The sequence below is a fragment of the Haematobia irritans genome, chromosome 3, assembly GCF_050003625.1.
Source record: "Haematobia irritans isolate KBUSLIRL chromosome 3, ASM5000362v1, whole genome shotgun sequence".
Lineage (NCBI taxonomy): Eukaryota > Metazoa > Arthropoda > Insecta > Diptera > Muscidae > Haematobia > Haematobia irritans.
Genome location: NC_134399.1, coordinates 116,667,562 through 116,739,650, shown reverse-complemented (window position 1 = coordinate 116,739,650; position 72,089 = coordinate 116,667,562).

Genomic DNA, 72,089 nt, shown 5'->3' with positions numbered 1-72,089 from the left:
CACACACAATATTCGCCTGACCTATTTGTGGTCAGCCGGATTCCAGAAGTCCTAGAAATAAATTCGGGAGTTAGGTCTATATGGGGGCTATACCAAAACATGGGCCAATACTCATCACTTCTTAATGTTCCTCAAATACCTCTAGGATTCCTTCTAGACGAAAGTGAAAACTACGAATTCTAGAAGCCCAAGAAGTAAACTCGGGAGATTAGTCTATATAGGGGCTATACCAAAACATGGACCGATACGGACCATTTTCGACACACCTCTTTATGGTCCTAAAATACATCTAGATTTCTAATTTCCGGCAAATTGGATAAAAACTACACTGGTAGAAAAAGTTTCGTTATATTAATGAAATGTGACATTAAAATTGAGCCAATGAAACGAATTCATTGATATAACGAAATTGTTCGTTATTATAACGTATTTTCTGTTAGTCAACAAAACGTTTCATTTTATTAACGAATATTTTCATTGTCTTAATGAAAATGTTTCGTTGTATCAATGAAAAATTTTCATTGGCTCAATTTTAATGAAATTTTCTTTGTGTGTACGGATTCTAGAAGCCCCAGAAATGAAGTCGGGAGATAGGTCTATATGGGGGCTATACCAAAACATGGACCGATAGTCACCATTTGCGACACACCTATTTGTGATCTTAAAATACCTCTAGATATTCAATTTCAAGCACATCGGCTAGAAAATATAGTCTCTAGACGCCCAAGAAGTAAAATCGGGAGACCGGTCTATATGGAGGTTATACCAAAAAATGGACCGATACACCTCAATTTCAGCACACCTATTTGTGTTCCTAAAGTACCTCCAAATTTCCAATTTCAGGCAAATCTGATAATAAATACAGTTTATAAAAGCCCAAGAATAAAAATCGGGAGATCGGTCTATACCAAAACATGGACCGATACGGACCATTTTCGACACACCACTTTATGGTCCAAAAATGCCTCTAGATTTTCAATTTCAGGCAAAGCGGATAGAAAATACAGTTTCAAGACGCCCAAGAAGCAAAATCGGGAGATCGGTCTATATGTGGACTATACCAAAACATTTACCGATACCTCCCATTTTCAAAACACCTTTTTATGGTCCAAAAATACTTCCAGATTTTCAATTTCAGACAAATCGGATAGAAAATACAGTTTATAGAAGCCCAAGAAGCAAAATCGGGAGATCGGTCTAAATGGGGGCTCTACCAAAACATGAACCGATACGGACCATTTTCGGCACACCCTTTTACGGTCTTCAAGTACCTCCAGATTTTCAATTTCAGGCAAATTGGACGAAAACTACGGTTTCTAAAAGCCCAAGACCCCAAATCCGGAAGTCGGTTTATATGGGGACTATATCAAAACATGGACCGATATAGCCCGGACTCGAACTTGACCTGCCTGCAAACAAAAAACGAATCTGTGCCAAATTTCAGGACGATTGCGCCATTATTGAAGGCTGTAGCGTGATTACAACAGACAGACAGACGGACATGCTTATATCGTCTTAGAATTTCTCCCTGATCAAGAATATATATACTTTATTTAGTCGGAAATCGATATTTCGATGTGTTACAAACGGAATGACAAACTTATTATACCCCCGTCACCATTCTATGGTGGTGGGTATAAAAATGGATGAAACCTCAACAACATCGTTTTACACCGATTATGGGGTTTCCCTAAAATCCCACTTTCGTTAGGCCGGTACGAGGCTTTATTTGGAGGGATTGGTCAACCGTAGTGATGAAATCTGCCAACTGACAGTTCTATAGTAAAACTTAACATTTTTGAGATTATATGTACTCAGAACGTTTTGAGATACGAGCACAATTTATGTCATTTGCTACAACTTTAAAGAGTCATCTCGCACAAAAAATTAAATTAAATCGTGAAAATTTTCGTGTGATTATTTTTTACAACTTTCGACGTGGATTAACTCAACAACAGTGCACCGATTAACTTAATTAAATTTTAACGATGAAACTCCGACAAGCACCAGAGTTTATTGAGGACCAAAGAGAGTTTGTAGTGAATTTAACCGAGATCGTAGTTCACTCCAAAACTTATTTTGTGAAAGCGGTCCAAAATCAGTTGCTGTTCCGGAAACCATTGATGCTGTACGCCAACTGATATTGCAAGATCGTCATATGACCTATCGTGAGATTGAGACAATCTTTGGTATTAGTGGGACTAGCATATACTCCATATTGGCCATGAAAAAAAAATTGTTCGCGTGGAATTCCAAACAATTTGCCAATCGCTCAAAAAAGGGCTCGTGTCCATTGGTGGAGGGGAATAATCCAAAAATACAATCGCGGTGTTTCGAAACACATCTATGACATCGTGAGAGTTGATTAATCGTAAATTTACACGTATGAACCTCAAAGTAAAGAGCAGTCGACTGAATGGGTATTTCAAGATGAACCAGATCCAAAAAACTTGCTCGGGCACGAAGCACTTCCAAGCAAATCGTCGCCTGTTTTTTTAAGAAAAACCAGACATGTCCCACTCGTACCACTAATACAACTCAGAACAGTCAATTCTGAGTCTTACACAATCATTTGCTTGCCAATTGGTTTCCAAGAAATCAGGAAAACCAACTGTCGAAAACGGATCACTCTTCATTATGACCATGCGAACTCAGCTTTGGGGTCATCCGCCGTATAGTTCTGACATGGCACCGAATGACTTCTATTTATTCACGTATGTTGAAATTAAAATGAGAGGTCAACGTTTTTCGACGCCTGAAGAAGTGGTTGATGCGTTCAGAATGGATGTATGGGACGCATCCCAATCAGAGTGGCAAAGATGGTTCTACAATTGGTTTCCTTGTATGAATTTAAAAAATGTGTACATCTGTTAATAAATTATGAAATTTTCATTTCATGTGATTGCTTATGAATATATGAGAGAGTAATTCGGCCAATCCCGACATAAGCGTCGATAGTCTGGTGGGCATCGATGGAGAGGAAATGCAAAATAGAAAATTTTAAAAATGGTCGAACGGACATGGTGTCTTGGCATAACTGGAGCAACGAAGACCACGTCAACCAGAGCCTTAGGGACGATATTAGACTTAAGACCCATAGAGGTTCAGATCAAAAGCTAAGCCTCCAATGAGTCGATGGACTGAAGATGTTGGAAGAATGGACGGAAACACGAAACATTACGAACCGTAGCTACCGAGTGTGATATTCTGACGCTACTAAGATGGTCCCGGGAAAATTGGACCCCAGAACAGATATCAGAGGAAAATAACTCCTATATCAAAGGATTCAAAATAAGTGAGACGACGAAACTGGGCATATATATGGAGGATCCAGACACTGAGATGCTATTCCGATTACAGTACAATCCTTCGGGCAGAAGTGCGTGCCATAACGGAATGTGTTAAATAGCCAAAAAAACGTGACCATTGTGACAAATTACCGGAGGGAAATTAAGGCAATAGCAGATATGAGCGTTCGATCACGCAAAATCGTGGTCAACGAATATTCAGAATACGGCAGGATCCACAACATATGGGTGCAGGGACATGTGGGAATAAGAGAACGCGTAAAGGCGATAAGAGCTAGAACAAGGAAGTGGACCCAATATAGGCAATATGGGCCGAGTTGGATGAATGGACACGGGAGACACATAAAACGATGTGAACCAATGCAACGGTCGAAGGGGCAACGAAACTATGGGGTGACCCCAAATATGAAAAATAATGGAGAACTTCGCAAGGAAAGTAGGACGATATTAAGGAGGACCGTGGAAATAAAGATCGAACACCTAGAATTGAGAGTACATCAGTGGCGAATAGGAGCAGCAAAGAATGGTGAAATTATGGCGTGTTTTGAGGATGGTGAGACCTTGAAACCCTACCTTTGTCACTGTCCTGCCTTTACTATCGGTAACGAGATGATTCGAGACCTGGCTCAGAGTGGAAACAGGAACTGAAAACAACGGACATGGGTCTTGGCATAACTGGAACAACGAAGACCACGTCGACCAGAGCCTTGGAGATGATACCGAACTTAAGGTCCATAGAAGTTCAGATCAAAAGCGAAGCCGCCATTAATTCGAAGAGACTGAAGATGATGGGAGAATTAAACACGAAACATTACGAACCATTTCTACCGAGTGTGATATTCTGACGTCGTTAAGATGGTCCGGGGGATAATTGGAACCCAGAACAGATATCAGAGGAAAATAACTCCTATATAAAAGGATTCAAAATAATTGAGACGACGAAACTGGGCATATATATGGAGGATCCAGACACTGAAATCATTTTCCGATTACGGACCACAGTACAATCCTTCGGGCAGAAGTGCGTACAATAATGGAATGTGTTAAATAGCCACAAAACGTGAACATTGTGACAAATTACCGGAGGGAAATTAAGGCAATAGCAGATATGAGCGTTCCATTACAAACCGTATTTGGAATGCAATAACATTGTCAACAAATACTCAGAATACGGCAGGATCCGCAACATATGGGTGCAGGGACATGCGGGAATAAGAGGAAATGTAAAGGCGATAAGGACTTGGAGAAGGCAAAACCAATAAAGGCAATTCGGCTCGAGTTGGATGAATGGGAACGGGAGACACATAAAGTGAAGTGGACCAACTGCCGAAAGGACAACGAAACTATGTGGTGAACCCAAATAAGAAAAATAATGTAGAACTTCTCAAGGAAAGTAGGACGACATATAGGAGGATCGTGCGAATAAAAATCGGGCACCTACCATAGAAATGAGAGTGCATCAGTGGCGAATAGTAGCAGCAGTGGATGGTGCATGTATGGCGTGTTTTGAGTATGATGAGACCTCGAAACCCTACCTTTGTTGATGCCCTGTCTTTACTAGGCAAAGAGTTATACATATGGGTGAAGAGGTGATCCCGAAACTGACTCAGCGTGGAAACAGGGATTGGAAACAAATTTGGGAATTCGTTATGGACACAGAGTTCCTGGAATAAAAGAAGGCTACGATGGAAAGAATAAGTTAGAGCGCACAAAAATCAGAATACTGACTTAGGTGTATATCAGCCGACATTAGACATGGCAAACTACATTCGTTTTTTGAACCTAATCTATTTCTATCGTTTCTAAATTACCATCCATCGGGTTAAGAAAAAAGCCACCTAGAAAAAAGTTAAGAAAAAGTCACCACCATCCCCGAGAGGGGATAGCCCATCCACCACTGAGATCTTCAGATCTACACAAGATATGTATGTCGTCTCCCTACGGGAAATGGATCAACCACGTGACTGGTACAGGACTAGTCCCTGGTGTGCATGGACCAGTCCTAGTTCTGGTCAAGACGTATGGAAGGGACCGGTCATTTTAACATGGCTTTGTCATTGACGGGGTAAATTTACACTTTAGGACACGCCTTGGAGTCGTTCCTAAGGACACGTCCTGGGGCATTTTAGTAGTAGCACTCCATAGACAGGTCCTCATGAACCAGTCTCGGACAAACTCTTAGAAATCTGTTTCAGTTTGGTTATCCGAATCGCACCAGAAATGAAAAACTTTTGAAAATTGTTGAACAATAGGTAATTCTACTTCACTAAATGTGTAGATCCAATAAGATTTTTATATCAAGCGAGTATGGAAATCATTAAATTATCACTATTTAAAAACTGCGACAAACTTGATCACCGGTACCAGTCTTGTGATAGGTCCGTCAGTGGCAATTTGCACCAATTTCCCGTAGGGCTACTTAACAATTAACTGTAGATCACTGACGAAAAAATTTTCCTGGTTCGAAAGATTTTATCTATCCACTAATAATTGTGGTATTGGTTCCGATCCAAAGAAGCGTTCAGTTGCTCTAAGGATGCATTAAGACGATTACTATTATAAATTTTGAAGTCAATTCTCTTAAATCTAAGGACAAAATGCCTCCATTGAGAGGTTTACAGACCTCTGGTCAAGGAAAATGAAACATTGTATCAGAGAAAAACGTCTTCTATACTATGTAAAATCAGTTCCCCGATCAAAAACAAATCGAGAAAACAGAGAAAAGAGTCTTCTATACTAAACAAATTCAGTTCCTCGATCAACAACAAACCGAATGACTCAGCAACGACCCATTATCTGAATACCAAGGAATTCATTAGCCCCTCATAAGCTGCGATGACTTCTGCTCCTGAGAGATTTTTCAATTATCACTCAAGTATACGAAAAACTATATACATACGAAAAACTCCCCAAAATGTTATCTGCATTACAGAGAGGAACCCCAGTTCACTGCAATGAGGATCGTCGTTCGGACTCGGTTATAAAAATGAGGTCATTTGTCACTGAGCTTAACATACAATCGGGCAGCACTCAGTGATATGAGGGAAATTCACCACTGTGGTATCGCAATGGACTGAATAGTCTAAGTGAGCCTGAAACATCGGGCTGCCACTATACCTAACCTAACCTAACCTCAGTTTTGACCGCTTTTTGACATTCGATCAACTTTGGGAGTGAACCCCTGTGGCTCTTTTGGAGCTCAACCGATAGTATTGGGTATTTACATCCAACCAACTCATTTGTTTTTATACCCCCCACCATAGGAAGGGGGGTATATTAACTTTGTCTTTCTGTTTGTAACACATCGAAATATTGCTCTACGACCCCATAAAGTATATATATTCTGGGTCGTGCTGAAATTCTGACTCGATCTAAGCTTGTCCGTCCGTCCGTCTGTTGAAATCACGCTAACTTCCGAACGAAACAAGCTATCGACTTGAAATTTGGTACAAGTAGTTGTTATTGATGTAGGTCGGATGGTATTGCAAATGGGCCATATCGGTCCACTTTTACGTACAGCCCCCATATAAACGGACCCTCAGATTTGGCTTGCCGAGCCTCTACGAGAACCATATTTCATCCGATCCGACTGAAATTTGGTACATGGTGTTGGTATATGGTCTCTAACAACCATGCCAAAATTGGTCCACATCGATCCATAATTATATATAGCCTCCATATAAACCGATCCCCAGATTTGGCTTGCGGAGCCTCTACGAGAAGCATATTTCATCCGATCCGGCTGAAATTTGGTACATGGTTTTGGTATATGGTCTCTAACAATGCACAAATTGGTCCACATCCGTCCATAATTATATATAGCCCCCATATAAACCGATCCCCATATTTGGCTTGCGGAGCCTCTAAGAGAAAAAAATTTCATCAGATCCGGCTGAAATTTGGTACATGGTGTTATTATATGGTCTCTAACATCTGTGCAAAAATTGGTCCACATCCGTCAATAATTATATATAGCCCCCATATATACCGATCCCCCGATTTGGCTTGCGGAGCCTCTAAGAGAAGCAAATTTCATCCGATCCAGCTGAAATTTGGTAGATGGTGTTAGTATATGGTCTCTAATGACCATGCAAAAATTGGTCCACATCGGTGCATAAATATATATAGGCCCCATATAAACCAACCCCCAGATTTGACTTGCGGAGCCTCAAAGAGAACACGGTACACGGTTTTGATATATGGTCTCTAACAACCATGCAAAAATTGGTATACATCGGTCCATAATTATATATAGCCCCCATATAAACCGATCCCCAGATTTGGCTTGCGGAGCCTCAAAGAGAAGCAAATTTCATCCGATCCGGCTGAAATTTGGTACACGGTTTTGGTATATGGTCTCTAACAACCATGCAAAAATTGATCTACATCGGTCCAGATTTGGCTTGCGGAGCCTCAAAGAGAAGCAAATTTCATCCGATCCGGCTTAAATTTGGTACACGGTTTTGGTATATGGTCTCTAACATCCGATCCGGTTCAAATTTGGAAAGTGGTGTTAGTATATGGCCGCTAACAACCATACCAAAATTGGTCCATATCGGTCTATAGTTATATATAGTCGATCCCTAATCACACAAAAATTGGTTCATATCGGTTCATAATCATGGTTGGTATAGAAAATTTTGTCAAACTGAATTATATACATATTTAATCGGTCTTTTTTAATTTAATATATAATATGTATGGACTTACTTACAATTTAGATGACAGGTTTTAAGATACCTTGCCATGGGCAAGCGTTACCGCAACCCAAGTAATTGGATTGTGGATGGCAGTGTTTAGAAGAAGTTTCTACGCAATCCATGGTGGAGGGAGCCACCGTGGTGCAATGGTTAGCATGCCCGCCTTGCATACACAAGGTCATGGGTTGGATTCCTGCTTCGACCGAACACCAAAAAGTTTTTCAGCGGTGGATTATCCCACCTCAGTAATGCTGGTGACATTTCTGAGGGTTTCAAAGCTTTTCCAAGTGGTTTCACTGCAATGTGGAACGCCGTTCGGACTCGGCTATAAAAAGTGATAAGAGAGAAGTTCACCAATGTGGTATCACAATGGACTGAATAGTCTAAGTGAGCCTGATACATCGGGTTGCCACCTACCCTAACCTAACCTAACCATGGTTGAGGGTACATAAGCTTCGGCCTGGCCGAACTTACGGCCGTATATACTTAATATCATCTTAATTTTCTTTGAGTGTATTGAAAAGCAACATTCCTTTAAATGCAGATTTGTAGACAAGCACTTCAGCATATCCTTGGAGTATTTAAGAAGCAACAAAAAGAACATGAACCTCAAACACTATCTTCACTACAGCACTATCAACTTTAGCTACATTATATCCTTTAAACACAACAATGCATTTGCTTGGCCTAAGGAATCTTGTCTACTCTCTTTGCCAGACTCTGGTGCTACATAGTTTCTCCGAGGATTTGTCGTATTTCTTGCCGTGCGAATGACATGGCCAAATGCCAGATGTGGCTCATGTTTGCTAAGCGCCAAAAACTATGTTACCAAGAATTTTCGTTGAGGTTTTTCGAAATTTAATCCCACATTCACATGGGGCCATGCTATGACATGTTTTGCATCTTCAGCCATCGATGTTTCGTCCCCCTCCTAACCCCAAAAGAGAATGGGAACATTTAATGTGATAATAAATAACCTAAAACTCTACAGAATAGCTTTAAACGTCGGAGTTTCGAATAATTGCATACGTACTATATGGAGACTTTGGGGAGAAAAAACTTTAGAAGAACGAGAGTGGAATGTAAATGGTGGGGGTTTGTTAGGAGTTACGGAACCATAATTATAACCATTCAGCAAAATTAGTCGCATATTTATTGGAAAGGCGCCTATACACAGAAAAAATTTTCACGAAAATTTTTCCAATTAAAATTTTAATTGAGTTTTAAAAAATATTCAATTAAAAATTTGATTGAATCAACAAATTTTTTAATTGAAACAAAAATCAATCACAAAAATCAATTATCAATTAATTTTTTAATTGGATCAATTAATTTTTAATTGGCCGTCAATTAATTTTTTAATTGATACTATCATTTCTGTGATTGAAGACATTCCAATTAAAAAATTAATTGGATCAATTAATTTCGTGATTGAATCAGATTTTTTTTGTGTGTAGTAGAGACAGACCCTGATTCATATCACCGGTATGGATATTTTGATGAAAACTAGGTTTTTGCATAGGAAGTACCATGGTTCCGTCATAAAGATAATCCAGAGGGGGTACAGAGAAGACATCCTGTCGCAGTTCTGAGCAGTGACGAATGTTACTTGCTTCGCTGACTCCGTTTCGAAAAACCACTGTAGTGACGAGAAACGTCTTGCCTTTGGACCCTGATGCATATCACTGGTATGGAGATTTTGATGAAAACCAGGGGTTTGCATAGGAAGTAGCATGGTTCCGTCATAAAGATAATCCAGAGGGGTACAGAGAAGACATCCTGAGCAGGCTGACGAATTTTACTTTCTTCGCTGACTCCATTTCAACAAAAACACTCTAGTGACGCGAAACTTCTTGCCTTTGGTAAGAGTGGACAAGGCGGCCTGGTTCAGACCCAGCACCATAATTCCATCTTTATTTTCTCTGATTTATTTCCATGCAAAAAATTATTCTTTCCACATACAACTTTCATAAGGTTGCTGACTTCCAGTCCTATCCATATACCTCCCCTCAAATCCCAGTGTGACTTCTTTCCTGTGAGTGGATTCCATGAGCAGCTGGTTTAGTCCTACAAATATTTCTCAGCATTATGATTAAAAGGTATTTGTAGGACTTTGGTGCCATATGGAGATGACACTAGGGGTTCGGGGGATGATTCCTAACACAGCTAGAGATACCCAAATAGAATTAGCGATACCTGAGGTAAATTGTGGCGTGTAATGTTACTTCGTAGGAATATCGAGGTTGAACTGGCAAACTCCAAAGCTTTTTATTCAACCGTCGAACCGAACAGACGTGTGTTTTTTTTTTTTTGATATCGAAATAAAGCCAGGAGATCGGTGTATATGGGGCTATACCAAAACATGGACCGATAGGCACCATTTGCTACTCACATATTTGTGATCTTAAAATACCTCCAGATTTTAAATTTCAAACAAATCGGCCAGAAAATATAGTCTCTAGACGCCCAAGAAGTAAAAATCGAGAGATCAGTCTATATGGGGGTTATACCAATAAATGGACCGATATACCTCAATTTCGGCACTCTTATTTGTGGTCTAAAAATACCTCTAGATTTCGAATTTTAGGCAAATCATGTAATAAATACAATTTATTATAGCTCAAGAATTTCAGGAAAAGCGGATGGTAAATATAGTTTCTAGAAGCCCAAGAAGCAAAATGGAAGATCGGTCTATATGGGGGCTATACCAAAAAATGGACCGATGGGCACCATTTTCGGCACACCTTTTTATGGTCCCAAAAGAACTCTAGATTTTCAATTTCAGGAAAATCGGATAGAAAATATAGTTTCTAGAAGCCCAAGAAGCAAAATCGGGACCGATGAGCACCATTTTCGGCTTGAAAAATTCATCGTAATAAGTACTTACTACGAATTTAAAGTATGGTGCTACATTAAGACACCACGCGGCGCAATTCAAAGTCATCCACTGGGCTGCTAACTTCAGGGCCCACAGGACGGGTTTCGACTGAAGTTATAAATTTGGGCAATGACCAAGAGTTAGGGCCAATTAGTCGACCTGTAGACGGGTCGACAGGTTGCGATGTTTTGGTAAGTCGAACCATTCCTAAAAGAATGACATCAAAAGGAGGTGATCCTTCAAGAAAGAGATTCAAAGAACGCAGAAATGTCTTGTTTATCCTAAAGAAATTAGGATCAGTCGACCCAAGCACGTTGTCGGCCAAGCAAAGCAATTCCTTAAAGTGGGCGGACGGAATTCTTGAAGCTGGAAAAAGGGACCGAACGCCGGATGAACTGCCAAAAAAGGGACCAAAAATCGTTTGCCTCAGTTGCAAAAAAACAGTCTTGTGATGGCTAATGTTAACAGGAGAGCACTGGACGGTATGGTCCCAAAGCACAAGTGGGGGGAATTTGAGAATGTTTTGTCTGGCATCTACTCACAGGTGCTTGAAAAATTTCCCGGCCCAGATTCTCGGCATCAAAAGGCTGCTTGGTATCTAGTACGATTTAAGCTAATCGCATTTGGGGTCAAGAGGTCTATTAATTGTTTTAAAGCTGCTTTCATACTAATTGGTGAAGTTTGGGAAGCAGCTGCCATAGAGTTAGTCGAGAAGACAGACATACCGGCTAGTCCTACACACACAAAATTTCTTCTGATTCAATCACGAAATTAATTTTTGAAATGAAATGTCTTCAGTCACGAAAATGATAATATCAAAGTTTTAATTGGACATTAGCAAATTTCAATTAATTTATTAATAGATTCAATTAAAAATTTAATTGATGTTGATTGCAAAACTCAATTACTTTTTTTATACCATCCACCATAGGTATATTAATTTTGTCATTCCGTTTTTAACCCATCGAAATGTTGATCTAAGACCCCATAAAGTACATATATTCTGGGTCGTGGTGAAATTCTGAGTCGATCTGAGCATGTCCGTCCGTCCGTCCGTTGAAATCACGCTTACTTCCGAACGAAACAAACTATGGACTTGACATTTGGCACAAGTAGTTGTTATTGATGTAGGTCGACGGCTTTGCAAATGGGCCATATCGGAATACTTTTACGTATAGCCCCCATATAAACCGATCCCCAGATTTTGCTTGCGGAGCCTCTAAGAGAATCAAATTTCACCCGATCCGGTTGAAATTTGGAACATGGTGTTGGTATATAGTCTCTAAAAACCATGCAAAAATTGGTGCACATCGGTTCATAATTATATATAGACCCCATATAAACCATATCGGGCCATATCGGAATACTTTTACGTATAGCCCCCATATACACCGATCCCCAGATTTTGCTTGCGGAGCCTCTAAGAGAAGCAAATTTCATCCCATCCGGTTGAAATTTGGAACATGGTATATAGTCTCTAAAAACCATGCAAAAATTGGTACACATCGGTTCATAATTATATATAGACCCCATATAAACCGATCCCCAGATTTGACCTCTGTAGCCTCTTGGAGGAGCAAAATTCATACGATCCGGTTGAAATTTGGTAGGGTCTCTAACAATCATGCAAAAATTGGTCCTTATCGGTCCATAATTATATATAGCCCCCATATAAACCGATCCCCAGATTTAGCTTGCGGAGCCTCTAAGAGAAGCAAAATTCATCCGATCCGGTTGAAATTTGGTACATGGTGTTAGTAAATGGTCTCTAACAACCATGCAAAAATTGGTCCATATCGAATCATAATTATATATATCCCCCATATAAACCGATCCCCAGACTTGACCTCCGGAGCCTCTTAGAGGAACAAAATTCATCCGAAATTCATTGAAATTTTGTACATTTCGCTAGTGTATGACCGATAACAACCATGCCAAAATTGGTCCGTATCGATCTATATTATATGTAGCACCCAAATAAACCGATCTCCAATCACAGAAAAATCACGATTGCCACTCATGCCAAAAATACTCTACCAAAATTTTATTGCCATAGAAAATTTTGTATTTCTATAGAAAAATTTATAAAAATTTTATTTCTGTCAACATTTTATGTCTCTAAGAAATTTTGTAAAAATAAAATTCCTATACAAAATTTTATCAAAATTGTATTTCTGTAGAAAATTTTGTCAATATGTTATTTCTATAGAAAATTTAGGAAGCATTTCATAGTTGGAGTGGAATATTTTGCAAAATCTTCCACAACATCAAGAATTCTTCCAATCTACCACACAGTAAAAAATCTACCATTTTTGGTAGATTCTTGTTCATAATTGTATATAGCCCCCGTTTAAAGCGACCCCCATATTTCAATTGTGGCTCTATAATTAGAGCACAAAAGTTCATATCGGTTCGTAATTATTCCTTCTCTATATATACCGGTCAAGAACTGAATATATACGTATTTAATCGACCTTTCTTTTGTCTACTATATATTCCGCATGGACTAACTTACAATTTAGAAGATGATGTTAAGAAGTTTTAAGATGTCTTGCCATAGGCCGCAACCCAAGTAATTTAATTGTGGATGACCGTCTTCAGTAGAAGTTTTTTTCATTTAAAACGTTACTTTTTTTAAATTAAACAAGTAAGGAAAGTCTAAAGTCGGGCGGGGCCGACTATATTATATCCTGCACCACTAAATTTTCGCTACCATATCACATCCGTCAAATGTGTTGGGGGCTATATATAAAGGTTTGTCCCAAATACATACATTTAAATATCATTCGATCTGGACAGAATTTGATAGACTTCTACAAAATCTATAGACTCAAAATTTAAGACGGCTAATGCACTAGGGTGGAACACAATGCTAGTAAAAAAAAATTATCTGAAGCAATTTTAAGGAAACTTCGCAAGAGTTTTACAAGGAAAATGTTGGTATATATATCTAAATCTGAACCGATTTCAACCAAATTTGGCACGCATACACTCTTAGAAAAATATGTTTTTCATATGTTCCGCTATAAACAAAATGTGTTTTGGGCACAATTTTAAAACACAATATATTTAAGTGCAAACATGTAATGTTCCTAAACTAACACTAAATGTTTGGGACATCTATGTTAATATGTTAGAATATATTATGTTTGGGGCATGAATGTTTCATAAAAATCATATGTGTGAATACAAACATATATAAATTTACAAATTTCAACTAAACATACATATGTTGTGATATTTTATTCAAAGCGACAGAGAGAGTATAGAGAGAAATAGAGATGGAAACCGGGAGAGTTGACGAAAGATATCAATATAACACAGCAAAAGAGTCAAAAGAGAACAATTTCTGTGAAACCGCTTGTATGTTGTTTCGGAAAACTGTTTTATGATAAGGCCAAAAATTTGATATGTTTAAGTCTAAATATTATTTAATTTGAATAAAGAGAATATACATTCTGAACCAAGAGAATAGACATTTGAAAAACAAACAGCTTATGTTTTCGCCTTGAGAGCAGCATTTTATGTATGTGTGGACATGTGTTTTGTTTATCATTTTGGCATTATTTTTTTCTTGGTTCGTTAAAAGAAATCAGGGGTCTTCATAAAAATAACGAAAGGGCACTATACTCTTTTTAGAGTTGGGACGGTAAAATGAAATAAGGAGGAAATAGTGAAAAATTACACAGTAAAATGTAAAAAAACAAAGTTTAGTTTCTCTTTATTAAAAAGTAGTCCACGAGGAGTTGACGGACACCATCAAATATAAAAGCGGGCATTAAGTTCGACTTTTACAGCTAAAACAATTTAAAAAGTTTATTTTCTTTAAAATGAATTATTAAAGAAAAATAAAAGGAATTTTAGAGCGATGGTGTTAAATGCTAGTAAAAAACTGTTCACACCTAAATAAATGTATGTTTATATTATAAAATTATGTATGTATGTTTATACTCGACTCCACGTTCTTCTTTTGTTAGTTTTTGAATTCCTTCCAAATTTTAAAGTTTTGTACAAAAACAGTTTTTTATTACAAGATTGTTATTTTTGCAATAAAAAATAATATTTTATCCAAAAATCATTCAATTTCGTTTATATCAAGCACTGTTACTGACTATAAATCTTTAATAACGCACATTTCGATGTTTCATTTAAATAAATTAATATAGTATAAATATAAATGTGTAAATTAAAAAAAAAAAAAAAAAAAAAAAATGTTCGGTCGGAGCAGGGATTGAACCCACGACCCTTTGCATGCAAGGCAGACATGCTAACCACTGCTCCACGTGGCAAACAAATGTATGTTTCTGTTAAATAATGTTATGTTTGCATGGGCTCGTGGGCGCTGCAAACTATGCTATATAAATGTAACTTAAAACGATAATTATCTACTGGTGACTATAACAGCTACGTAGCCCAGTGGATAGTGTGTTGGCTTACAAACTGTATGGTCCTCGGTTCGATTCTCCGTGCAGGCGAAAGGTAAAATTTAAAAAATTTATAAAAGTGAATAATTTCTTCAACATTATTTGTATTACAGAGAAAGGTGCCAATAATTAAAAAATTTCGTGGAAGTGAAAATTACGAGTATGTTAGGGAATGAGCACAATCGTGTTTGGGAAAAATTCTTCCAAGCATATAATATTTTTGGCTCAAAATGCTTCCAAACATATAATATGTTCACATAAAACAAACATATAAATGTTTCGGCAGTATGCAATAATATATGTGCTTCCTGCAAAATATGTTTGGAACATATGTTAAAGAAGCGATTTTTTTTGAGGGTGTAGCTACAATGCTAGTTATACACCCTGTGCAAAATTTCAACTAAATCGGAGTAAAAAATTGGCCTCTGTTGTCATATGAGTGTAAATCGGGCGAAAGCTATATATGGGAGCTATATCTAAATCTGAACCGATTTCAACCAAATTTTACACGCATTAGCTATGCTAATTCTACTTCCTGTGCAAAATTTCAACTAAATCGGAGTAAAAAATTTGCCTCTGTGGTCATATATGGGAGCTATACCTAAATCTGAACCGATTTCAATAGAATCTGGCACACTTGACTATAGTACCAATTATTCTTCTTGTGCAAAATTTTAAGCAAATTAGGGTAAAACTCTGGTTTCTGGCGCCATATAAGTCCATATCGGGCGAAAGATATATATGGGAGCTATATCTAAATCTGAACCGATTTCTGTCAAAATCAATAGGGTTCTGAGCATTTTTGCCAAAGACACCATGTGTCTATCTCGTCTCCTTCTGGGTGTTGCAAACATATGCTCTAACTTATAATACCCTGTTCCACAGTGTGGAGCAGGGTATAAAAATTGATTGTTTGAAATAATTTGACTTAATTGACATAGTCTTTCGAGTTTGATTAAAAAGTTAATTGTGTCAATTAATTCTATTTTAATTAGACTGACACAATGCAATCCAGATCTTCCAAGAGATGATTGGGGGGTTGGCCGTTTGGATGGACCAAGAGGGCATGCAGTGTTTAAATATATTGAACATTCAGTCTTTGCCTCATCCAGCCAAGTCTCAGGGACTTCCATGGTATGGCTTTGATTATATCCAAATGAAGGTATACAAAAGGGATTGTACTAAAGACTGTCATCCACAATCGAATTATTTGTGTTGCGGTAACACTTGCCGATGGTAAGATATCTTAAAACTTCTTAACACCGTCTTCTCAATTATAAGTCAAATAATCCATACGGAGTATATTTTACACAAAACAAGTATATATTAGACAACAAATGTATGTATAGGTAAGTCTACAAATAATTACGAATCGATATGGACTTTTGCACGGTACGTAGAGAGCCAGAATTTAAATATGGGGTTCGCTTATATGGGGGCTATATACAATTATGAACTTGATATGGACCAATTTTTGTGTGATTGGGGATCGATTTATCTGAGGGCTATATATAACTATAGACCGATATGGACCTAGTTAGGCATAGTTGTTAACGGCCAGATACTAGCACAAAGTACCAAATTCCCACTGACTCGGATGAAATTTTTGGGATGGTTGTTAAATATCATATACTACCACCACGTACCAAATTTCAACCAGATCGGATGAATTTTGCTTCTCCAAAAGGGACCGGAGGTCAAATCTGGGGATCGGTTTATATGGGGGCTATATATAATTATGGACTGATATGAACCAATTCCAGCCAGCATGGTTGTTGGATACCATATACTAACATCACTTACCAAATTTCAACCGAATCGGATGAATTTTGCTCTTCCAAGGGACTCCGGAGGTCAAATGTGGGGATCGGTATATATGGGGACTATATATAATTATGGACCAATTTCGACCAATTTTTGCATGGGTGTTTAAGGCCATATATTAACACCACGTACCAAATTTCAACTGAATCAGATTAATTTTGGTTTTCCAAGAGGCTCCGGCGGTTAAATCTGGTGATCGGTTTATATGGGGGCTATATATAATTATTGACCTATGTGAAGCAATTTTTGCATGGTTGTTAGAGACCATATACTTACACCATGTACCAAATGTCAGCCGGATCGGATGAAATTTGCTTCTCTTAGAGGCTCCGCACGCCAAATTTGGGGATCGGTTTATATGGGGGCTATACGTAAAAGTGGACCGATATGGCCCATTTGCAATACCATCCGACCTACATCAATAACAACTATTTGTGCCAAGTTTCAAGTCGATAGCTTGTTTCGTTCGAAAGTTAGCGTGATTTCAACAGACGGACGGGCCGACGGACATACTCAGATAGACTCAGAATTTCACCACGACCCATAATATCTATACTTTATGGGGTCTTAGAGCAATATTTCGATGTGTTACAAACGGAATGACAAAGTTAATTACCCCATCCTATGGTGGAGGGTATAAAAATAAGATATTGGATTCTTATTTCTTTTACTGATTTGTGAAACTGCTCTCTTAAGAGCATTCTCGCTTTCACCAAGGTCTCTGTATGAAGGGTCTAAGCAGACATTACATTGAGGAACATCACATGAATATGATGGGATTAACCCGGACGGAATGTACATCTCCGAAGAGTAAGAGAAAAAAAGTTTGGGAAAACCCAATGGACCAATATGGTCTAATTTGTAAACCTCAAGAACCTAATCTAAGTAAGTAAGTAAGTATTGTATTGGTTGAAGTTATCTTTCTGCTAGTGTTGATAGACTCTCGCGATCATCGTAAAATTCAGTTGTCAGATTCCAGGATTAGCAGGTTAAGTCCGACAAATCTCATCACGCTCCTTCTACGAAAACAGGTTTTGTGAAATTGGACCATCCCTGAAGAGTTCCACCAACAGGTATGAAGCGACCGGCTTCTGCATTGATGTTGTCCAGGAAATTTCTCCCGGTAATATGAACAAGTCCTCTCGTTCCTTAATCTTACCGAAATTTTTGTGATGCTTGAGAAGGTAGGGTATTTTAACTAAAACGTAATAAATTCCATGAACTAAAATAAAGTTAAATTAGCTTGAGTATCATGGTGGGTTCATTTGTGTTTTTAGGGCAGAAGGTCTTTGGAAATTCATTGCCAAACAGCTCGTTTAGAATTTTATAGCTGTTAATGGGGAGCCACCGTGATGAAATTGTTAACATGCCCTACTTGCATACCCAGTTTCGACCGAACACCAAAGAGGTTTTCAGTAGCGGATTATATCAATAATGCTACAGACATTTCAAAGCTTCTCTAAGTGGTTTCACCCCGTTCGGTCTCGGCTATAAAAATGAGGTCCCTTGTCACTGAGCTAACATGGAATCGGTCAGTACTCAGTGATAAGAGAGAAGTTCACCACTGTGGTATCACAATGGACTGAATGGTCTAAATGAGCCTGAAATATCGGGTTGCGACTAAAGGGTGATACGGTCAAAATTTGGTCAAGGGAAAACGCGTGTAAATCGGTGAAATCGTTTATTTAAAAAATTAAATTAAATTTATTTTTCAGGTTCAATTAGTATAAAATTCAGAAAAATATTCAGTTAGGCTTTCGCTTTTCCAAATCCGAATTGCCGGGCCTCACGCTTGACACATGCCATCAGATTTTGTACAGCCTCCTTGTCCACCTTCTTCGCCGCAGAAAGCCAGTTTGCCTTGAACTGCTGCTCGTCCTTAGCAGTTTTTTTGGTCTTCTTTAGGTTCCGCTTGACAATAGCCCAGTATTTCTCAATTGGGCGGAGCTCTGGCGTGTTGGGAGGGTTCTTGTCCTTGGGAACCACCTGCACGTTGTTGGCGGCGTACCACTCCATGGTCTTTTTACCGTAATGGCAAGATGCCAAATCCGGCCAAAACAGTACGGAACAACCGTGTTTCTTCAGGAAAGCCAGCAGACGCTTATTCAAACACTCTTTCACGTAAATTTCTTAGTTGACAGTCCCGGAAGCTATGAAAACGCTGCTTTTCAAGCCACAGGTACAGATGGCTTGCCAAACCAGATATTTCTTTGCGAACTTTGACAGTTGTATGTGCTTGAAAATATCTGCTACCTTTCCCCTTCCTTTTGCCGTATAAAACTCCTGTCCCAGAAGCTGCTTGTAGTCGGCTTTGACGTAGGTTTCGTCGTCCATTATCACGCAGTCAAACTTCGTCAGCATCGTCGTGTACAGCCTCCGGGATCGCGCTATGGCCGTCGTATTTTGTTTATCATCGCGATTTGGAATCACTACCTTCTTGTAAGTCGATAGTCTGGCTCGTTTTTTGGCTCGATGCACGGTTGTAGACGATACACCCAGCTTATTTGCGGCATCCCGGAGAGAGAGGTTAGGGTTTCGCTTGAAACTACCGGCAACTCTCTTTGTCGTCTCAGCGGCTTCCGGTTTTCGATTTCCCCCCGATCCAGACTTCCTGGCTGTCGACAAACGTTCCCCAACCACTTTAATTACATTTGTAACGGTTGATTTGGCAACTTTCCAAAATCCAAAATCAAAATAGGAGCAACATTCTACACACACACACCTTCAAAATGAGGGGTGTTCAGGTTTTTTAAATGCAAAATTGAAAGAAATACGTCAAGTTTATATTGACCAAATTTTGACCGTATCACCCTTTATACCTAACCTAGTTGTTTATATTCATTTCCATGAATTGAGTCGTAGACCGTTTGAAGTTAATACCATTGAATTCTTCCTATTCCAATTTCTTAACGGCAATTTTCATTGCACTCCCGTATACCAACTTTGAACCATTTATTGCACAATTCTACTTCATTTTGTCCTAATGTGAACAAGTACAAGGACCAAAGTCTTTCGAACATATGCTCTGGCAACATTATATACTCATGCATTGAGCCCATTTGTGTTTTCGAGAGGGGACTGAAAAAAAGATAATTTCTCGAAAAACTTTTGCCACAACAAAGAATCCTAAAGCAGCACTACTTCTACACCAACGAAATTCCTGTGTTTTCAAAAGAATTTTTACTATCAATATTTTTTGTCGTTTTTGCTTTTGTTGTTTTCATTTTGCAACAAACTTAACACCACCGACCCGCTCACACACACACACACACACTTCACCCAATATGGGTTAGAAAATATTTCACACACTATTGCAACCATATGCAAGCATTTTTAGTTGTAAGCCTTAAAGAGTTTTTCATTCGTTCATACTTTGCACCGATTCACTAACCAAAGCTGAAAGGACAAAGTGTTAGAAAGTTAGATGCAAGCACAAAAGGACAAAAAAGAAATATGGCAAAGGATTTACTTCAAACACTACTAATTGCTACGGCAAGGATAATGTGTCCGTATTTGAGTGAATGAGTGTGAACTCAAAAGGAGGATATGTGGTCGTATGTGTGAGAAAACACATTCACATGGATCTAGAAATGAAACATGTCGGCACTTTTAGTTAAATATCATTAAAAATTTAAGTTACATTGAAGTATAAGGCGGCTTCAGTGGTTGACCAAGAAAGGCACCAGAGAAAATATATTTTCTTAGAAAATTGTGTAGTTGAAGCAAAATGTTACCAATTGACCATATATTGTTTTATCGATACAAAGGCAAAATAGGCAGACGCTTGACAAAATTTTCTTTAGAAATAAAATGTTGAAAAATTTTCTATAGAAATAAAAATTTGACAAAATTGTCTATAGAAGTAAAATTTTGATAAAATTTTCTACAGAAATAAAATTTAGGCAAAATTTTCTGTAGAAACAAATTTTTATAAAATTTTCTATAGAAATACAATTTAACAAAATTTTCTATAGTAATAGAGTTCTGACAAAGTGTTCTATGGAAATAAAATTTTGGTAATAACTTCTATAGAAATAATATTTTAACAAAATTGTATATAGAAATAAAATTTTGACAAAATTTTCTAAAGAAATAAAATTTTGGGAAAATTTTCTATAGAAGTAAAATTTTCTATAGAAACTTTGAGAAAACTTTCTATAGAAATTAAATTTTGACAAAATGTTCAACAGAAATAAAATTTTGACAAAATCTTCTTTAGAAATAAAAATTTTACCAATTTTTCTATAGATATTAAATTTTGACAAAATTTTCTATAGAAATGAAATTTTGACAAAATTTTCTATAGAAATGAAATTTTGACAAAATTTTGTTGAGAAATAAAATTTTGACAAAATTTTCTAAAAAAAATCAAACGTTGACCAAATTTTTTATAGAAGTAAAATTTTGAAAAAATTTTGTAGAGAAATAAAATTTTTACAGCGTCTGAGGTAGAAATTAAATTTTGACAAAATTTTCTATAGAAATAAAATTTTAACAAAATTCTCTATAGAAATAAGATTTTGACAAAATTTTCTAAAGAAATATATAGTTTTGACAAAATATTCTATGGAAATAAAGTTTTGACAAAATTTTCTATAGCAATAAACTGTTGACAAAATTTTCTATAGAAATAAAATTTTGACAAAATTTTCTTTAGAAACAAAATTTTGACAAATTTTTCCATAGAAAATAAATTTTCTATAGAAATAAAGTTTTGACAAAATTTTCTATAGCAATAAAATTTTGACAAGATTTTTTATAGAAAAAAAGTTTTAACAAAATATTCTATAGCAATAAAATATTGACAAAAGTTTTTATACAAATAAAGTTATGACAAAATTTTCTATAGCAATAAAATTTTGACAAAATTTTCTATAGAAATGAAATTTTCACAAAATTTCCTATAGAAATGAAATTTTGACAAAATTTTCTATAGAAATGAAATTTTGACAAAATTTTCTTTAGAAATGTAATTTTGACAAAATTTTCTATAGAAATAAAATTTTGAGAAAATTTTCTATAGAAACTAAATTTTGTCAAAATGTTCTACAGAAATAAAATTTGACAAAATTTTCCAAAAAAAAATTTTTTGACAAAATTTTCTATAGAAATAAAATTTCGACAAAAATTATTTCTATAGAATAAACTTTTTCTATAGAAATGAAATTCTGACAACATTTTCTAATAATTTCCTAGAATAAATTTTTGACAAAATGTTGGCATAATTTTCTATAGAAATATTATTTTTGAAAAAATTTTCTATAAACAGAAAAGTTTGACAAAAATTTTCTATAGAAATAAAATTTTGACAAAAATTTTCTATAGAAATAAAATTTTGAAAAATTTTTCGATAGAAATAAAATTTTGTCAAAATTTCTATAGAAATTTGAGAACATTTTCTATAGAAATAGAGTTTTGACAAAATATTCTGTGGAAATAAAATTATGACAAAATCTTCTTTAGAAATAATATTTTAACAAAACTGCCTATAGAAATAAAATGTTAACAATTGTCTATAGAAATAAAATTTTGACAAAAATTTTCTTTAGAAATAAAATGTTGACAAATTTTCTATTGAACTTAAATTTTGCAAAATTTTTCTATAGAAATGAAATTTTGACCAAATTTTCTATAGAAATGAAATTTTGACTACATTTTGTATAGAAATAAAATTTTGACAAATTTTTCTAAAGAAATAAAGTTTTGACAAAATTTTATATAGAATTAAAATTTTTACAAAATTTCCTATTGAAATAAAATTCTGAAAAAAAATTTATAGAGAAAAATTTTAACAAATTTTTCTATAGAAATAAAGTTTTGACAAAATTTTCTATAGCAATAAAATTTCGACAAGATTTTTTATAGAAATAAAGTTTTGACAAAATATGGACAAAAATTTTTATACAAATAAAGTTATGACAAAATTTTCTATAGCAATAAAATTTTGACAAAATTTTCTATAGAAATGAAATTTTCACAAAATTTCCTATAGAAATGAAATTTTGACAAAATTTTTTATAGAGAAAAAATTTAACAAAATATTTATAGAAACAATATTTTGACAAAATTTTCTATAGCAATAGAATTTTGACAAAAACTGTTCATGTTTTCTTTAGAAATAAAATTTTGACAAATTTTTCTATAGAAATTAAATTTTGATAAAATGTTCTATAGAAAAGAAATTTTGACAAAATTTTCTATAGAAATGTAATTTTGACAAAATTTTATATAGAAATAAAATTTTGAGAAAATTTCCTATAGAAATTAAATGTTGTTAAAATGTTCTACAGAAATAAAATTTGAAAAAATTTTCCAAAAAAAAATTTGACAAAATTTTCTATAGAAATAAAATTTCGACAAAATTATTTCTATCGAATAAACTTTTTCTATAGAAATGAAGTTTTCTATAGACATGAAATTCTGACAACATTTTCTAATAATTTCCTAGAATAAATTTTTGACAAAATGTTGACATAATTTTCTATAGAAATATTATTTTTGCAAAAATTTTCTATAAACAGAAAATTTTGACAAAATTTTCTATTGAAATAAAATTTTATGATCATTTTCAATAGAAATACAATTTTGACAAAAATTTTCTATAGAAATAAAATTTTGACAAAAATTTTCTATAGAAATAAAATTTTGAGAAAATTTTCTATATAAATAAAATTTTGAGAAAATTTTCGATAGAAATAAAATTTTGTCAAAATTTCTATAGAAATTTTAGAACATTTTCTATAGAAATAGAGTTTTGACAAAATATTCTGTGGAAATAAAATTTTGACAAAAACTTCTTTAGAAATAATATTTTAACAAAACTGCCTATAGAAGTAAAATGTTAACAATTGTCTATAGAAATAAAATTTTGACAAAATTTTCTTTAGAAATAAAATGTTGACAAATTTTCTATTGAATTTAAATTTTGCCAAATTTTTCTATAGAAATGAAATTTTGACCAAATTTTCTATAGAAATGCAATTTTGACAACATTTTGTATAGAAATAAAATTTTGACAAATTTTTCTAAAGAAATAAAGTTTTGACAAAATTTCTATAGAAACAAAATTTTGACAAAATTTCTATAGAAACAAAATTTTGACAAAATTTCTATAGAAACAAAATTTTGAAAAAAATTTTTGCAAAATTTCCTATTGAAATAAAATATTGAAAAAAATTTTAACAAATTTTTCTATAGAAATAAAGTTTTGACAAAATTTTCTATAGCAATAAAATTTTGACAACATTTTTTATAGAAATAAAGTTTTGACAAAATATTCTATAGCAATAAAATATTGACAAAAATTTTTATACAAATAAAGTTATGACAAAATTTTCTATAGCAAAAAAATTTTGACAAAATTTTCTATAGAAATGAAATTTTCACAAAATTTTTTATAGAGAAAAATTTTTAACAAAATATTTACAGAAACAATATTTCGACAAAATTTTCTATAGCAATAAAATTTTGACAAAATTTTCTTTAGAAATAAAATTTTGACAAATTTTTCTATAGAAATTAAATTTTGATAAAATTTTCTATAGGAATGAAATTTTGACAAAATTTGCTATAGAAATGTAATTTTGACAAAATTTTGTAGCGAAATAAAAGTTTGACAAAATTGTCTATAGAAGTAAAATTTTGATAAAACTTTCTATAGAAATAGCAATTTGGCAAAATTTTCTATAGAAAAACATTTTAACAAAATTGTCTATAAAAATAAAATTTTGACAAAATTTTCTAAAGAACTAAAATGTTGACAAAATTTTCTAAAGAAATAAAATTTTGACAAAATTTTCTTTAGAAATACAATTTTGACAAATTTTTCTATAGAAATGAAATTTTGACCAAATTTTCTATAGCAATAAAATATTTTCTGTAGAAACAAAACTTTCGACAAAATTTTATATAGATATAAAATCTTGACAAAATTTATAAAAAAAATTTTTTTTGACAAACTTTTCTATTGAAATAAAATTTTGACAAAATTTTATAGAGAATTATAAAAAATTTTGAAATAAAATTTCTATAAAAATAAAAGTTTGACAAAATTTTGAGAAAATTTATTATATAAATAAAATTTTGAGAAAATTTTCGATAGAAATAAAATTTTGACAAAATTTTCGTTAGAAATAAAATTTTGACAAAATTTCTATAATATAGAGTTTTGACAAAATGTTCCATGGAAATAAAATTTTGACAAAAACTTCTATAGAAATAATATTTTACCAAAATTGCCTATAGAAATAAAATTTTAACAAAATTCTCTATACAAATAATATTTGAACAAAATTTTCTATATAAATAAAATTTTGGGAAAATTTTCTATGGAAACAAACTTTTGAGAAAATTTTCTATAGAAATAAAATTTTGAGAAAATTTTCTATAGAAATTAAATTTTAACAACAATTTCTACAGAAATAAAATTTTGACAAAACCTTCTATAGAAATAAAGTTTTAACAAAATTTTTCAAAATAAAATTTTGACAAAAGTTTCCAAAATAAAATTTTGACAAAATTTTCTATAGAAATAAAATGTTGACTTAATTTGCTATAGAAATATTATTTTTGAGAAATTTTTCTAAAGATAAAATTTTGAGAAAAATTTCTATAAAAAGAAAATTTTGACAAAAAATTCGGTATAAATAAAATTTTGAAAAAATTTTAAGAAAATTTTCGATAGAAATAAAATTTTGAGAAATTTTTCGACAGAAATAAAATTTTGACAAAATTTTTATAGAATATTGAGAAAATTTTCTATCGACGTGAAATTTTGACAAAATTTTCTATAGAAATAAAAATTTTACAAAATTTTCTATAGAAATAAAATTTTGAGAAAATTTTCTCTAAAAATAGAATTTTTAAAAATTTTCTATAGAAATAAAATTTTGAAAAAATTTTCTATAAAAATAAAATTTTGACAAAATTTTCTAAGGAAATAAAATTTTGTTGTTTTGTTTTTTTTTTGTTTTGTTTTTGATTTCAGCTTAAAACCATACATTGACTAAACTACAAGTGTAGCTTAACCAACAGAGGAAAAGAAGTTTGTAAATTTATTTGGGCAAAGCCCTGTAAACTGCAAGATGGTTGGATGGACGCACGTTTAGGAATTACCACATTCCTCATCAGCATCCTCTACTTACAGCAAAACTATCAACCAATTATCAGAATAAATTCATGAAATTTTGACAAAATTTTCTAAAGAAATAAAATTTTGACAAATTTTTCTATAGAAATAAAATGTTGACAAAATTTTCTATAGAAATAAAATTGTAACAAAATTTTCAATATTCTTCTACACAATGTGATTTTCGTAATATTTGGCCCCTAGTTTATTTCAAGTTTTCCCCTACTTGCCTAATGCAACACCCATTCAATGTCCTTGGCTAATGTAGCTCCGGATATATACAATAGAATCAGTAACTTATAGGCTTTTCCGACCGGACGTAAAAGTGTGTGTGTGTGTGGGGGTGTGTTACATATGTATAAGTATATGTACATATGTCACCTACATCCACTTAAGGACATGTGTTCGTAGTGCAATTTTCCAACACTTTAAGTGAAATGCATCGTACGTGTGTGAGCATGTGTGTGTGTGTGAATGTAATTTCCTCTTTTCTCCTGTCTATGCTGGTAATTTATTAACAGTGCAATTAGTTATCAACATCACATACGATTATAAAGTGTTGTTATCTTTAGAGTTTTTGTGGAGGAAATTTCATATGAATTTTCCCAAGATTATTGCCGCTCCCTATCAAATCTTTACAGAAGCAAACTTTTACTTTTGATGTGTGTGTATATGTGTGTGATTGTTTGAAGAAGGGAAATTTGAATTTAATGATTGTGGCAATGTTATTTACTGAGAAACTAAGAAAATATAAAAGACAAGACACTTTCAATTTTGGCCAGAAATTTATTTGACTTTTAAGACAAAAAGTCATAAATTATAGTCTTTGTTTGTCCTTTACAGGCAGGTTGGATGATTTACTTCTGCTTGATAAGAGGAAACGATTAAAGAGCACATTTGTGCTAAAGAATATGGAGTTTTGCCCAGAAGTAGATTTTAAAAAAGGATAAAATTAGTTTTTATGATATCCCTTAAAATATGCAATAAATTTTAATTTTTTTATATGGAATTCTAAAAATATGCCATGGTTATGGAAATCAAAATATAAAATAACAGAAACAAGTATATACGGCCGTAAGTTCGGCCAGGCCGAAGCTTATGTACCCTCCAACATGGATTGCGTAGAAACTTCTTCTAAACACTACCACCCACAATCGAATTACTTAAGTTGCGGTAACGCTTGCCGATGGCAAGGTATCTTAAAATCTCCTAACACCATCTTCTAAATTGTATGTAAGTCCATACGTGGTATATATTAAATCAAAAAAGATCGATCCAATACGTATATAATTCAGTTTGACAAAGTAGACATAAAATTTTGACAAAATTTTCTTCAGAAATAAAATTTTAACAAAATTTTCTATAGAAATAAAATTTTCACAAAATTTTCTATAGAAAGAAAATTTTGACAAATATGTCTACAGAAATAAAATTTTAACAAAATTTTCTATAGAAATAAACTTTTGACAAAAGTTTCTATAGAAATAAAATCTTGGTAGATTATTTTTGGCTCGAGTGGCAACCATGATTATGAACCGAATAAAATTTTAACAAAATTTTCTATAGAAATAAAATTTTGACAATGATGAATATTTTATTATGAACCGAATAAAATTTTAACAAAATTTTCTATAGAAATAAAATTTTGGTAGATTATTTTTGGCTCTAGTGGCAACCATGATTATGAACCGATATGGACCAATTTTTGTGTGATTGGACCAATTTTGGTATGGTTGTTAGCGACCATATACTAACACCACGTTCCTAATTTGAAACGGATCGGATGAATTTTGCTCCTCCAAGAGGCTCCGGAGGTCAACTCTGGAGAACGTTTTATATGGGGGCTATATATAATTATGGACCGATATGGACCAATTTTTGCTAGATTGCTAGAGACCATATACCAATACCATGTACCAAATTTCAGCCGGATCGGATGAAATTTGCTTCTCTTAGAGGCTCTGCAACCCAAATTTGGGGATCGATTTATATGTGCGCTATATATAATTATGGACCGATGTGGACCAATTTTTGCACGGTTGCTAGAGACCATATACCAACAGCATGTACCAAATTTCAGCTTAATCGGATGCAATTTGCTTCTCTTTGAGGCTTCGCAAGCCAAATCTGGAGGTCGGTTTATATGGGGCTATATATAATTATGGACCGATATGGACCAATTTTTGCATGATTGTTAGAGACCATATACCAACACAATGTACCAAATTTCAGCCGGATCGGATGAAATATGCTTCTCTTAGAGGCTCCACAAGCCAAATCTGGGGATCTGTTTATATGGGGGCTATATATAATTAAGAACCGATATGGACCAATTTTTGCATGGTTGTTAGAGACCATATACCAACACCATGTACCAAATTTCAGCCGGATCGGATGAAATATGCTTCTCTTAGAGGCTCCACAAGCCAAATCTGGGGATCGGTTTATATGGGGGCTATATATAATTATGGAGCGATGTGGACCAATTTTTGCATGGTTGTTAGAGACCATATACCAACATCATGTACCAAATTTCAGCCGGATCGGATGAAATTTGCTTCTCTGTGAGGCTCCGCAAGCCAAATCTGGGGATCGGTTTATATGAGGGCTATATATAATTATGGACCGATGTGGACCAATTTTTGCATGATTGTTAGAGACCATATACCAACACAATGTACCAAATTTCAGCCGGATCGGATGAAATATGCTTCTCTTAGAGGCTCCACAAGCCAAATCTGTGGATCGGCTTAAAAGGGGGCTATATATAATTAAGGACCGATATGGACCAATTTTTGCATGGCTGTTAGAGACCATATACCAACATCATGTACCAAATTTCAGCCGGATCGGATGAAATATGCTTCTGTTAGAGGCTCCACAAGCCAAATCTGAGGGTCCCTTTATATGGGGGCTATACGTAAAAGTGGACCGATATGGCCCATTTTCAATACCATCCGACCTACATCGATAACAACTACTTGTACCAAATGTCGATAGCTTGTTTCGTTCGGAAGTTAGCGCGATTTCAACAGACGGACGGACGGACGGACATGCTTAGATCGACTCAGAATTTCACCACGACCCAGAATATATATACTTTATGGGTCTTAGAGCAATATTTCGATGTGTTACAAACGGAATGACAAAGTTAATATACCCCCATCCTATGATGGAGGCTATAACAAATAGGAAAACGTAAAGGATATGTGTTGCTTTCTTTTTCAAGGATGTCGGAAACGACATTAAATTTTAGAATCAGTTTAGAATTGTTTGACTTGACCATCTCAAAAAGATGATGGTCTTCAAATGGCCGACAAAGTCATCAGACACTTGATGTCAGCACACACGTCAATAGGGACAACTTGGCTTTAATAATTCTGAAAAATTCTTCACAACTAATGAAATCGTCTTTAAATTTTTCGACTTTTTATGCCTTGATTACAAAGAAAAAGCGTTCGAAAATACACTGAAAAAAAATATTTACGTGGTACTAAAGATAACGCTACCTAAATTTTGGGATGCGGAATTTACACAATACTAATGACAAATTTCGTTAAAAGAACGAAATTTTAATTCAATGAATGTTTATATCGCAACCTCAAAAATTTCTGCCATTAAATATTCGCAAATATTTCTTAAATAAAAATTCCTTAAATTTCTTCAAATAAACGCAAATGTTCCTTAAATTAAAGAAACCCCTATTTGATTTAAAGATACCGTCTTTAAATTAACTTGAATATTGAATCTTTAGATTTAACCTATTCCCTATTCATTGTACTCGCTTGAGTACAGAAAATTGGCAACATTTAATGTCGCAGAACTTTGTTTATAAATTAAAGTAGACAACGATTCTTTTTTTTTTTTGTTTCTTATGTTTTATGTTGTTTATATTTATTAACTGAAGTTAAGTGTATATATATAAATGAATTTAAATTTGTTTTTTTTTTTAATTTTAATGGTCTTGGCGTGTTTTTGACAATGTTTACCTTTATGTATTTTAACAATTTTTTACCTTTGGTTTTAAAGTTTTCTTGTTGCTGGAATTGAAAGAAAACGTTCTTTGTTTTGAAGTATCGGTTATAATTTGGATTTGTAAACTTGCATTTGTTTGTGTGTGAATAGTTTTATTAATATATCGAAAAATGAGAATGAGAATTTCATAAATGAGATCTGTATCCTAATTTTAAAATTATTGATCTTAAATTTAAAGCTACCCAGCAAATAAAGCGTCGCCAAAAAGAGTTTGAAAATTTCCTTTTTAATCCGGCGTAGAAGCGATGAATATAACATGGGCTTGTCATAGGACGAATGTCCACCATTTTAACAACAGGTGCCCTGAATTTTTATCACTTCTTAAGGTGTGAATTCAGTTTTTTGGATGTGAATGAAAAAAGTTTGTGATATTTTGCCAAATGATTATTTGTTTATGCATTCTAACGCTTCTCTGAAACGTTTGACCTCAAATATTTTCAAAAATATGCAAGTTTTCCGAAAACGATTGTGCATTTTTTTTCGACAAAATTTAAATAATTTGTACTATTTTATTAATTGTTATTCTGCTTTTAAACTATTTGAAACAAAAAAGTTACCCATTTAATATATGAAACAAGTAAGGAAAGTCTAAAGTCGGGCGGGGCCGACTATATTATACCCTGCACCACTTTGTAGATCTAAATTTTCGATACCATATCACATCCGTCAAATGTGTTGGGGCTATATATAAAGGTTTGTCCCAAATACATACATTTAAATATCACTCGATCTGGACAGAATTTGATAGACTTCTACAAAATCTATAGACTCAAAATTGAAGTCGGCTAATGCACTAGGGTGGAACACAATGTTAGTAAAAAACAAGTATATACAGCAGTAAGTTCGGCCGGGCCGAATCTTAAATACCCACCACCATGAACCAAATATTAGGGTTTCCTTTGAAATTTCAGGAGGGCTTGAGGACTTGAGGACACAACCCGAAGATAAATTTAAAGATTTCACCTATGAGGACTATATCAGATTCTGGATTTATAAGAACCATTTTTGTTTGAGGTTTAGAGGAATCATTAACATCTCTTGTAAGTGTGCAAGAAAATTATAAAATAACGTCTTGATTTGAAATCTTAAATCTGTAGAAGTAAAATCTGGAAATTTTACATTGAGTTTCAAACAATTTTCATGATCAGTGCGCCTTCTACACCCTCAAGAAGTGAAGTCGGTCTATATGGAGGCATTACCAAATGGACCGATAAAAACTTAATCCGATACACGTTTTTGTGAGCCTAAAATACCAGAATATTTACAATTTCAGGCATATCAGATAAAAACTACGGTTTCTAGAAACCCAAGGAGTTAAATCGGGAGATCGTTCTTATGGGGGCTATACTAAAATATGGACCGATACTCACCATTTTGGCACACCTCTTTGTGACCCGAAAATACGTCTAGATTTCCAATTTCAGGCAAAAAGGATAAAAACTTCGGATTCTAGAAGCCCAAGAAGTAAAATTGGGAAATCGGTCTATATGGGGGCTATACCAAAATATGGATCGATACTCACCATTTTCGGCACACCTCTTTATGGTCCTAAAATACCTCTAGATTTCCAATTTCAGACAAATTGGATAAAAACTACGGTTTCTATAAGCCCAAGACCCCAAATCGGGAGATCGGTCTATATGGGGGCTCTCCCAAAATATGGACCGATACTCACAATTTTTGGCACACGTAGTTGTGGTCCTACAATACCTCTAGATTTCCAATTTCAGGTAAATTGAATAAAAACTGCGGTTTCTATAAGCCCAAGAAGTAAAATCGGGAGATCGGTCTATATGGGGGCTATACCAAAATACGGACCGATACTCACAATTTTTGGCACACATATTTGTGGTCCTACAATACTTCTAGATTTCCAATTTCAGATAAATTGAATAAAAACTGCGGTTTCTATAAACCCAAGAAGTAAAATCGGGAGATCGGTCTATATGGGGGCTATACCAAAATATGGACCGATACTCACAATTTTTGGCACACGTATTTGTGGTCCTACAATACCTCTAGATTTCCAATTTCAGGAAAATTGAATAAAAACTGCGTTTTCTATAAGCCCAAGAAGTAAAATCGGGAGATCGGTCTATATGGGGGCTATACCAAAATATGGACCGATACTCACAATTTTTGGCACACGTATTTGTGGTCCTACAATACCTCTAGATTTCAAATTTCAGGTAAATTGAATAAAAACTGCGGTTTCTATAAGCCCAAGAAGTAAAATCGGGAGATCGGTCTATATGGGGGCTATACCAAAACGTGGACCGATACTCACCATTTTTGGCACATCTCTTTATGGGCATAAAATACCTCCAGATTTCAAATTTCAGGCAAATTGGATAAAAACTACGACTTCTATAAGCCCAAGACCCCAAATCGGGAGGTCGGTTTATATGGGGACTATATCAAAACCTGGACCGATATAGCCCATCTTCGAACTTGACCTGCCTGCAGACAAAAGACGAGCTTGTGCAAAATTTCAGCACGATTGCTTCATTATTGAAGTCTGTAGCGTGATTACAACAGACAGACAGACAGACAGACAGACAGACAGACAGACGGACAGACGGACATCGTTATATCGTCTTAGAATTTCTCCCTGATCAAGAATATATATACTTTATATAGTCGGAAATCGATATTTCGATGCGTTACAAACGGAATGACAAACTTATTATACCCCCGTCACCATTCTATGGTGGTGGGTATAAAAATATGGGAAACATTTAAATCTGGAGCAATTTTAAGAAAACTTCGCAAAAGTTTATTTATGATTTATCGCTCGATATATATGTATTAGAAGTTTAGGAAAATTAGAGTCATTTTTACAACTTTTCCACTAAGCAGTGGCGATTTTACAAGGAAAATGTTGGTATTTTGACCATTTTTGTCGAAATCAGAAAAACATATATATGGGAGCTATATCTAAATCTGAACCGATTTCAACCAAATTTGGCACGCATAGCTACAATGCTAATTCTACTCCCTGTGCAAAATTTCAACTAAATCGGAGCAAAAAATTGGCCTCTGTGGTCATATGAGTGTAAATCGGGCGAAAGCTATATATGGGAGCTATATCTAAATCTGAACCGATTTCAACCAAATTTGACACGCATAGCTACAATGCTAATTCTACTTCCTGTGAAAATTTTCAACTAATTCGGAGCAAAAAGTTGGCTTCTGTGGTCATTTGAGTGTAAATCGGGCGAAAGCTATATATGGGAGCTATATCTAAATCTGAACCGATTTCCACCAAATTTGACACGCATAGCTATAATGCTAATTCTACTCCCTGTGCAAAATTTCAACTAAATCGGAGCAAAAAATTGGCCTCTGTGGACAAAGGAGTGTAAATCGGGCGAAAGCTATATATGGGAGCTATATCTAAATCTGAACCGATTTGGATGATATTTTGCAAGTTTTTCGAGACTCATAAAATATTGGGATGTACGGAATTTGAGGAAGATCGGTTGATATACACGCCAATTATGACCAGATCGCTGAAAAATATATATGGCAGCTATATCTAAATCTGAACCGATTTTTTCCAAAATCAATAGGGATCGTCTTTGAGCTGAAACAGGACCCCATACCAAAGTTTAGGACAATCGGACTAAAACTGCGAGCTGTACTTTGCACACAAAAATACATCAACAAACAGACGGACAGACAGACAGACAGACAGACAGACGGACATCGCTAAATCGACTCAGAATTTAATTCTAAGACGATCGGTATACTAAACGATGGGTCTCAGACTTTTCCTTCTTGGCGTTACATACAAATGCACAAACTTATTATACCCTGTACCACAGTAGTGGTGAAGGGTATAAACAGCGAGGTATAACAAGTATATATGGCCGTAAGTTCGGACAGGCCGAATCTTATGTACCCTCCACCATGGATAGCGTAGAAACTTCTACGTAAGACTGTCATCCATATAAAGGGTGATTCTTTTGAGGTTAGGATTTTCATGCATTAGTATTTGACAGATCACGTGGGATTTCAGACATGGTGTCAAAGAGAAAGATGCTCAGTATGCTTTGACATTTCATCATGAATAGACGAACGATCTGCCACAACGTCGAATTTTCAGTGAATGGGCCCTAGAAAAGTTGGCAGAAAATCCGCTTTTTTATCGACAAATTTTGTTCAGCGATGAGGCTCATTTCTGGTTGAATGGCTACGTAAATAAGCAAAATTGCCGCATTTGGAGTGAAGAGCAACCAGAAGCCGTTCAAGAACTGCCCATGCATCCCGAAAAATGCACTGTTTGGTGTGGTTTGTACGCTGGTGGAATCATTGGACCGTATTTTTTCAAAGATGCTGTTGGACGCAACGTTACGGTGAATGGCGATCGCTATCGTTCGATGCTAACAAACTTTTTGTTGCCAAAAATGGAAGAACTGAACTTGGTTGACATGTGGTTTCAACAAGATGGCGCTACATGCCACACAGCTCGCGATTCTATGGCCATTTTGAGGGAAAACTTCGGAGAACAATTCATCTCAAGAAATGGACCGGTAAGTTGGCCACCAAGATCATGCGATTTGACGCCTTTAGACTATTTTTTGTGGGGCTACGTCAAGTCTAAAGTCTACAGAAATAAGCCAGCAACTATTCCAGCTTTGGAAGACAACATTTCCGAAGAAATTCGGGCTATTCCGGCCGAAATGCTCGAAAAAGTTGCCCAAAATTGGACTTTCCGAATGGACCACCTAAGACGCAGCCGCGGTCAACATTTAAATGAAATTATCTTCAAAAAGTAAATGTCATGGACCAATTTAACGTTTCAAATAAAGAACCGATGAGATTTTGCAAATTTTATGCGTTTTTTTAAAAAAAAAAGTTATCAAGCTCTTAACAAATCACCCTTTATTAGAAAAAAAGGTATGTGTAGGTAAGTCTACAAATAATTACGAATCGATATGGACGGTACATAGGGAGCCAGAATTGAAATATGGGGGTCGCTTATATGGGGGCTATATACAATCATGAACTTGATATGGACCAATTTTTGTGATTGGGGATCGATTTATCTGAGGGCTATATACAACTATAGACCGATATGGACCTAGTTAGGCATGGTTGTTAAAGGAAATATACTATCACAATGTCCAAATTTCAACTGACTCGGATGAAATTTGCTCATCCAAGAGGCTCCAAAACCAAATCTCGGGACCGGTTTATATAGGGCTGAAATCCGGCTGAAATTTGATACATGGTGTTAGTGTGTGGTCTCTAACAACCATGCAAAAATTGGTCCGTATCGGTCCATAATTATATATAGCCCCCATATAAACCGATCCCCTGATTTGACCTCCGGAGCCTCTTGAAAGAGCAATATTCATCCGATCCGATTGAAATTTTGTACATGGTGTTAGTATATGGTCTCTAACAACCATGCAACATCTGGTGCATATCGGTCCATAATTATCTATAGCCCCCATATAAACCGTTCACCAGATTTGACCTCCGTAGCCTGTTGAAGAAGCAAAATTCATCCGATCCGGTTGAAATTTTGTACATTGCGCTAGTATATGGTCTCTAACAACCATGACAAAATTGCTCCATATCGGTCCATAATTATATATAGCCTCCATAAAAACCGATCCCCAGATTTTACCTCCGGTGCCTTTTAGAGAAGTAAATTTCATCCGATCCGGTACGTAGTGTTAGTATATGGTCTCTAACAACCATGCAGAAATTGATCCACATCGGTCCATAATAATATATAGCCCCCATATAAACCGATCCCCAGATTTGACCTCCGGTGCCATTTGGAGAAGCACGTTTCGTCCGATCCGGTTGAAAATCGGTACGTAGTATTAGTATATGGTCTCTAACAACCATGCTAAAATTGGTCCATATCGGTCCATAATTATATATAGCCCCCATATAAACCGATCCCCTGATTTGACCTCCGGAGCCTCTTGAAGGAGCAAAATTCATCCGATCCGGTTGAAATTTTGTACGTGGTGTTAATATATGGTCTCTAACAACCATGCAAAAATTGGTCCGTATCGGTCGATAATTATATATAGCCCACATATAAACCGATCCCCTGATTTGTCCTCCGGAGCCTGTTTAAGAAGCAAAATTCATACGATCCGGTTGAAATTTGGTACGTAGTGTTAGTATATGGTCTCTAACAACCATGCAGAAATGGGTCCACATCGGTCCATAATTATATATAGCCCCCATATAAACCGATCCCCTGATTTGACCTCCGGAGCCTCTTGAAGGAGCAAAATTCATCCGATCCGGTTGAAATTTTGTACGTGGTGTTAAAATATGGTCTCTAACAACCATGCAAAAATTGGTCCGTATCGGTCCATAAATATATATAGCCCACATATAAACCGATCCCCTGATTTGACCTCCGGAGCGTGTTTAAGAAGCAAAATTCATCCGATCCGGCTGAAATTGGGTACATGATGTTGGTATATAGTCTCTAACAACCATGCAAAAATTGGTCCATATCGGTCCATAATTATATATAGCCCCAATATAAACCGATCCCCAGATTTGATTTCGGGAGCCTCTTGAAGGAGCAAAATTGTGATACCACATTGGCGAACTTCTCTCTTATCACTGAGTGCTGCCCGATTCTATGTTAAGCTCAATGACAAGGGACCTCCTTTTTATAGCCGAGTCCGAACGGCGTTCCACATTGGAGTGAAACCACTTAGAGAAGCTTTGAAACCCTCAGAAATGTCACCAGCATTACTGAGGTGGGATAATCCACCGCTGAAAATCTTTTTGGTGTTCGGTCGAAACAAGAATCGAACCCACGACCTTGTGTATGCAAGGCGGGCATGCTAACCATTGCACCACGGTGAAGGAGCAAAATTCATCCGATCCAGTTGAAATTCGGTACGTGGTGTTAGTATATGGTCTCTAACAACCTGCAGAATTGGTCCATATCGGTCCATAATTAGTTATAGCCCCTATATAAACCGATCCCCAGATTTGACCTCCGTTGCCTTTTGAAGAAGCAAATTTCATCCGATCCGGTTGAAATTCAGTACGTAGTGTTAGTATATGGTCTCTAACAACCATGCAGAAATTGGTCCACAGCGGTCCATAATTATATATAGACCCCAAATAAACCGATCCCCAATCACAGAAAAATCACGATTGCCACTCGAGCCAAAAATAATCTACCAAAATTTTATTGCCATAGAAAATTTTGGCAAAATTTTGTATTCCTATAGAAAATGTTGTCAAAATTTTATTTCTATAGAAAATTTTGTCAACAGATTATTTCGTTAGGAAATTTTGTCAAAAATTTATTTCTATAGAAAATTTTGTCAAACATTTATTTCTATAGAAAATTTTGTCAAAATTATATTTCTGTAGCAAATTTTGTTAAAATTTTATTTCTATAGAAAATGTATGAAGCACCTCTTAGTTGGAGAGGAATATTTTGCAAAATCTTCCAAAACATCAAGAATTCTAACAATCTACCAAACAGTAAAAAATCTGTCATTTTTGGTAGACTCGTGTTCATAATTGTATATAGCCCCCACACGCAAAGAAAAAAACGTTTGGAAAACGTGTACCGAAAACGTTTTTCTTTTGTTAGAGTTTTTAGAATTGCTTCGAAAATTTTAAACTTTTATCACCAAAAAAATTAGTTTGTTACAAAATTTTTATTTTTTCAATAAAAAAAGTTATTTTTGAAACAACAACACAGTCCATTTCGTTTATATCAAACACTGTTCTTTTCTGACTTTAGGTCTTTTATAAGACACATTTTACAGTTCAAAATTGAATATACTACAATGTAATGTTGAACATTTTTTCGGAATATTCCGAACATATCTGGAATATATGTAAAAAAAAAAAAAAACTTTGGCCGAAGCAGGGATCGAACCCACGACCCTTGACATGCAAGTCGGACGTAGCAACCACTGCTCCACGGTCCCAAACTAAATGTTTGTTTCTGTTAAATAAACTTTGTTTATTCGGTTCGTGGGCGCCGCAAGCTATGCTATATAAATATAACTTATATGGATATTTATCTATTGATGACCATAACAGGTACATAGCTCAGTGGTTAGTGTGTTGGCTTACAAAGTGCATGGCCCGCGGTTCGATTCTCCGTCCAGGCGAAAGGTAAAAAAATTTTAAAAATTTATAAAATCGTATAATTTCTTCTACATTGTTTGTATTACAAGAAAAAGGTGTTAAGAACTAAAAAACCTCGTGGATGTGAGAAAGATGTGAGGGAAAATGCAATTAGCAAGAAAACAATGTTTTTTTTTTGAGCTTGTCTTTATGAAATTATTTTTACATCCTGGAAAAGAATAAACGTTTATCACAAAAGGTATATACTTTTCTTCCAAATACACTTCCTTACAGCGAAAAGCAAATGAGAAACGAACTTTGCTTGTCTAAAATTACGTTTGGGAGTAAAGAATTATTTTTTTGCGTGCATATAAAGCGATCCCCATATTTCAATTCTGGCTCTATAATTACAGCACAAAATTTCATATCGGTTCGTAATTATTTCTTCCCTATATATAACGGTCATGAACTGAATATATACGTATTTAATCGACCTTTCTTTTGTCTAATATATATCCCGCATGGACTAACTTTTAATTTAGAAGATGATGTTAAGAAGTTTTAAGATGCCTTGCCATCGGCCGTAACCCAAGTAATTCAATTGTCGATGACCGTCTTTAGTAGAAGTTTCTACGCAATTCGTGGTGGAGGGTACATAAAATTCGGCCTGGCTGTATATACTTGTTTTAATTCACTTGCATCGTGGGAGGGCTTCTTATGTCAACTCTGATCAATCTAATGTAAGCAGGTTGCGAGTTCTTTATAATAAAAGGAAACTGATCAATTGTTCAGATTTAATTACCTAATTGCCGAAAAATATCCATTGAATTAAATTTAATTTAATTTTTATACCTAGATTCCCAATTAACCAACTGACGAAAGCATCTCCTGTCGTTTAATGTGACACTTGTAAAAAATTTATTCGCTGCAATATTTCATGGTTAATTAATGCTGCCGTCTCATAGCCCAATGGAAGGATGATGATATAATTAAAATGCGAACCCTTTAAGAGAGAAACAAATACGGGTTTAAAATAAGCCATAACATCTTAACCTTTTGTGCGCTATGGCATCATATGAAATTTTCCTCCTTCATCTCCCCTTACTTGCTCTTAGTCCACACTTGGCATTTAAGGCTATGCGTTGTCGTGTACTTTTAATTTTATGTCATTTTTGATTAAATGGATAGTAAACCTTTCGAAGCTTCCGGCTACCATCAAGTCAAGTAGTATCCAGCATACGGAAGGAAGCTTAACATGGCAACGTGGTAATGTTGATGTGCTGTTGGAAAATTGGCATCATTATCCTTTACATCGTATTGCAATGTTAATAGGGCAGTATGGAGGAGCTATGAAGCTGTGGAGGAGCAGTCATTATTTAAGCTTTAAATAACAACCAAACACGAGGAGAGTTTAACAACTTTATTATCTTTTCAATCATTTTGCTTGCAATGACCAACTGGCGAGAATCCCTCAATAATTTTCTGTCCATCCTCCTCCAACCGACCCAACCCACAATGACTATAGCAACTATGCCAATTCGCTCATTGTTGTGATTAAAAGTGTCGACGACTACGGTACTTAATTCAGGATTCAAGTGTTCGGTGAGTGGATAGTGCCATTTAGTGTTTCCTCTTCTCTGGCCAGCCATTTCACATTGTCAATTTTCGAAAATTGAGTTGTACACGGTGATAACTGCCTTACAATTGAGAGACAGTGGGTGAAAGAGTTGCTACCGGTGAAAGATAAATTGACCTAGAGAGCATTTTGAGCAATGAAGATAAAAAATCCACTTCGACCATGGATAATGGTGAAGATTCTATCCATGAGACAAGAGGACCGAGTGGAAATCTATGTCTCACAGTTGAAATCATCCTCGTTTAACATTCAGTTTTATTGGAACATTACCAACTAATTTCGATGCGAGCAATTGTTACCATTTCTGTCTTGCCTACAAAGGGCCATGGGTTCAATCCCAATTTCAACAAAACATCAACAAGTTTTTCAGCGATATTTTATCCCCTCTTAGTAATGCTGGTGGCATTTCTGAGTATTTTAAAGCTTTTAGTGGTTTCACTACTATGTGTAACGGCGTTCGGACACGGCTATAAAAAGGAGGTCCCTTGTCATTGAGCTTAACATGGAATCGGGCAGCACTCAGTGATAAGAGAGAACTTCACCAATGTGGTATCACAATGGACTGAATAGTCTAAGTGAGCCTGAAATATCGGGCTGCCACTATACCTAACGCAATTAAAAGCTTTGTGTTAGTATGAAAAACATTTTTTTTTCGAAAGAATTCTTTTTTTTTTTTTAATATTTTAATTAAACAAGACAATTTAAATAAAATTTTGAATGATATTTAATTTCTAGAAAATGTTGCCAAAATCTTATTTCTGCAGAAAATTTTTTCAAAATTTTATTTTCTTTTTCTATGGAAAGTTTTCTCAAAATTTAATTTCATAGAACATTTTCTCAATTTTTTCCATAGAATATTTTCTCAAAATTTTATTTCTACAGAAAATTTTCTTTAGAAATAAAATATTTCTATAAAAAATTTTATCAACATTTTATTTCTATAAAAAAAAATTATTTGTGTAGAAGATTTTCTCAAAATGCCGCAAAAGTTTAACGGATTGTGATAACGGTTGCCGCTCGTGTCAAAAAAAAAAAAAACAAGTATATACGGCCGTAAGTTCGGCCAGGCCGAATCTTATGTACCCTCCACCATGGATTGCGTAGGAACTTCTACTAAAGGCTGTCATCCACAATCGAATTACTTGGGTTGCGATAACACTTGCCGATGGCAAGGTATCGTAAAACTTTTTAACACTGTCTTCTAAATTGTAAGTTAGCCCATACGGGGTATATATTAAACAAAAAAAGGCCGATTAAATACGTATATAATCTAGTTTGACAAAATGTTTTATAGAAATAAAATTTTGACAAAATTTTCTATAGAAATGAAACCTTGACAAAATTTTCTATAGAAATAAAATTTTGACAAAATTTTCTATAGAAATAAAATTTTGACAAAATTTTCTATAGAAATAAAAATTTGACAAAATTTTCTATAGAAATAAAAACTTGACAAAATTTTCTATAGAAATAAAATGTTGACAAAATTTTCTATGGAAGTAAAATGTTGACAAAATTTTCAATAGCAATACAATTTTGACAAAAATTTCTATAGAAATAAAATGTTGACAAAATTTTGTATAGAAATGAAATTTTGACAAAATTTTGTATAGAAATAAAATGTTGACAAAATTTTCTACAGAAATAAATTTTTTACAAAATTTTCTATAGAAATTAAATTTTGACAAACATTTCTATAGAAATAAACTTTTGATAAAACTTTCTATAGAAATAAAATTTTGACAAAATTTTCTATGGAAATAAAATTTTGACAAACATTTGTATAGAAATAAACTTTTGACAAAACTTTCTATAGAAATGAAATTTTGACAAAACTTTCTAAAGTAATAAAATTTGACAAAATTTTCTATGGAAATAAAGTTTTGGTAGATTGTTTTTGGCGATATGGACCAATTTTTGTGTAATAAGTCATAGGCTATATATAACTAAAGACCGATATGGACCAATTTTTACATGGCTGTTAGAGGCCTTATATTGACAAAATGTACCAAATTTCAACCGTATCGGATGACTTTTGCTCCTCCAAGAGGTTCCGGACGTCAAATCTGGGGACGGTTTATATGGGAACTATATATAATTATGGACCGATATGGACCAATTTTTGCATGGTTGTTAGAGACCATATACTAACACCATGTACCAAATTTCAACCGGATCGGATGAATTTTGCCCCTCCAAGAGGCTCCGGAGGTCAAATCTGGGGATCGGTTTATATGGGGGCTATATATAATAATGGACCGATATGGACCAATTTTTGCATGGTTGTTAAAAACCGTATACTAAGACCACGTACTAAATTTCAACCGGATCGGATGAATTTTGCCCCTCCAAGAGACTCCGGTGGTCAAATCTGGGAATCGGTTTATATGGGAGCTATATATAATTATGGACCGATATGGACCAATTTTTGCATGGTTGTTAGAGGCCGTATACTAACATCAGGTACCAAATTTCAACCGGATCGGATGAATTTTGCCCCTCCAAAAGTCTCCGGAGGTCAAATCTGGGGATCAGTTTATATGGGGGCTATATATATTTATGGACCGATATGGACCAATTTTTGCATGGTTGTTAGAGACCGTATACTAAGACCACGTACCAAATTTCAACCGGATCGGATGAATTTTGCTGCTCCGGGAGGCTCCCCAAGCCAAATTTGGGGATCGGTTTATATGGGGGCTATACGTAAACGTGGTCCGATATGGCCCATTTTCAATACCATCCGACCTACATCAATAACAACTACTTGTGCCAAGTTTCAAGTCGATAGCTTGTTTCGTTCGGAAGTTAGCGTGATTTCCACAGACGGACGGACAGACGGACAGACGGACGGACGGACAGACGGACAGACGGACGGACGGACGGACATGCTTAGATCGACTCAGAATTTCACCACGACCCAGAATATATATACTTTATGGGGTCTTAGAGCAATATTTCGATGTGTTACAAACGGAATGACAAAGTTAATATACCCCCATCCTATGGTGGAGGGTATAAAAAATAATCTATTAAGATGGTAGTCACTTTATAGTGGACTACCATCGTAAATATAGTAAGAGCAAATATATACAGCAGTAAGTTGGGCCAGACCTTTGAAAACTCTTCGTCGTTGCGGGTAACTTGATATTATATAAAAGTTCAGGGGGTTTAATGACAGATATTCTCTCAAGCAGATCAACTCAACCAGTACACTTCCCGAAGATAAATTTAAAGATTTTATCCATGAAGACTAAATCAGATTCTGGAACCATATTTAGTTGAGTTTTTGGGGACTCATAAATATCTCGTGTAAGTGTGCTGATGATTAAATCACGTCTTGATTTGAAATCTAAAATCGGTAGACTTTTGCCTCCAATATTCAAATGATTTCGAGAAGTAAAATCTGGAAATTTTACATTCAGTTTCAAGCAATTTTCATGATTATTGCGCCTTCAATACCATCAAGAAGTGAAATCGGCCTTACCAAAAACCACGGTTTATATACGACCAAGGACTTAAATCGGCAAATGAACCTACATGGATGCTATGTTCTAAAAACCCTACAAAATCTTGACCCCAAATCGGAGGGCGGGTTTATAAGGGGGATATATATGAAAATCTGTACCGATACACAATATATTCGTAACACCTATTTATGGTCCTAAAAAACTACCAGATTTTATATTTGAGGCAAATTGGAGAAAAACTACGGTTTCTAGAAGCTCACGAAGTAAAATCGTGAGATCGGTCTATATGAGAGCTATAGCAAACTATAGATCGATACACACCATATTCAGCACACCTATTTGTATTCCTAAAAAATCTCTAGATATCAAATTCAAGCAAATCGGATAGAAATACAGTTTCTAGATGCTCACGAAGTAAAATCGTGAGATCGGTCCATATAGGGGCTATATCAAAACATGGTCCGGCACACCTCTTTATGGTCCTAAAATACCTCTAGATTTTCAATTTCAGGCAAATCGGATGGAAAATACAGTTTCTAGAAGCCCAAGAAGTAAACTCGGGAGTTTGGTCCATATGGGGGCTATACCAAAACATGGGCCAATACACACCATTTTGGACACACCTATTTGTGGTCCTAAAATACCTCTAGATTTGCAATTTTAGACAAATCGAATAAAAACTACGGTTTCCAGACGCCCAAGACCCCAAATCGGGGGACCGGTTTATATGGGAACTATATCAAAACCTAAACCGCTATATCCCATCTGGCCTGCGTACAGACAAACGACGAATTTGCGCCAAATTTCGTGGTTTGAGCAAATGCATAGAAATGGTTCTAATTTTATATTTCCCATAATTATCATACCCTCCACCATAGGATGGGGGTATATTAACTTTGTCATTTCGTTTGTAACACATCGAAATATTGTTCTAAGACCCCATAAAGTATATATATTCTGGGTCGTGGTGAAATTCTGAGTCGATCTGAGCATGTCCGTCCGTCTGTTGAAATCACGCTAACTTCCGGACGAAACACGCTATCGACTTGAAACTTGGCACAAGTAGTTGTTATTGATGTAGGTCGGATGGTATTGCAAATGGGCCATATCTGTCCACTTTTACCATATAAACGGACTCCCAAATTTGGCTTGCGAGGCCTCTAAGAGAAGCAAATTTCATCCGATTCGGCTGAAATTTGGTACATGGTGTTAGTATATAGTCTCTAATAACCATGCAAAAATTGGTCCACATCGGTCTATAATTATATATAGCCCCCATATAAACCGATCCCCCGATTTGGCTTGCGAGGCCTCTAAGAGAAGCAAATTTCATCCGATTGGTCCACATCGGTCCATAATTATATATAGCCCCCATATAAACCGTTCCCCAGATTTGATCTCCGGAGCCTCTTGGAGAAGCGAAATTCATCCGATCCGGTTGAAATTTGGTACGTGGTGTTAGTATATGGTCTCTAACAACCATGCAAAAATTTATCCATATCGGTCCATAATTATATATAGCCCCCATATAAACCGACCCCCAGATTTGAACTCCGGAGCCTCTTAGAGGAGAAAAAGTTATACGATCCGGTTGAAATTTGATACGTGGTGTTAATATATGGTCGCTAATAACCATGCCAAAATTGGTCCATATAGGTCTATAGTTATATATAGCCGATCCCAATTACACAAAAATTGGTCCATATCGGTTCATAATCATGGTTGCCACTCCAGCCAAAAATGATCTACCAAAATGTTATTTCTATAGAAAATGTTGTCAAAATTTTATTTCTATAGAAAATTTTGTCAAATTTTTATTTCTATAGAAAATGTTGACAAAATTTTATTTCTATAGAAAATTTTGTTAAAATTTTATTTCTATAGAAATGTTTGTCCAAATTTTACTTCTATAGAAAATTTTGTTAAAATTTTACTTCTATAGAAAATTTTGTCAAAATTTTATTTTGTCAAAACTTTATTTCTATAGAAACTTTTATCAAAAATTGTATTTCTATAGAAAATTTTGTCAAACTTAATTATAAAGGGTGATACGGTCAAAATTTGGTCAATATAAACTTGACGTATTTTTTTCAATTTTGCATTTAAAAAACCTGAACACCCCTCATTTTGAAGGTGTGTGTGTGCAGAATTTTGCTAAAAGTTGCCAAATCAACCGTTACAATTAAAGTGTTTGGGGAACGTTTGTCGACAGCCAGGTAGTCTGGATCATGGGGAAATCGAAAACCGGAAGCCGCTGAGACGACAAAGAGAGTTGCCGGTAGTTTCAAGCGAAACCCTAACCTCTCTCTGCGAGATGCCGCAAATAAGCTGGGTGTATCGTCTACAACCGTGCATCGAGCCAAAAAAACGAGCCGGACTATCGACTTACAAGAAGGTAGTGACTCCAAATCGCGATGATAAACAAAATACGACGGCCAAAGCGCGATCCCGGAGACTGTACACGACGTTGCTGACGAAGTTTGACTGCGTGGTAATGGACGAGGAAACCTACGTCAAAGCCGACTACAAGCAGCTTCCAGGACAGGAGTTTTATACGGCAAAAGGAAGGGGAAAGGTAGCAGATATTTTCAAGCACATAAAACTGTCAAAGTTCGCAAAGAAATATCTGGTTTGGCAAGCCTTCTGTACCTGTGGCTTGAAAAGCAGCATTTTCATAGCTTCCGGGACTGTCAACCAAGAAATTTACGTGAAAGAGTGTTTGAATAAACATCTGCTGCCTTTCCTGAAGAAACACGGTTGTTCCGTATTGTTTTGGCCGGATTTGGCATCTTGCCATTACGGTAAAAAGGCCATGGAGTGGTACGCCGCCAACAACGTGCAGGTGGTTCCCAAGGACAAGAACCCTCCCAACACGCCAGAGCTCCGCCCAATTGAGAAATACTGGGCTATTGTCAAGCGGAACCTAAAGAAGACCAAAAAACTGCTAAGGACGAGCAGCAGTTCAAGGCAAACTGGCTTTCTGCGGCGAAGAAGGTGGACAAGGTGGCTGTACAAAATCTGATGGCAGGTGTCAAGCGTGAAGCCCGGCAATTCGGATTTGGAAAAGCGAAAGCCTAACTGAATATTTTTCCTGAATTTTATACTAATTGAACTTGAAAAAGAAATTTAATTTGATTTTTTAAATAAACGATTTCACCGATTTACACGCGTTTTCACTTGACCAAATTTTGACCGTATCACCCTTTAAGTCGATAAACAATGCCGAACGTTTGCAAAGCCACCCAATGTGCCTAAAGCTGCGACAAGCTATGAATACTTTCTTATGGACATCAAACCAATCCATTTGGCTTATACAGTGAATTTCTTGCAGATGAGGCGAAATATCCTTGACTACGAATATACATTTATTTCAAGTGACTTTGGTAAAAATTCCACTTCTTGTTCTACTTCTACAAAAGCTGATGTCCATTTCTGGGTTGTAACAGGTAATCGTACATTATGTTTTATCTGGTAATGATGGCAATACATCACTCCGTAACAACTTTACTGTATTTGCCTCTCCCCACAACTACTTTTCATTTGTCTTTGTAATGAGGCGGAGGGCGAGAATGGCAAAATGGTTGTGAGTACTTGTAATTGTATTACTCTCAAGATAACTCACACAACAACACTCCACTCCATTCCACCCATAGCAGGTATTAACATCGAAGGCAACAAAACAACCTCAGTAGTTTATTTTAAATGGCATCTCTCAGATTCACACTCGCACTTTCCAACATTACTGACAATACAGAGACGACATCCGAGTAATGAACATCGACACAAAAGATAGCAGCATATATACATGCGTTGAGTACTCTCGGAGAAATGTTACAGCTTCAAGTGCCAGTGATTTATTGGCTGTAATTATTTGCAATTTTTATCTCTCTTGGGAGAGAAGATTTAATGTTGATATATTTTTGTCTTATTTATTAAAAACTTTTTAAGTAGAAAATATTTGGTAGCAATTTTTTTCTGGGTAGATAAGATATAGACTTTAGATATGGATTTGATTCTGTATTTTATACTGTATTTAAAAACAGAGAGATCATTTGCATTACTTTAGAAATTGTGCCTTGGAAGTTCATTGGAATGAAGAAATTTAAAAAAAAAAAAAAATTTTTTCAAATAATTTTGTTTTTGTGCATCGTTTTTATTTTGTTATTTTCGGCGTATATTTTTGTAAAAATTTATTTTTCTCAATATACACAATCTCAATAAAAACAATGGACTGAATAGTCTAAGTGAGCCTGAGTCTTAATCGGGCTGCCACTTTAACCTATGAATTGACAAACCATCCCAAAAGAACTTCCATTCCCCGCGAGGCTGAAATTTTTATACCCTCCACCATAGGATGAGGGTATATTAACTTTGTCATTCCGTTTGTAACACATCGAAATATTGCTCTAAGACCCCATAAAGTATATATATTCTGGGTCGTGCTGAAATTCTGAGTCGATCTGAGCATGTCCGTCCGTCCGTCCGTCCGTCCGTCTGTTGAAATCACGCTAACTTCCGAACGAAACAAGCTATCGACTTGAAACTTGGCACAAGTAGTTGTTATTGATGTAGGTCGAATGGTATTGAAAATGGGCCATATCGGTCCACTTTTACGTATAGCCCCCATATAAACGGACCCCGAAATTTGGCTTGCGAATGCTCTAAGAGAAGCAAATTTCATCCGATCCGGCTAAAATTTGGTACATGGTCTTAGTATATGGTCTCTAACAACCATGCAAAAATTTGTCCACATCGGTCCACTTTTACGTATAGCACCCATATAAACGGACCCCCAAATTTGGCTTGCAATTGCTCTAAAAGAAGCAAATTTCATCCGATCCGGCTGAAATTTAGTACATGGTGTTAGTATATGGTCTCTATCAACCATGCAAAAATTGGTTCATATCAGTCCACTTTTACGTATAGCCCCCATATAAACGGACCCCCAAATTTGACTTGCGATTGCTCTAAGAGAAGCAAATTTCATCCGATCCGGCTGAAATTTGGTACGTGGTGTTAATATATGGTCTCTAACAATCATGCAAAAATTGGTCCATATCGGTCCATAATTATATATAGCCCCCATATAAACCGATTCCCAGATTTGAACTCCGGAGCCTCTTAGAGGAGCAAAATTCATCCGATCCGGTTTAAATTTGGTACGTGGTGTTAGTATATGGTCTCTAACAACCATGCAAAAATTGGTCCATATCGGTCCATAATAACCGTGTCAAAATTGGTCCATATCGGTCTATAGTTATATATAGCCGACCCCAATCACACAAAAATTGGTCCATATCGGTTCATAATCATGCTTGCCACTCGAGCAAGAATAATCTAGCAAAATTTTATTTCTATAGAAAATTTTGTCAAAATTTTATTTCTACAGAAAATTTTGTCGAAATTTTATTCCTATAGAAAATTTTGTCAAATTTTATTTCTATAGAAAATTTTGGCAAAATTTTATTTCTGTAGAAAATGTTGTCAAAATTTTAATTCTATAGAGAATGTTGTCAAAATTTTAAATCTTTTGAAAATGTTGTAAAAATTTTATTTCTATAGAGTATTTTGTCAAAATGTTATTTCTATAGAAAATTTTGTTAAAATCGTATTTCTATAGAAAATTTTGTCCAAATTTTACTTCTATAGAAAATGTTGTCAAAATTTTATTTTGTCAAAATTTTATTTCTATAGAAAATTTTGTCAAACTTTATTATACACCCATAGAAAAAATCATGAACGGCGTTGTCATTTCAAAACGTTTCGTTCATGAAAGTGAATTGTCAAACTGAGAACAGACGGGGTCAATCTGACAACGTTAAAATGACACCATCCGTTGTCAAAACAACAACGAGTGTTCATGATCTGAAAACGTAATGGTTACGAATTTATAAACAAAATTAAAAAAAAAAAAAGATTTCCGCTACCGTGACTCGAACCTGTGTTGTGTGCACCATACGCGTTAACAGTCGCTTTAGCTCATTGCACCACCGGCGGAGTTGCCATAACAACGTCTAACGATTATTTTAAGAATTTTCGTGGAAAAAGAAAAACGAATGCCGTTCATGAAATCGTAAACGCCCGTGGACAAAATCGTGAACATTTCGTTTTGATTTTTTGTGAACGTTTCCGTTTCATTTTGTCACCGTCCGTTCACGATTGTGGAACGCAATTTTTCTATTAGTGTATACTATTTAATCGGCCATTTTAAGTTTAATATATACCACGTATGGACTACGTGGTATATATTACGGTATTAGGAAGTTTTAAGATACCTTGTTATCGGCAAAAGTTACCGCAACCCAAGTAATTCGATTGTGGATGGCAGTGTTTAGAAGAAGTTTCTACGCAATCCATGGTGGAGGGTACATAAGCTTCGGCCTGGCCGAACTTACGGCCGTATATACTTGTTAATATTATTTTCAGTATTTTTTTACTTTCTATTCTTGTTTGCGATATTTAGTTCTCCAAAATTTAAATTTTCACATTAAACCGCCAAATGCACTATGCACTTTCTAGGACCGGTCCAAAAGAACTTCATTGGAAGTAGAAAAAAATTAATGGAGTATCCCGGGATGGTCTTAAAAAGATATGTTTGTGGAACAACTTCCACAGTAATACTGGTCATATTTCTGCACTAAAAAAAGCTTGCCCTGTACCAAAGATGTTGTCTTTGCACTAATGATTTTGGTATTGCTTCGAGCCATAGCAGCGAAGAATTAAAGTAAGGGTTCCTTTAAGGCACAATTCTCTTTTAAATTTTAGTTTTGAGTACTTGATTTTACGAAACAAATTTTAGTTTACTTGTCTTTTTAGCTTTCATCTTCGTGTGCTATTAAAGTCTTCTAAAAACGTGTTAACGACAACTTCAATTTTCAAAATCAGCATCTACATAATTTTTTATTTTAGAAAATATTTTATTTTTTAAATATTTAAATTATAAAAAAACTAAAAAAGTCCTATTTTTTGGAACACCAATTTTCTGTTTGACACATTTAGTTCTAAATTAGGTTTTTGGTACATTTAATACTTGTTGGGCATTCCATTTTGTTTGATAAACAGCAACAAGCAATCTAGACATTAAATAGACTGATTTGTTGTTGGATCTATATCTATATTATCCCATTCTGCCATCAACGCTCTACCAAATTTCATCAAATAACAAATACATAAACATACGCCAAGAGCTAAACCGACTCAGGAGGTGATTCTGAGTCGATCGGTAAATATTTTATGGGGCTTAAAATCAATATTTCTGGTAGGCACTTGTTTTGCAGATACCCCGACCACTATGACCACGATTTTATAAATTAAATTTTTTTTTATCTTTCGCCTGGACGGAAAATCGAACCGCGGACCATGCAATTTGTAAGCCAACACACTATCCACTGAGCCATGTAGCCGTTATTGTCATCAATAGACAATTACCCATATAAGTTATATTTATATAGAATCGCTTGCGGCGCCCACGAGCCGATTAAACAAAGTTTATTTAACAGAAAAGTACATTTAGTTGGGTACCGTGGAGCAGTGGTTGCTACGTCCGACTTGCATGCCAAGGGTCGTGGGTTCGATCCCTGCTTTGACCAAAGTTTTTTTTTTACATATATTCCAGATATGGTCGGAAGATTCCGAAAAAATGTTCAACATTACATTCTACTATATTAAGTTTTTACTATGAACTGTAAAATATGTCTTATTAAAGACCTAAATTTAGAAAAGAACAGTGTTTAATATAAACGAAATGGATTGTGTTGTTGGTTCAAAAATAAATTTTTTTATTGAAAAAATAAAATTTTTGTAACAAACGATTTTTTTTGGTGATAAAAGTGTATACTTTTCGAAGCAATTCAAAAAACTTTAACAAAAAAAAATGTTTTCGGTACACGCTTTCCAAACGTGTTTTTTCTTTGCGTGTTGCAAATCGGGCCGCCACTATACCCAACCTAATGTATATGCATTTTTCGGGAGAAATTTACCTTCTAAAACAACAAACAACAAAAACTGGCTTAGGAAAATTTTATTTCTATAGAAAATTTAGTCAAAATTTTATTTTATAGAAAATTTTGTCAAAATTTTATTTTATAGAAAATTTTGTCAAAATTTTATTTTATAGAAAATTTTGTCAAAATTTTATTTTATAGAAAATTTTGTCAAAATTTTATTTTAATAGAAAATTTTTGTCAAAATTTTAGTTTTATAGAAAAATTTGTCAAAATTTTAATTTTATAGAAAATTATGTCAATTTTTTTTTTCTATAGAAAATTTTGTCAAAATTTTATTTCTATGGAAAATTTTGTCCAAATTTTATTTCTATAGAAAATTTTGTCAAAATTTTATTCCTATAGAAAATTTTGTCAATATTTTATTTCTATAGAAAATTTTGTCAAAATTTCATTTCTATAGAAAAATTTGTCACCATTTTATTTCTATAGAAAATTTTATCAAATTTTTATTTCTATCGAAAATTTTGTCAAAATTTTATTTCTATCGAAAATTTTGTCAAAATTTTATTTCTAGAGAAAATTTTGTCAAACTTTTAGTTCTATAGAAAAATTTGTCAGCAGTTTATTTCTATAGAAAATTTTGTCAAAATTTTATTTTAATAGAAAATTTTTGTCAAAATTTTAGTTTTATAGAAAAATTTGTCAAAATTTTAATTTTATAGTAAATTATGTCAAATTTTTTTTCTATAGAAAATTTTGTCAAAATTTTATTTCTATGGAAAATTTTGTCCAAATTTTATTTCTATACAAAATTTTGTCAAAATTTTATTCCTATAGAAAATTTTGTCAAAATTTTATTTCTATAGAAAAATTTTGTCAAAATTTTATTTCTATAGAAAAATTTTGTCAAAATTTTATTTCTATAGAAAAATTTCGTTAAAATTTTATTTCTATAGAAAAATTTTGTCAAAATTTTATTTCTATAGAAAATTTTGTCAAAATTTTATTTCTATAGAAAAATTTTGTCAAAATTTTATTTCTATAGAAAATTTTGTCAAAATTTTATTTTATAGAAAATTTTGTCAAAATTTTATTTTATAGAAAATTTTGTCAAAATTTTATTTTATAGAAAATTTTGTCAAAATTTTATTTTAATAGAAAATTTTTGTCAAAATTTTAGTTTTATAGAAAAATTTGTCAAAATTTTAATTTTATAGAAAATTATGTCAAATTTTTTTTTCTATAGAAAATTTTGTCAAAATTTTATTTCTATGGAAAATTTTGTCCAAATTTTATTTCTATAGAAAATTTTGTCAAAATTTTATTCCTATAGAAAATTTTGTCAAAATTTTATTTCTATAGGAAAATTTTGTCAAAATTTTATTTCTATAGAAAATTTTATTTCTATAAAAATTTTTGTCAAAATTTTATTTCTATTTTCTATCGAAAATTTTGTCAAAATTTTATTTCTTTCGAAAATTTTGTCAAAATTTTATTTCTAGAGTTTTATTTCTATACAAAATTTTGCAAAGATTATATTTTTTCTTCGAAAATTTTGCCAAAATTTTATTTTTATATAAAATTTTGTCAAAATTTTATTTCTATAGAAAATTTTGGAAAAATTTTATTTCTATAGAAATTTTTGTTAAAATTTTATTTCTATAGAAAATTTTGTCAAAATTTTATTTCCATAGAAAATAATGTCATAATTTTATTTCTATAGAAAATTTTGTTAAAATTTAATGTCTATAGAAAATTTTGTCAACATTTTATTTCAATAGAAAAATAGAAAATAGAAAATTTTGTTAAAATTTAATGTCTATAGAAAATTTTGTCAACATTTTATTTCAATAGAAAAATTTTGTTAAATTTTATTTGTATAGAATATTTTGTCAAAATTTTATTTCTATAGAAAATTTTGTCAAAATTTTATTTCTATAGAAAATTTTGTTTCTATAGAAAATTTTATTTCTATAAAAATTTTTGTCAAAATTTTATTTCTATAGAAAATTTTATCAAATTTTTATGTCTATAGAAAATTTTGTCAAATTTTTATTTCTATAGAAAAATTTTGTCAAAATTTTGTTTGCATAGAAAGATTTGTCAAAATTTTATTTCTATACAAAATTTTGCAAAGATTATATTTTTTCTTCGAAAATTTTGCCAAAATTTTATTTTTATATAAAATTTTGTCAAAATTTTATTTCTATAGAAAATTTTGGAAAAATTTTATTTCTATAGAAAATTTTGGAAAAAGTTTATTTCTATAGAAAATTTTGTCAAAATTTTATTTCTATAGAAAAATTTGTCAACATTTTATTTCTATAGAAAATTTTATCAAATTTTTATTTCTATAGAAAATTTTGTCAAAATTTTATTTCTATAGAAAATTTTGTCAAAATTTTATTTCTATAGAAAATTTTGTCAAAATTGTGTTTCAATCGAAAATTTTGTGAAAATTTTAATTTCAATAGAAAATTTTGTCAAAATTTTATTTCTGTACAAAATTTTGTCAAAATTTTATTTCTATAGAAAATGTTATCAAATTTTTATTTCTATAGAAAATTTTGTCAAAACCTTTTTTATTTCTATCGAAAATTTTGTCAAAATTTTATTTCTATCGAAAATTTTGTCAAAATTTTAGTTCTATAGAAAAATTTGTCAGCAGTTTATTTCTATAGAAAATTTTGTCAAAAGTTTATTTCTAAAGAAAATTTTGTCAAAATTTTATTTCTATAGAAAAATTTGTCAACATTTTATTTCTATAGAAAATTTTATAAAATTTTTATTTCTATAGAAAATTTTGTCAAAATTTTATTTCTATAGAAAATTTTGTCAAAATTGTGTTTCAATCGAAAATTTTGTGAAAATTTTAATTTCAATAGAAAATTTTGTCAAAATTTTATTTCTGTACAAAATTTTGTCAAAATTTTATTTCTATAGAAAATGTTATCAAATTTTTATTTCTATAGAAAATTTTGTCAAAACCTTTTTTATTTCTATCGAAAATTTTGTCAAAATTTTATTTCTATCGAAAATTTTGTCAAAATTTTAGTTCTATAGAAAAATTTGTCAGCAGTTTATTTCTATAGAAAATTTTGTCAAAAGTTTATTTCTAAAGAAAATTTTGTCAAAATTTTATTTCTATAGAAAAATTTGTCAACATTTTATTTCTATAGAAAATTTTATAAAATTTTTATTTCTATAGAAAATTTTGTCAAAATTTTATTTCTATAGAAAATTATGTCAAAATGTTATTTCTATAGAAAATTTTGTTAAAATTTAATGTCTATAGAAAATTTTGTCAAAATTTCATTTCTGCAGAAAATTTTGTCAAAATTTTATTTCTATAGAAAATTTGATCAAAATTTTATTTTCATAGAAAATTTTGTCATAATTTAATTTCTATAGAAATTTTTTTCAAAATTTCTTTTTAAAGAAAATTTTGTCAAAATTTTATTTTGATAGAAAATATTGTCAAAATTTTATTTTGATAGAAAATTTTTTCAAAATTGTATTTCTATTTTGTCAAAATTTTATTTCTAAAGAAAATTTTATTTTTATAGAAAACTTTGTCAAAATTGTATTTATACCCTGCGCCACACTGTGGAACAGGGTATTATAAGTTAGTGCATATGTTTGCAACACCCACAAGGAGACGAGATAGACACATGGTGTTTTTGGCAAAAATGCTCAGGGTGGGCTCTTGAGTCGATATAGCGATGTCCGTATGTCCGTCTGTCCGTGAACACATTTTTGTAATCAAATGTCGCAGTTTTAGTCCAATCGACTTTAAATTTGGCACAATGATGTGTTTTGGCTCAGAATAGATCCCTATTGATTTTGGAAGAAATCGGTTCAGATTTATATATAGCTCCCATATATATATTTCGCCCGATATGGACTTATATGGCTCCAGATGCCAGAGTTTTACCCTAATTTACTTAAAATTTTGCACAAGAAGAACAATTATTACTATAGTCAAGTGTGCCAAATTTTATTGAAATCGGTTCAGATTTAGATATAGCTCCAATATATAGCTTTCGCCCGATTTACACTCATATGACCACAGAGGCCAATTTTTAACTCTGATTTAGTTGAAATTTTGCACAGGGAGTAGAATTAGCATTGTAGCTATGCGTGCCAAATTTAATTGAAATTTTGATCAGTTAGTAGAATTAGCATTGTAGCTATGCGTGCCAAATTTGGTTGAAATCGGTTCAGATTTAGATATAGCTCCCATATATATGTTTTTCTGATTTCGACAAAAATGGTCAAAATACCAACATTTTCCTTGTTAAATCGCCACTGCTTAGTCGAAAAGTTGTAAAAAAAAATCTAATACATATATATCAAGCGATAAACCATAAATAAACTTTTGCGAAGTTTCTTTAAAATTGCTTCAGATTTAAATGTTTTCCATATATTTTTTTTACTAACATTGTGTTCCACCCTAGTGCCGACTTAAATTTTGAGTCTATAGATTTTGTAGAAGTCTATCAAATTCTGTCCAGATCGAGTGATATTTAAATGTATGTATTTGGGACAAACCTTTATATAGACCCCAACACATTTGACGGATGTGATATGGTATCGAAAATTTAGATCTACAAAGTGGTGCAGGGTATAATATAGTCGGCCCCGCCCGACTTTAGACTTTCCTTACTTGTTTTATAGTAAATTTTGTCAAAATTTTATTTCTATAGAAAATTATGTCAAAATTTTATTTCTATAGAAAATTATGTCAAAATTTTATTTCTATAGAAAATTTTGTGAAAATTTTATTTCTATAGAACATTTTGTGAAATTTTTATTTCTATAGAAAATTTTGTCAATGTTTTATTTCTATAGAAAGTTTTGTCAAAATTTTATTTCTATATAAAATTTTGTGGCAATATTGTTGTAAACTTGGCACAATCAGTTGTTATTGGTGTAGATCGGATAGTATTGCAAGTGGATTATATCGCACCTATCTTACGTGTAGCCCCCATATGGGGTTGGATTACATACGCATGAGAGGAAATTTGGAGAGGATAAATTCTAAAATATTTGAAAAAATTCTAGAGCATCCAATACATGTAGACTTCAAATCATTGAATCCTCTCTCTGGAAATCACAATAAGGCTTTTTTATAAAAACTAAATTTCTATAAAAGTATTTATTGCATTTATGCTTTTTAAATATCTTTTAAATAAATTCTTATAGAACCTGCATGTAAATTTGATATTTTATAAAAATAAAATGAATACAAAATATACATACTCATGAAGCATTACACGCCGTAAGATATGTAGTTCTTTATAGAAAGTGCCGTAACCACAGTTCAAACTGTACACGCTTTGTCCAATTACAACCAACACTTGTGAAGGTTGTAAAAGCAAAGTGCACCCGCAACTAGAGCGTAAAGGAATTTTGAAAACCACTTCGACCAAGATTCACTACCAACTATTTCTTATAGCCATTCTTGTAGACTACCATGAATGGATCTAGTGTTGTACATACAAACCTTTTATTTGCTTTCTTCAAAAACTAAAGCATACTTTTAAGCGTTAGTGCTTGTTGAGTATGCTGAAGAGTATACTTTTCGGCAAGCTAAAAACATAGAATTTTCAAGTGCAAGTTTAGTTGAACTTTACGGTTGTTTGAAAAAGCAAAAATGCTTCCATAGACTGAGAAAATTTCAAGAAAAACTAAAACTATCTAACAACTAATCATTCGTAAGTGCAAAGAAACTTAAACATAAAGGTAATATTTTAGTATTAAATTATTTGGTTGAATTTGTACTGAAAGTTATAGTAACAATTTTGTTAAACATTTTGAATTTGTTGATTAACATATTGCAAAATCTCTAGGTGGGAAAGGATTTTAACTGATTCTTCCGTAGGGCAGAACCAGTTTGGACACGGAGAAGGCAGATATGTATTTACAAGAGAGTATTCTTTACAAGATTGTATCTGTTTCTGGTAGGCATAAATGCTTAGTAGTAACTTTAAACCACAGAGAAGAATAAAGGAAAACAGATCTTAAGCCCTAAGCTAAAGTGTCCAGAAGGCAACACAATGGATATACGAGACAATAATTGGGCTAATTCTATGTTAACATACATACTCGTAAGTCTCGATAGTTTGTGTCCAAACGGACATGTTGTCTCGTCAAAACCGCCATAAGCCGGACAACGTCATCTAAAATTTTGTATAAACTCCTCTTTTGTTTGCAGGCAGGTCAAGTTCGAAGATGGGCTATATCGGTTCAAGTTTTGATATAATCCCCATATAAACCGACCTCCTAATTTGGGGTCTTGGCCGCAGGTTTTATCCAATTCGCCTAAAGTTGCATATCTAGGACCATAAGAGAAGAATGGTGTCGAGAAATTCGTTATAAAGTGGATCGACTTGATGTTGCTAAGCAGGGACATGGTGGTCGAGCTGGCGAACTCCACAAGGAGGGCTAGGACCACTAGAAAATTGCCACTGGGAGGGGTAATATCACCTTTGCTATGGCTATTGGTGGTGAACGAGGTATTGATTGGGCTGCCCAGTAAGGACATCAAGGTAGTGGGATACGCGGATGACATTGTGATAATGGTATCGGGAAAATTCCTGGATTCTATTTCGGATCTGCTGAGCGGGTCTTTGAGGTACCGTTCGGAGTTCACGCGAGGATGCGGATTAGAGGTGAACCCTGGAAAGACGGAGTTGGTGCAGTTCACCAGGAGGATATAGATTATCGGTTACAAGTCTCCTGAATTCCAGGGCACGAAGTTGACCCTCTCGAAATCAGCAAGGTACCTGAGAGTTCTTTTGGATTCCAAACTGAACTGAATGGAGAATACTGCGGATCGCATAAAGAGGGCCTATGCGGTATTATACTCGTTTCAGAAATTGGTCGGGCAGAGATGGGGAATGAGGCCTTCTCTTTTTGGCTGCCATTATACCGCGGTTTTAAGACCTGTGCCCACATAGGATTGTCATGTCTGGTGGACAATTGTGAGACACAAAAATCATATATCGAGAATAAATAGGATAAATATGACTGCACTTATTTATATGAAAGGCGCTATGAGGACCACAGCCACTGCCGATTTGGAGGTACTGAGGGGAGAGTTATACCACTCGATTTACACGTAAGGAAGACGGCAGAACTGACACTTCTGAGACTTAAGGAGAGGACTGCCTGCAAGCATAATGAAATTATTGCCGGTCATTATAAAGAGACGGACCATATGTCCACGTAGCATGTTTATCATCACAAACCGGCACTCATTAGGATAAGCATAGAGGAGTGGGAAGACAGGAGGATACCCTTCGGAACCCTAAACATGTATACAGACGGATCACAGTTGGATGAAGGAACGGGCAGCGGTATTTGTTGCAGTGAACTGGGAATAAGGGAGTTTTACACACTGGATAGTGATTGCAGGCTGAGATTTCTGCGATCACAAAGGCTGCTGAGTAGCTGTTGATGAGGCCGTTACTCAGAAGCGATATCAGCTTCTTCATCAAGAGACAGGCAGCTATAAAAGCATTGTGCAATGCTGACATAAGGTCTAAGGTAGTCAGCCGCCGTCGTAGAGAACTCAAGGTTCTCACTGAACAGCATAATATAACTCTGTGCTGGGTACCTGGGCACTATGGGATAATAGGAAATGAGAAAGCGGATGTGTTGGCTAAGGAGGGCGCTCGTGGAACGAATAATGTCCTTGCGGACGTTTTTCCTCCGCTATCTTCTTATCATTACAAGATAGAGGTCAAATATGATGAACTGTGCCGAAGCTGCTGGGTCTCTTCGGATGGTTGCGAGCAAACCAAGTTGATATGGGACGAAAAGAAACGTAGGAACTGCGAAATTTTGATGTCGATGAACAGAGAAGAATTGCGGCCATTGATTGGTATGACAAGTCCCCGGTCTGACACATAGATGGCGTCGCTAGTATTAAATGCATATTGTTTTTATATAGTACCAACCTTCAAATGATTCTTGTCAAAATTTGACGTTTGTAATTCTGTAAGTCAATTAGTTTGTGAGCGTCTTTTGTGAAGCAACTTTTGAATTGTGGAAAAAATGAAAAAAAAAGAATTTCGTGTTTTGATAAAATACTGTTTTCTGAAGGGGAAAAATACGGTGGAAGCAGAAACTTGGCTTCATAATTAGTTTCCGGGCTCTGCCCCAGGGAAATCAACAATAATTGATTGGTATACAAAATTCAAGCGTGGTGAAATGAGCACCGAGGACGGTGAACGCAGTGGACGCCCAAAAGAGGTGGTTACCGACGAAAACATCAAACAAATCCATAAAATGATTTTGAATGACCATAAAATGAAGTTGATCGAGATAGCAGAGGCCTTAAAGATATCAAAGGAACGTGTTGGTCATATTATTCATCAATATTTGGATATGCGGAAGCTCTGTGCAAAATGGGTGCCGTGCGAGCTCACATTTGACCAAAAACAACAACGTGTTGATGATTCTGAGCGGTGTTTGCAGCTGTTAACTCGTAATACACCCGAGTTTTTCCGTCGATATGTGACAATGGATGAAACATGGCTCCATCACTACACTCCTGAGTCCAATCGACAGTCGGCTGAGTGGACAGCGACCGGTGAACCGTATCTGAAGCGTGGAAAGACTCAAAAGTCCGCTGGCAAAGTAATGGCCTCTGTTTTTTGGGATGCGCAAGGAATAATTTTTATCGATTATCTTAAGAAGGGAAAAACCATTAACAGTGACTATTATCTGGCGTTATTGGAGCGTTTGAAGGTCGAAATCGCGGCAAAACGGCCCCATATGAAGAAGAAAAAAGTGTTGTTCCACCAAGGTAATGCACCGTGCCACAAGTCATTGAGAACGATGGCAAAAATTCATGAATTGAGCTTCGAATTCCTTGTTCTCAGAACTCAAAAGGATGCTCGCAGGGAAAAAATTTGGCTGCAATGAAGAGCTGATCACCGAAACTGAGGCCTATTTTGAGGCAAACCCGAAGGAGTACTGCCCGAATGGTATCAAAAAATTGGAAAGTCGTTATAATCGTTGTATCGCTTTTGAAGGGAACTCTGTTGAATAATAAAAACGAATTTTGACAAAAAAATGTGTTTTTCTTTGTTAGACCGGGGACTTATCAGCCAACCTGTTACTTGGGAAACACATGGTAACGACGATGATATCTGTAGATGGTGCCTGGACACGGAAGTTTCGGAGGACTTGTAACACTTTCTGTGCCAGTGTCCAGATTTATCCTTTAGAAGAAACAAGATACTAGGCTCATTTTTCTTTCAGGCTCTCAATGAAACGCGGAAGTGCAGCTTAAGGAACATACTTGCATTCATCAGAGCCTCTGGTTGGTTGTTCTGAGATTTCTTTTAAAGAAAACGAGCAGGTGGAAGTTCTGGGACAAGGCAGACCGCATCGGAAGGAAGAAAATGAAAAGATCACATCGAGAAATCACAATGGACCTATACTGGTCTAAGTGGACATCAATTCAACACAAAATTGATGTCATCCTCTACCATCTAACCTAGGACCATAAAAACGTGTAACGAAAATTGTGAGTATCGGTTCCTGTTTTGGTATAGCTGCCATCCCATATAGACCGATCCCCCGATTTTAGTTCTTGGGCTACTGAATCCGTAGTTTTTATCTAATTTGCCTGAAATTTTAAATCTAGGACCATAAAAAGGTGAGTCGAAAATGGAGAGAATCAGTCGATGTTTTGGTATAGCCCCCATACAGGTCTATCTCCCGATTTTACTTCTTGGGCTTCTAGAATCCGTAGTTTTTATCCAATTAGCCTGAAATTGGAAATCTATAGGTATTTTAGCACCATAAAAATGTGAACCGAAAATGGTGAGAATCGGTCCATATTTTTGTATAGCCCCCATATAGACCTATCTCCCGATTTTACTTATTGGATTTCTATAAACAGAAGATTTTATTCAATTTGCCTGAAATCTAGAGATATTTTAGGACCACAAAAAGGTGTGACGAAAATGGTATGTAAAGGTCCATGTTTTGGTATAGCCCTCATACAGACCGATTTTACTTCTTGGGCTAATAGAATCTGTAGTTTTTATCCAATTAGCCTGAACTCGGAAATTTATAGGTATTTTAGGGTCGAAAATGGTATGTGTCTGTCCAAGTTTTGATATAGTCACTATACAGATCGATCTCCCTATTTTATTTATTGGGCTTCTAGATACCGTAGTTTTTATCCGATTTGCATGAAATGGGAAGTCTAGAAGTATTAGGTGTGCCGATAGAAAAACCTGTATCAGATTTACTTTTTATCGGTCCATTTGGTAAGGCCTCGATATAGACCGATTTCAAATCTTGAGGATATAGAAGGCGCACTGATCATGAAAATTGATTGAAACTGAAAGTAAAATTTTCAGATTTTACTTCTCGTAATCCGTTTGAATAAAGGCGTTATTTCATTATTTTTTTGCACACTTACACGAAAGTGTATGATTCCTCCAAACTCAAACAAAAATGGTTCCCATTAATCCAGAATCTGATCTAGTCTTTAAAGGGATCCACCGTGGTGCAATGATTAGCATGACCGCCTTGCATGCACTGGGTCGTGGGTTTAAGCTCAGTTTCGGTCAAACACCAAAAAGTTCTTCAGCGGTGGATTATCCCTCCTCAGTAATGCTGGTGACATTTCTGAGTATTTCAAAGCTTCTCTAAGTGATTTCACTGCAATATGAAACGCCGTTCTGACTCGGCTATAAAAAGGAGGTCCCTTGTCATTGAGAAAAACATGGAATCGGGCAGCACTCAGTGATAAGAGATAAGTTCACCATTGTGGTATCACAATGAACTTAATAGTCTAAGTGAGCGTGATACATCGGGCTGCCACCTTAACTAACATATACTGATTTCAAAATGTTTATATGTTATTGTTCCATTTTAGTTTTTATATCCTCCACCATAGGATGCGGGGTATATTAAATTTGTCATTCCGTTTGTACCGCATTGAACTATTGCTCTAAGACCCCATAAAGTATATATATTCTGAGTCGTGGTAAAACTCTGAGTCGATCTAAGCATGTCCGTCGGTCCGTTTAAATCACGCTAACTTCCGAACGAAACAAGCTATCGACTTGAAACTTGGCACAAATAGTTGTTGTTATGGATGTAGGTCCCATGTTATTATAAATAGGCCATATCGGACCACTTTTACGTATAGCCCCCATATAAACCGACGCTCAGATTTGGTACGTTGAAATTGGTACGTGGTGTTAATATATGGTCTCTAACAACCATGCAAAAATTGGTCCATACCGGTCTTAATTATATATAACCCCCATTTAAAACGATCCCCAGATTTGACCTCCGGAGCTATTGGAGGAGCAAAATTCATCCGACCCGGTTGATATTTAGTACGTGGTGAAATCTGTTACCTTGCGCTAGTATATGGCCGCTTACAACCATGCCAAAATTGGTCCATATCGGTCTATAGTTATATATAGTCGATCCCCAAAAATAATCTACCAAGATTTTATTTCTATAGAAACTTTTGTCAAATTTTATTGCTTTAGAAAATTGTTTTCAAAATTTTATCCTCATCCCTCCCTCCACCATAGGATGGGGGTATATTAACTTTGTGATTCCGTTTGTAACACATCGAAATATTGCTCTAAGACGTCATAAAGTATATATATTCTGGGTCATGATGAAATTCTGAGTCGATCTAAGCATGTCCGTCCGTCTGTTGAAATCACGCTAACTTCCGAACGAAACAAGCTATCGACTTAAAACTTGGCACAAGTAGTTGTTATTGATGTAGGTCGGATGGTATTGAAAACGGGCCATATCGGACCACTTTTACGTATAGCCCCCATATAAACCGCTCAGATTTGGCTTGCGAAGCCTCTTGGAGGAGCAAACTTCATCCGATCCCATTCAAATTTGGTACATGGAGTTAGCATATAGTCTCTCACAACCATACAAAAATTGGTCCACATCGGTCCATAATTATATGAAGCCCCCATATAAACCGATCCCCAGATTTGACCTCCGAAGCCTCATGGATGAGCAAAATTCATCCGATTCGGTAAAAAATTTGGTACGTGGTGTTAGAATATGGTCTCTAACAACCATGCAGGAATTGGTCCATATCGGTCCATAATTATATGTAGCCCCCATATAAACCGATCCCCAGATTTGACCTCCGCAGCCCTTTGGAAGAGCAAACTTCACCCTATCCGGTTGAAATTTGGTACGTGGTGTCAGTATATGGTCTCTAACAACCATGCGAAACTTGGTCAATAGCGGTCTTAATTATATGTAACCCCCATTTAAACCGATCCCCAGATTTGACCTCCGGAGCTCTTGGAGGAGCAAAATTCATCCGATCCGGTTGAAATTAGGTACACCATCACAAAAAATCGCTTCTGTAACATATACTCCCAAACATATTTTGCTTCAAGCATATACATTTTTGGGTATTGCCCAAACATTTATATGTTTGATCTCTACCAATATATAATATGTTTGAAAGCATATTGGTCTAAACAATATATGTTTGGGTAGTCTAAGTTCCAAACATTTTGAATTTTTGCGTCCAAATTCAATAATGTTGTCTTCCAAAAAACAATATGTTATTATGAGACCATATAATATGTTTGGAAGCATTTTGCACCCAAAAATATTATATGCTTAAAAAAAATTCTCCCAAACAATATTGTGCTCAAAATTTTATTTATTTATTTATATATTTACAATCATAATGAATTATGAAAATAAACAGGTAATATAGGTGCTAACAACATAGGTTTTCGACCTGAATGCTCAAAATTTTGTTTCTGCCCAATTGTATATTCCCCGACATCTTTCTCACTTCCACGAGATTTTTTAGTTCTTAGCACCTTTTTCTGTAATACAAACATTGTAGAAGAAATTATTCAATTTTATGATTTTTTTTATTTTAATTTTACCTTTTGCTGGACGGGGATTCGAACAGCGGACCACACAGTTTGTAAGGATCAAAGAAGTAGCTGATCAATTGCCCAAGGAAAAATAAAATGTTAATTTTGTAATAACAAGCAACAACCACCAACTTAATTCAATATCGCTCCCTGTTAAATAGCGCTCCAAGCTACTAAACACATATATGTTTATAGGCTATTTCTAAATTAATATATGTTTGCATCCAAGCATATTATATTTACAAACATTTTATGTCCCAAACATAATATGTTCTAACATATTAACATATATGTCCCAAACATGTTATGCTAGTTTATGAACATTATATGCTTGCACTCAAAAATATTGTGTTTAAAAATTTGTGTTCCAAACATACAATGTTTATAGCCAAACATATGAAAAACAGTCTTTTTCATCCGTGTATGTGGTGAAATTTGGTACATTGCGCTAGTATATGGCCGCCAACAACCATGCCAAAATTGGTCCATAGCGGTCTATACAAAATTTTGCCAAAATTTTATTACTATAGAAAAAATTTTATTACTATAGAAAAATTTGTCAAAATGTTATTACTATACAAATTTTTTTGAAGATTTTATTTTTATAGAAAATTTTGTCAAAATTTTGTTTCTACAGACAATTTTGTCAAAATTTTACTACTATACAACATTTTGTCAAGATTTTATTTCTATAGAAAATTTAGTCAAAATTTAATTGCTATACAAAATGTTGTAAATTTTTTTATTTCTATAGAAAATTTTGTCAAACTGAGTTATATACGTATTTAATCGGCCTTTTTTTTTTTTTGTTTAATATATACCCCGTATGGACTAACTAAGAAATTTTAAGATACCTTGCCATCGGCAAGTTTTACTGCAACCCAAGTAATTCGATTGTAGATGACAGTCTGTAGTAGAAGTTTCTATGCAATCCATGGTGGAGGGTACATAAGGTTCGGCCTGGCCGAAGTTACGGTGGTTACTATCAAATTTAATAAAATTGCCCATTAAATTTTTTCTCTACCAGATATAAACGAAAATTTTACACTCATCATCTAGCTTACCTGATGAGGAGATACTTGCAGATACATTTTGTAATGAATTTTGAAAAAGGTCTGAAAAGCCATCATTTATCGCTACTGACGTGAAGTTCCATTAGCCCACAAAAACTTTTGAGTGACAACCCTCTAAAACTCTAGCATCATTCTTCCCTCCGTAGGTACCCATCATTGCGTGTTGTTGTCATCACCTCCGCCAGGTACATTTCTATAGAGGGAGTAAATTGCTCTTTTTTCTTTGCTTGTTTGTAAGAAGTCATTTGTATTGGGTACATATATCCTTGCCTACGAGCATTCATTCATTCATTCATATCCGGGAACTATTCAACAGTCAAAATGTCTCTTACATTGAAAATGTGCCAGAGCGGAGCTCTGGTGATGCTGTCTGTTTTTGGCTGTTGTTTGGGGACTTCATTCACGCACATCAGGCGCTATATGGTCATGGTCACAAACACTCTTTCGCTTTGACAGCTCTCAAAGGATTAGACGTGTTTAACATTTTAAAATACCCTTTGAGCTGTAATTTTTGCTCCGTTTTTTTCTGCCCCAGTATTTGCTAACATTGGTAAAATGGCTGGTATAGAATTCAAAGTGAGGAGTGCGAGATACGAATGAGACGTATTTTTGCATGTTGGCAAGATGGTGCACAGTGTCTAAAAGAGAGTATTAATAAAGTAACACTCTTAAAATTAATAACTTGGTGGAGTCAAGGATCTCAAAGGATTTATGGATTCAGTATAATCCCCCTTAGATTGTTTGAACTCTATCGACACACAAACAACCTTTCCTCCCAAATTTTGGACCAACGAACATAGTTTGGTGTTTTCTTTTCGTGGTAAAAATTTTTGTTTAACAAACAAAGAGCAATACAATGCAATACGGTGTATGGGGCATTTGAAACTGTCGATGAATATGACAAAAGCGACATAATACAGATCCCTCCTGGTATTCGATTTGGATAGAACCTTGTGAATGCCAGAAAACGGTGTCAATCACTACCGCAACTCTATGAAATTTCAATAAACCTGGATAACGAAGACTAGGTAAGGTTAAGATGAAAAGAGGACCCAGGTTTCCCGGTTTGTTGGCGGCCCCAACTTGGTTTTCCCATCGTACACTTCTTTTATTCCACAAATTTTGTGGTTTTAACGAATTCCCTAATTTGTTTCCAGTCCCTGTATCAAAGCTGGATCAGTTCCCGAATCCCATCTATGATTATGGTCAAAGGCAGGGCAGTGCAGCACTAATTCTGCACTGCAAGATCTCACCAACCTCAAAACACGCTCTACATGCATCATCCTCTCCTATTATTCAGCACAGATGTGCTCTAAATACCAGGACCCTCCTGGCTGTCGTCCTATTCTCCTTGAGTAGTTCTCCAAACTTTTCTTTGTCGGGGTCACCCCATAGTATCTTCATTGTTTCTCCGACTATGGCATTGGCTCACATCCCTTTATGTGTCTCCCGTGCTCACTCATCCAAATCTCCCCCCTTTTCAACATAAATTTTTGACAAATTTTTCTATAGAAATGAAATTTTGACAAAATTTTCTATAGAAATGAAATTTTGACAAAATTTTTTATAGAAATTAAATTTCGAAAAAATTTTCTATAGAAATAAATTTTCACAAAATTTTCTATAGAAATAAAATTTTGACAAAATTTCTTATAGAACTGCAATTTTGACAAAATTTTCTATAGAAATAAAATTTTGACTAAAGTTTCTATAGAAATAAAATTTTGACAAAATTTTCTATAGAAATAAAATTTTGACAAAATTTTCTATAGAAATAAAATTTTGACAAAATTTTCCATAGAACTACAATTTTTTCAAAATTTTCTATAGAAATAAAATTTTGTCAAAAATTCTCATAGAATTACAACTTTGACAAAATTTTCCACAGAACTTCAAAATTTTCTTTAGAAATAAAATTGTGACAAAATTTTCTATAGAAATAAAATTGTAACAAAATTTTCTATTAAAACAAAATGTTGACAATTTTTTCTATAAAAATAAAATGTTGACAAAATTTTCTATAGAAATAACATTTTGACAAAATTTTCCATGGAAATAAAAATTTGACAAAATTTTCTATATAGAAGTAAAATCTTCTATAGAAATAAATTTTTGACAAAATTTTCAATAGAACTGATATTTTGACAAAATTTTCTATAGAAATAAATTTTGACAAAATTTTCTATAGAAATAACATTTTGACAAAATTTCTTATAAGACTACAATTTTGACACAATTTTCCATAGAAATTCAAATTTTGGCAAAAATTTCCATAGAACTACAATTTTGCCACAATTTTCTATAGAAATAAATTGTTGAAAAAATTTCCATAGAAATAAAATTTTGCCACAATTTTCTATAGAAATAAAATTGTGAAAAAATTTTCTTTAGAAATAAAATTGTGAAAAAATTTTCTATAGAAATAAAATTTTGACAAAATTTTCTATAGAAATAAAATTGTGAAAAAATTTTCTATAGAAATAAAATTTTGACAAAATTTCTTACAGAACTACAATTTTGACAAAATTTTCCATAGAACTTCACATTTTGACAAAAATTTCTATAGAAATAAAATTTTGTCAAAAATTCTCAAAGAACCACAACTTTGACAAAATTTTCCACAGATCTTCAAATTTTTGACAAAACATTCCATAGAACTACAATTTTGACAAAATTTTCTATAGAAATAATTTGTTGAAAAATTTTCCACAGAAATAAAATTTTGACAAAATTTTCTATAGAAATAAAAAATGTTCTATAGAAGTAAATTTTGACAAGATTTTCTATAGAAATAAATTGTTGACAAAATTTTCTATAGAAATTATTGGAAAAATTTTCTATAGAAATAAATTGTTGACAAAATTTTCTATAGAAATAAATTGTTGAAAAAATTTTCTATAGAAATAACATTTTGCCAAAATTTTCTATAGAAATAAAATTTTGACATAATTTTCTATAGAAATAAAATTTTGACAAAATTTTCTATAGAAATAAAATTTTGACAAAAATTTCTATAGAAATAAATTTTCACAAAATTTTCTATAGAAATAAAATTTTTACAAAATTTTCTATAGAAATAAAATTGTGACAAATTTTCTATAGAATTAAAAATTTTCTATAGAAATAAAATTTTGACAAAATTTTCTATAGCAATAAAATTTTGACAAAATTTTCTATAGCAGTAAAATGTTGACAAAATTTTCTATAGAAATAAAAATTTAACAAAATTTTCTATAGAAATAAATTGTTGACAAAATTTTCTGTAGAAATGAAATTTTGACAACATTTTTTATAGAAATAAAATTTTGGCAATATTTTCTATAGAAATAAAATTTTGATTCAGTATAATCCCCCTTAGATTGTTTGAACTCTATCGACACACAAACAACCTTTCCTCCCAAATTTTGGACCAACGAACATAGTTTGGTGTTTTCTTTTCGTGGTAAAAATTTTTGTTTAACAAACAAAGAGCAATACAATGCAATACGGTGTATGGGGCATTTGAAACTGTCGATGAATATGACAAAAGCGACATAATACAGATCCCTCCTGGTATTCGATTTGGATAGAACCTTGTGAATGCCAGAAAACGGTGTCAATCACTACCGCAACTCTATGAAATTTCAATAAACCTGGATAACGAAGACTAGGTAAGGTTAAGATGAAAAGAGGACCCAGGTTTCCCGGTTTGTTGGCGGCCCCAACTTGGTTTTCCCATCGTACACTTCTTTTATTCCACAAATTTTGTGGTTTTAACGAATTCCCTAATTTGTTTCCAGTCCCTGTATCAAAGCTGGATCAGTTCCCGAATCCCATCTATGATTATGGTCAAAGGCAGGGCAGTGCAGCACTAATTCTGCACTGCAAGATCTCACCAACCTCAAAACACGCTCTACATGCATCATCCTCTCCTATTATTCAGCACAGATGTGCTCTAAATACCAGGACCCTCCTGGCTGTCGTCCTATTCTCCTTGAGTAGTTCTCCAAACTTTTCTTTGTCGGGGTCACCCCATAGTATCTTCATTGTTTCTCCGACTATGGCATTGGCTCACATCCCTTTATGTGTCTCCCGTGCTCACTCATCCAAATCTCCCCCCTTTTCAACATAAATTTTTGACAAATTTTTCTATAGAAATGAAATTTTGACAAAATTTTCTATAGAAATGAAATTTTGACAAAATTTTCTATAGAAATGAAATTTTGACAAAATTTTTTATAGAAATTAAATTTCGAAAAAATTTTCTATAGAAATAAATTTTCACAAAATTTTCTATAGAAATAAAATTTTGACAAAATTTCTTATAGAACTGCAATTTTGACAAAATTTTCTATAGAAATAAAATTTTGACTAAAGTTTCTATAGAAATAAAATTTTGACAAAATTTTCTATAGAAATAAAATTTTGACAAAATTTTCTATAGAAATAAAATTTTGACAAAATTTTCCATAGAACTACAATTTTTTCAAAATTTTCTATAGAAATAAAATTTTGTCAAAAATTCTCATAGAATTACAACTTTGACAAAATTTTCCACAGAACTTCAAAATTTTCTTTAGAAATAAAATTGTGACAAAATTTTCTATAGAAATAAAATTGTAACAAAATTTTCTATTAAAACAAAATGTTGACAATTTTTTCTATAAAAATAAAATGTTGACAAAATTTTCTATAGAAATAACATTTTGACAAAATTTTCTATGGAAATAAAAATTTGACAAAATTTTCTATATAGAAGTAAAATCTTCTATAGAAATAAATTTTTGACAAAATTTTCAATAGAAATGATATTTTGACAAAATTTTCTATAGAAATAAATTTTGACAAAATTTTCTATAGAAATAACATTTTGACAAAATTTCTTATAGGACTACAATTTTGACACAATTTTCCATAGAAATTCAAATTTTGGCAAAAATTTCCATAGAACTACAATTTTGCCACAATTTTCTATAGAAATAAATTGTTGAAAAAATTTCCATAGAAATAAAATTTTGCCACAATTTTCTATAGAAATAAAATTGTGAAAAAATTTTCTTTAGAAATAAAATTGTGAAAAAATTTTCTATAGAAATAAAATTTTGACAAAATTTTCTATAGAAATAAAATTGTGAAAAAATTTTCTATAGAAATAAAATTTTGACAAAATTTCTTACAGAACTACAATTTTGACAAAATTTTCCATAGAACTTCACATTTTGACAAAAATTTCTATAGAAATAAAATTTTGTCAAAAATTCTCATAGAACCACAACTTTGACAAAATTTTCCACAGATCTTCAAATTTTTGACAAAACATTCCATAGAACTACAATTTTGACAAAATTTTCTATAGAAATAATTTGTTGAAAAATTTTCCACAGAAATAAAATTTTGACAAAATTTTCTATAGAAATAAAAAATGTTCTATAGAAGTAAATTTTGACAAGATTTTCTATAGAAATAAATTGTTGACAAAATTTTCTATAGAAATTATTGGAAAAATTTTCTATAGAAAAAAATGTTGCCAAAATTTTCTATAGAAATAAAGTTTTGACAACATTTCTTATAGAACTACAATTTTGAATAAAATTTTGACAAAATTTTCTATAGAAATAAAATTTTGACAAAAATTTTTATAAAACTACAATTTTGACAAAATTTTCCATAGAACTTCAAATTTTGACACAAATTTCCTTAGAACTACAATTTTGAAAAAAATTTTCTAACGAAATAAAATTTTCGATACAAGTTTGAAAAATTTTCTATAGAAATAAATTGTTGACAAAATTTTCTATAGAAATAAATTGTTGAAAAATTTTTCTATAGAAATAACATTTTGCCAAAATTTTCTATAGAAATAAAATTTTGACATAATTTTCTATAGAAATAAAATTTTGACAAAATTTTCTATAGAAATAAAATTTTGACAAAAATTTCTATAGAAATAAATTTTCACAAAATTTTCTATAGAAATAAAATTTTTACAAAATTTTCTATAGAAATAAAATTGTGACAAATTTTCTATAGAATTAAAAATTTTCTATAGAAATAAAATTTTGACGAAATTTTCTATAGCAATAAAATTTTGACAAAATTTTCTATAGCAGTAAAATGTTGACAAAATTTTCTATAGAAATAAAAATTTAACAAAATTTTCTATAGAAATAAATTGTTGACAAAATTTTCTGTAGAAATGAAATTTTGACAACATTTTTTATAGAAATAAAATTTTGGCAATATTTTCTATAGAAATAAAATTTTGACAAAATTTTCTATAGAAATGAAATTTTGACAAAATTTTCTATAGAAATAAAATTTTGACAGAATTTTCTATAGAAATAAAATGCTGACAAAATTTTCTATAGAAATAAAATGTCGACAAATTTTTCTATAGAAATAAAATGTTGACAAAATTTTCTATAGAAATATCTATAGAAATAAAATTTTTACAAAATTCTCTATAGAAATCAAATGTTGACAAAATTTTCTATGAAAATAAAATGTTGACAAAATGTTCTATAGAAATAAAATTTTTACAAAATTCTCTATAGAAATAAAATGTTGACAAATTTTCTATAGAAATAAAATTTTGACAAAATTCTTTATAGAAATAAAATTTTGACAAAATTTTCTTAGAGATATAATTTTGACAAAATTTTCTACAGAAACAAATTGTTG